The 70,718-nt window shown below is 51.5% G+C and overlaps 1 protein-coding gene across 1 annotated transcript; it reads left to right on the forward strand.

Annotated features, from left to right (window-relative positions):
* The first annotated feature begins 8,147 nt into the window (after nt 1–8,147).
* KIAA1755 (KIAA1755 ortholog) lies at nt 8,148–51,248 on the forward strand. The gene is made up of 16 exons (XM_058562173.1): nt 8,148–8,406; nt 13,709–13,787; nt 13,874–14,054; nt 19,080–19,277; nt 22,830–24,171; nt 24,666–24,854; nt 32,891–33,014; nt 35,595–35,688; nt 36,588–36,674; nt 38,012–38,128; nt 39,853–39,951; nt 41,164–41,312; nt 43,458–43,596; nt 45,157–45,279; nt 45,946–46,167; nt 49,971–51,248. The coding sequence occupies exons 1-16, from the start codon at nt 8,148–8,150 to the stop codon at nt 50,661–50,663; spliced, it is 4,095 nt and encodes a 1,364-aa protein (XP_058418156.1). The 3' UTR covers nt 50,664–51,248.
* The last annotated feature ends 19,470 nt before the right edge of the window (nt 51,249–70,718 follow it).

Genomic DNA, 70,718 nt, shown 5'->3' on the forward strand with positions numbered 1-70,718 from the left:
TAGGATAAATCCTAGAAGTAAAAATCCTGGGTATAGCATATGTCTTTCTGTTAGATATTACCGAATTCCCTTCTGTAAGGCTTGTTACTGATTGGCATTCCCACTCACCATGTATGAGAGTGCCTACTTGCTCGAAGCCTCACCAACACGTGCTGTCAAGCTTTTGAGCTTTTGCCAACTTGTTGGATGAGAAATGGCATTTCAGTGCAGTTTGATTTGCATGAAAACTTCCCATATGTGTCGGGCCCATTTGTATACACATTTCCCCAGGACTCGTGGTGGGCCATTTCAAATAACCCCAGTGGCCTGGATCGGGTTGACCTAACCCCCTGGGTGGCTGGTAGCTGAGGCTTCCCATCATGCCTAGGGGCCAGCGGGGTCTCCACAGAGGGTCACAGTTCCTCACTCCCCCTCTTGGGTTTCTGAAGGCCCTGACCCTATGCTGAGCCCCCCACCAGCTGGGGGAACAACCGCTTCCTCCACACAAAGAAGACTCTGAGTGAGGAGGATGACTTGGCCTCTGAGAAATGCCAAAGTCTTGACCTCCTCCACAGCTCAGAGGGCCAGCTGGGGCCGAGGAATGATGGAGCCAGGACCATGGGGTACTAGGTGGGACTGCTGCTTGAGGAAGCTGGATTTGGAGACACAGGGAACCCCACCTCCCCAGGATGACTGACCCAGCCTCTTGTTAACCTCTCAGCCTTCAGGCTCATCACCTCCATCCTCCCCTACCTGACTGCCTGAGTGACCTGCCTAAAACTTAGAGATGACCATGGCACTCCAGATTACAAACTTCTTCTGGCTCTCCAGGATCACAAACTTAGTTGGGACCTGATTCTCACTCACTTTCCCAGTGGAATCTCCCTCCATACCTAACACACCCTATATCCGTCCATTCATCCATCTATCCATCTATCCATCCATCCACCCATCCATCCCTCCACCCACCCACCCATCCATCCATCCATCCATCCATATTAGTTATCGATTGATGCATAATAAATTACCTCCACCTCAACAACTGAAACAACAATAAGCATTTCTTGTTTCACATGGTTTCTGTGGGTCAGGTTTTTGGAAGCAGCTTAGCTGGGTGGTTCTCTCTCAGGGTCTTTCATGAGTTTACAGTCAAGCTGTCAGCTGGGGCTGCAACCATCCGAAGGCTCGACTGGGCTGGAGGGTCCACTTCCAGGGTGGCTCACTCACGTGCCTGGAAGTTGGTGCTGGCTGTTGGCAGGAAGCCCCAGTTCCTCCCCACGTGGGCATTTCCATAAAACTGCTTGAGTGTCCTAACTACATGGCGGCTGGCTTCTCCCATGGCGAGCAATCCAGGAAACAGCACGGCGGAAGCCACATCTTTCATGACGTGCTCTCAGAAGTCACACACCATCACCTCCTCCACATTTGGTTCCTTACAGGTGAGTTCTTAAATGCAGCCCACACTGAAGGGGGCTCCACCTTGGAAAGGGAGGAGTGTTAAGAAATCTGTGGACATGTTTTAAAATCATCACACTATCCATTCACCTAGCTGACAAACATTTATGGAGCACCTGCTGTGTGCCTGGCCTGTAAGTAGCTCATAGTCCAGAACCTTGAGGGACATATCATCTAGATCATGGTGCCAACTCAAATGCCTGCAGGAAGTGAACTAGGTGGGGACTCCCATGAGCTGGATGTCACATGCCTGGATGAAGGGAGAGGTTGCTGTCCAGCTCCAAAAGCTTATGTGAAGCTTCTCTATTTTTAGATGTGGACAACTCATTCAGTTTTTGTTTTTGTTTTAAAACCACTCTTTGCCTGGTTTGGCCCATATGCCAACAGTTTGCAAACTCCGATGCAGCCACGCTGAATTTCTCAGTGTTCTCCCCAAACATTTGTTCATTCAAGAAGCATCTGTATGCACTGAGCCCCTCTCACACATTACAGAAATGACTTGCAATCACCCCCTGCACACACAGTTTCCTTGGCCTGGAATGCCTTCTCATCCTTCTTCCCACAGTGGATTTCTATGCCTCCTTTACAACCCAAGTGCCAGTGTCCCTTCCTCTGGGAAACCTCCTCTGACCCTGCCTCTGGGGCTGTTACTGGTTCCCTCCTCTAGGCTCCTACTGTATTTGCATCCACAGCTCCATCCATGCACTCCACTGCCTCCCTCACCAGAGGGTGAGCTCCTGAGGGATGAATGAAAAGACAGGCGCTGCTGAGCAGAGGGGAAATGGTCGCCTTGGGGACCGGGCAGGGCTCCCCGGAGGAGGTGGTCCTGGGAGGATAAACAGGACTTGCAGAAAGGGGATCCCTGCCTGGCAAGGGGAAGAGGATGAGCAAAATCACAGAGGCAGGAAAGCGTGGGAGGCGTCTGAGGCTGGCAGAGTCCCAGCTCCTTCCTCCTTAGACTTCCCCCCGGCTGGCGGGGCTCCTGGCTGCCTCCCCAGAAGGTGAGGGGTGCGATCTGCAGGTCCTGAGGAGCTCGAAGTAGCTGGAGAGGGGGAGACGGCTGGAACAAGAAACCAAGTTCTGGATGAGTCATTGATGGAGTCCATCCCACAATAACAAGGAAGGGCTGGACTGGGAGGAAAAGAGAAACCCCAGGGATGCAGGGCTCAGAGGGGCGGGGGCTAAGGGATGGGCTAGGGGGAGCAGGATGGCCCCTCACTCTGCCTCTTTTGTACCTCCCTCAGGGCTTTGCATGCTCTTCGCTCTGACTGGCATGCTCCGCCCTGACTTTCACTAGTTAATTCTTCCTCTCTCTCACATCTCAGCTTCAGCCTCCAGGGCAGCCTGGAGATTCAACTGGGTTCCTTTGTGCTTTTTTTCCCCTTTTAACAACTGTACCACATTCGTAGGAGGCATTTATTATTAAGATCTGATCCCCTACTACACTGTGAGCTCCAGGAGGGCAGGGGGTCTGTTGTGTTCACCCCGATACCCCCAGCACCCAGCACGCTGTCCCTGGCATAGAGTGGGCGATCAGTAGATGTAGCTCATGGCTCTATCCCTTGCGGGACGTGACAAATGCTCACGTCTCTTGCCTCACAGCAGGCCGGGGAGGGAGGCAAAGCAGAGGTTAATGGTTCCACTGCACAGCTGAGAAAACCGAGGTTGGGAGAATTTAGGCCAACCCCCGTGATCCCTCGGGGAGTCAGTGGGCAGGCTGGGACTTGAACTCAGGGCCCCTACATATAGATCATGGGCTCCTCTACCATGAGCAATTTTAAGAGCAGACTGAGTAGGACAGGCAGTTGTCCTGGATGGGCAGTGTGACACTGCATGAGTCACCTCTCTCTGGGGGGATCTCCCTGCTGTAGATGAGGACAGTTGAACAAAGTAAGTTTTAAGTCTCAGGGGCTCTGAGAGGTTTTGTTCTCATGGGTTGTTTTCATCTCTGTCCTTGCCGCCAGACTGCGGGCATCCTAGGGGGGTGGGGGAGAGTGTGTGAGGTACCTGTGTGTCCACAGGTCTCCTCCACTCCTCTCGCAAGACCTGGTGTCAGGAAGCTCATTTAAACACCTTATTTTCCCCTGCAACAAGAGAAGGTCGTTGAGGGATAAAACTGTGTCTTTTTTCTTCCTCGTGTTTATGAAGTGGGCAAGGATCACCAAAGCTTTTGGTGGCTTACCTGTGTTTCCATCTCCCCCCTTCTGGTTTCTTTGAAGAACTTCTCCCCACTCCATGCAGTCCTGGTAGAGCTACCATCGTGTGCTCCCACCCAGGGGTGGGCACAGAATCTATTCTGGCCAATCAGAATATCCTCCTTACCCTGACCACAGTGATTGGTTCAGGAATAGACATGTGACCCAAGCGAGGCCAACCAGGGTCTTCCCTAGGATTAGTATAGAGATGTGGGAAAAAAAATGTTGTTGTTGTCCTAGGATTGCTGAGCTGAGATCACGTAGGCCTGGAGCTTCTGGAAGCCATCTCCTCTGGCCGTGGGAAAGAAACCACCAGAAGAATGATGACAGAGCTCTGGCACCAGTTCTCACTTTTGTGACCCTACAGTTCCTGTTTTACTTAAGCTAGGTTGAATTGAACTTCTCTCACTTACAATCAAGAGTCTTTGATGGGTAAAGCCAATTTCACACAGGGAAGGCTGTGGGTTATGTTACTCTTTGTCCCCAGCCCACGCAGTAATATCTGTGCCACCCCTTACTCTCACCATCAGAGAAGAGGAGCACACTCCTTTCCAGCCCAGACTTACGTGGCTCAGTGCTGTTAGTTGCATCCTCTGAGAAACAGATGCCAAAGACAGAGTTAGGTGCAAGGGATTCATTGGCATAATCCCTGTGAGGATAAAGGGGAGAGGGAGCAGGAAATGCAAAGGAGAGCCTTCAGACCATGCTGCAGGTCTGATATCTGTGGAAGAAAGAAGGATTGGGTAAAGAGAGCTTCAGACTGTGGTGCAGCACTGAGGAAGTCTAGCCAGCCCATTAGGGAGCTCTGGCACAAAGACTGTTCAGAGAAGAGTCCCACATCGGGCAGAAATGGTAAACCTCGCGCACACTGTGCTCAGCTGGGGGCTGCCCAGGAAGCACGTGGCCTCAGCTCAAAAGCTGTGTCCTGGAGGCATCTGCAGCTCACTGAATTTCCTGCAGCAAGCTCTTTCTTGAAGAGAAATCTGAGCAGCACACTCCATAGCTGACACAGTGCCTCAGCACCTACTCATTATAATAAGGGTCTCCATGGGGTTTTAAGACAAGATCCAAACCCAAGCCTTCTGCCTCCAGAGCCTGTGTCTTCTGCAATGCCAATCTTCCTTATACATTAGGGACAACAGATGACAACCACTGTCTCCAACGCCAACTCATATTGACTGGCAGCAGCTGCCTGGGTTCTGTGTTATGGAGGATTCTGAGGCTGCTTCTAAGTTCAGCAAGAAGTTCCACAATTGATTAATGATGTCTGCCATGGGTAGGATAGGGGTGACTGTACATGTGTGTACCAAGTATCTGCTATCCTTATAGTAGGAACAAATCAGTATTTACTGAATGAATGAATTCTGAATCCCATGACCTTCTGTTTAAACTTGGTTACTCTCTTCCCCCAAGCGAGACTGTCCCCTGGTAAGACGTCCTGGCACGTGGCCCTGGGAATCTCAGAACCACAGGTAGAGCTGCCATTCGCTGGGCACCTATTATATGCCAGGCACTGTGTTAAGCCCTGTCAATGCATTATCTCACTGGATTCTCACAAAAGTCTCACGAAGAGAGGATTATCACCTCCATTTTACACTGAGGAAGCTGTGGCCCCAAGAGGGGAGGGATCTACACAAGGCTGCCCAGCAAATCAGTAGCAGAGTGCATTTCCACATCGCTTCCCTGTTTTCCACTCCACCGTGTGTAAGACCAGTGATGGGTTTTGTTATTTTTCCAAATCTAGCATAGGCATTGGAGCATGAGTCAGTTATTCATTTACCAAAGAGAGAGGAAATGAATACTTCAACAGTCCTTGGAAAAATCCTCGGAAAGCCCCTGAGAGATGAACCGTGTCCAACCCAGCAGTGAAGCCTGTGCATTTGGAGGCTGATTTCACAACCACTGGCTCCTAACATAAACAACACCGTTTCGTGTGTTGTATACTAATTCTGCTGTGTACCAGCCACAGCGCAAAGCACCTCGCATTGATTAACTTATTTATAACCACAGTCATATGAGGAAGTAAATATTACTCTATCTGTCTTACAAAGGATGACTCTGGGGCTCAGAAAGTGAACCTCCTTGAGGTCACACACAGTGTGGGGCCAAACCATACAAGGGTGTATGGACGTGTGTGTTCACACCTTTGCTTGCCTGTGGAGTTGTACCATGCCAGTAGAGAGTCTTTTAGGAAGAACGTGCCTGAGAATAAAGGAACAAAGGATTTCAAGAGCCCCAAGGGGTGGACTTAATGAGCGCCTATTGTTTATAAGCCATTTCAGATCCATTCCCACCCTTCTTTTGCAATCTGATTTCCTTTTGGGTGACCAATTATTCCTGGTATGTTCAGTGTTAGTAGGACCTCGGGCACATGACCCCATTAGAATCTCTCTTTTAAGTCTTTGAATCTAGCAAGGAGTGACACGAGGTCGTGGGACTCATTCAGTTAGCACAGGAAGATGGTTAATAACATAATTTCTGCAAATGGAGAGCCTTGGCCAATTCTGGACTCCACAGTTTACTAGCTGTCCAACATTGGGCAAGCTGCATGACCTCTCTGTGCCTCAGTTGCTTCATCTGCAAAATAGGGATAATAATAGAATCTATCTCACAACTGTTACACACTTAGAGAAGTACCTAACACGTGGAAAGTTCTACTTTGGTGTGTTTGTCTGTCTTGACATAATTCCATCAGTCTTCAAGGGTTTACAATTCATTCCTGCCAATGAGACCCCTGGAGCATCTCCCTTGTCCCTGCACTTTCCAGAGGACGGGTCCCCAGCCTTCTCATTGATTCTGTGAGCACCTGATAACCTGCTGATCCATTATTTCTCTGCTTAGCTAACTCCGGGTCAGTCTCTGTCCCCTGCAACCCCAGAACACCAGATGTCAATTCTGTCTCTCTGCAAAGCTGGGACTTTAGAATCTCCAAGCTACAATCCCCCCAACTCCCAGGGGAATTCTGCACCTGACATCAACAGGTCTGTTCTCTCCCAAATTCGTGTCAGAAGTAGTGATACCAAAACCATCTAGACTGGCTCCCGAAGGTGGGAGAGGGTTTATTTGACTGCTGAATACATAGCATGGAGGGATCCTCTGGGCTGTGTGACACGGTGGAATTATTAGTCCCAAAAATCAATGAGCAAACAGAGGTCCAGGGACGTGAAGAGACTTGTTAAAAGTTACGCAGCAAGATGAGATGTCTCCTAGCTCAGGTTCTCTCTGCTAAAAGACTGATTAAGCTGTGTGGGGTGGGAGATGGGCTGTGAATGAGGCTTGGGCTTTGAACTTAAACCCTTACTACCACACTCTGCCGTTTTCAGTTCTTTGCTTACTCCCAATTTCTTTAAGCTTAATACTACCTCAGGGCCTTTGCACATGCTGTTCCTGCTGCCTGGAACTCTGTTTCTCCCCCCACCCCCTATTCCCATCCTCTACTCGCCATGGAATTCCTTCTCGTCTCTCAGATCTAGTCTTCTCTGCCCCCTTCCTAGACTACCAGCTTTAAGTTGACCCCCCTACAGTTCCCAGTGTCAACAATTGTCTGTTTCCTTTGCAGTTACCACACTCTGTTATTATTTTTTTCTGTTTTTCTGTTTCTTGCTTATCCTCTCCACTAGACTGTACATTACCTGAGGGCAGAGACTTGGACTTGTTCTAGCTTGGTGCTTGGCACAATGTTTGATAAATATACGGACGAATTCCAGAGTCATCTAACCAGAGAACATCTAGTTTCTAGTCTCCCTCCAAAGCTGAGGAACAATGGCTTGGCCAATGTCACAGAGCTAGTCATTATCTGGGAGAAACAGACCAGAACATGCAGACAGCCACCAGCATCTCTACGCCCTGAATTGGGCCGTCATGATGGTGGGTGGGGTGGGCTTCCTGGGGGAAGGGCGTGCAACGGATGCTCACTCCTTCCACCAAATCTAGAGGCAGGTATTACCAGTATTATCATCATCAACATCATCATCCCCATTTTACAGACGAGGAAACTGAGGCTTAGGACAGTTCATGACTTGCTGGAGTCCCCCGACTGGAAAGCGGACGAGGAGGAGCCCCCACCCCAGGTCTGAGTCCGCAGTCGGGTCCGCTGAGCCGGCGGCGCGGCCTGGCTCCGCGGGTCTCTAGGCGGGGGCGGGGGCGGCGGGGCGCCCGGGAGCGGGCGGGGCGGGGCGGGGCCGCCCGGTGCTCGTCACGCGCGGCGGGGGCGGGGGCGGGGGCGAGGCGCCGGCACAAAGGGGCCCTGGGGCAGCCTCCGCCCGCCCCCTGCGGCCGCGCCTCTCGCCGGCTCCGGTGGCCGTCCCGCCCGTGCCCCCGGCACCCCTGTCTCTGCCTCCCCGTCCCCCGGCCTCCCCTCGGAGACGGCGCTGGGCCGGCGCCCCGGGCCCGCCCGCTCCGCTCGCTCCAGCGCCAGGCGGGGCCGGGGCTGCACCCGACAGACCGCCCCGCGGACAGACGGACAGACGGACAGACGCCCGGGACAGGAGCCGCCGCCGCCGCCTGTAGCCCGTCACCATGGTAACGCCTGCCCAGGCCTGGACCACCTCGCTCGGTCCCCTGTCGGCGGGGCACAGCCCTCGAGGGGGTGTCCAGCGCAGACCCCTACCCGTCACGCTGCGTCGACCTCGGTCCCTCGCCGGGGGTCTGCGCTCAGCCGCCCCCACGGGCGGGGGCGGGGGCGGGGGTGCAGGAGCCCGTCCCCGGCCGTGTCCCCGCTCCCCTCTGGGCCCCCGTCTGCCGTGTGTGAAGGGGATGGAGCGGGATGAGAGGACCTGTAAACTGGAATATTGCCCCGACCCGTAGCAGAGATCAGAGCTGGAATCCCAGCTCTCGGGCCGGGGACAAAACTTGGTGTTACATGTTAGACTTGGGGCTGAGGGTCACACATGCCCACTGTCCGCACAGGGGTTTGGATGGGGATGGGGATTCAAGTTTCCTGCCAGCAGGGGCGGGCAGGGCAGGGCGAGGAGGCTTAAGGGTGCCAGTGGAGAGGATGGAGTCACATCAAATCTTGGGGCGGGTTTCCTACTTGAGCCTCAGAGCAGGAAAGTCAGATGTGCGCGCAGTGCTGTGAGAGGCCTCCCGTGGAAACCGGGTGAGAGGTGGGCCTGCGGAGGGGCAGAGGGAGGGCAGTTCTCTCACATCGTGGCGTTCTGGACTGGCACCTGGGGGAGGTTGAGGTGCTCTGGGAGAAGTGTGCGTGTGTGTGTGTGTGTGTGTGTTTGCACCAGTATCTGGGAACAGAGAATGAATGAAAAGTCTGTTTTCAGAGAATCCCAGCCCAGCTCCAGACAGGCCCAGGAGCCCGGGGCGGCTTCACAGGAGTGGGGGGGGGGGTGGTCGCGGGGTTGGGGGGGGCGGTTTGGAGAAGAGCAGGGAAGACAGGTCACGGCTGTAACCCCTTGACTGTGACCGACCGTGTTGGATTTTTGTGGGTTTTCACTATGCGCACGTTTATACGCAGAGTTCTATATAGAGACGTGTTCATACACACACATGCACAGAGCACGCCAGAGCATGCTCCCCCTGACTCACACAGCTGAACACACGTGCCCTCTCACACACACAAGCCTTGTCCGCCTGTCCTCCCATACTGCAAACTGTGGGCGTACACCTGCATACACACCACACACGTGTCGCAAAGCCAGGCTCCTAGAGCCGTTCTCTAGCAGGGCAGGCATACACACACGTGCTCTTGGAGCCGTTTCACAGAAACCATCGTAAGCTAACAGTTATTCACCTCTCACGCCAGGCAGGCTCTGTGCTAGGTGATTGACGTGCGGGAGCTCGTGTGACTCACACCAGCTCTGAGAGTAGACCTGCTGGTGTCTCCACCCCACAGATGGAGACATGGGGCTCTGGGAGCTTAAGTAGCTGCCCAAGGTCACCCTACCGGGAAGTAAGAGTTAGGACGGCCTGAGTTCTGAACCTACACTCAGCTGTCATGCACACCCCAGAGCCGCAACGTGCACCAAGTGGTGTTTGCCAAATTTTGCCTGGTTTTGGACCTAACCCAGTTATTAGTTTTAGAATCCAGAAACTCCTTTGCTGAACCCCAGACTCTCACAGCAAGGGTCAGGCATTGGGCACCTCCTCTCAGAGGATAAGCAAGTCTCTCCTGAATAGGAATGATGGGCGGATTTTCCTCCCACCTCTGTCTTTAAATAGTAAAGGTTGTCACCTGCCCATCTCTCTGGCCTCACCTCTGTACTCCAGCTACTCTAACCTGGGTTCAGAGCCTCTTATGTTTCGTGGTCCCTCCTGCCACAGGGCCTTTGCACATGCTGTTCCTGTTGGGTGGAACACCTTCCCCTAAGGAATTCCTATTCATCCTGTAAATCTCCACCCAAACGTCACCTCCTCAGGAAAGCTTTTCGTGATTTCCCCAACTCTCACTCTAGCATGCCATATATCACTCCTTCATGGCACCCATCACAATTGTATTTTTCATGGGGTGATGTGATTAATGGCTATCTAGTGTTCTGGGGCAGCCCAGTGTCAGAGCACTTATGACAAAGGGGATTAGGGTTTATCCAGTCCCACATTCCCCAAATTTTAGTATCATCAGAACAATGTTTGCATATCATGGGTAAGTTATTTTAAGGAAATAAGAAAATCTACTACTTATTATTTGTTTAGTATTTTTCTTTAAATCAACTTTCGTTTTTTTGTGTGTGGAGAAGATCAGCCCTGTGCTAACATCTGCCAATCCTCCTCTTTTTTTGCTGAGGAAGACTGGCCCTGGGCTAACATCGGTGCCCGTCTTCCTCTACTTTATATGGGACGACGCCACAGCATGGCTTGACAAGCGGTGTGTCGATGCGCGCCCGGGATCCGAACCGGCGATCCCCAGGCCGCCGCAGTGGAGCGCGCGCACCTAACCACTTGTGCCACCGGGCCGGCCCCTAAGTCAACTTTCTTTATAAACTTAAGAATTTATTTAAATAGGAAATTTCATATCATGACCATGAAGAATCAATGTCCCTTGTCATAAACAGAAAGTAACTGTGAAAATATATACAACAAAGGCAAATTCGTGTTAGTAAATTCTGGCTGGATGAGATTAGCTGTGGACGATTCCAAACCCTAGAACTGCTTTCTTTTTGTTAAAAGGAGTAGTGACGAGGTGTCGGAGAGGTGTTTAAGATACACGGGCACTGAACTGAGACTTTCTCTTTGGTGTCATCAGAAGGACTGGAAGAGAGTTGGAGTAACTTCCTTACTGTGGTTTCACGTCGGGCTCATGTCTCCCCAAGTCGTCTTGCGGGTGCCCTGTCATCCCATCCCAGGCTTTGAGAAAAGCTGGTTGTGTCCAGTTCAGTTCATTCAACATCTCCAAAGTACCTACTTCCTGGCGGTCCCCCAAAGCACCTACTACGTGCCAGGCCCTGTGTAGGGACCTGAGGTAGGGGTGAGTCAGCCCTGGTTCCTGCCTTGGGGGCCTGCAGTGCGTGGGGAAGGCATGCCCACTCAGGGATTTCTGGGCTGTGTGATGAGCGGTGGGAGTCCGTCCCTTTGTCGTGTCGTGAAAAGAAAAGAGATGCAGCTAGAACCGGGCTCTGAAGGGTGGGAAGGAGCGCGCCCAGTCTGGGGAGGGGCGCAGTGTGCGTTCAGGCGATGCTTCCCCAAGTGGGGCCCCCACCATGGGTCCTAGGAGGGGAGACTTGCAATGGCGCATAGATGAACACTTTTTACTTTAGAGCTTTTCATCTTAGGGAGTGTTATGAAGTGATTTAAACAGCATAAACACATGATAATAAATAGAAATAAATTTAAGTTGAAAATGAATTGACAAAAAAGAAGAATGTGAAGTAAATAATCAATATTAAGTAAACAATAAATTAGGATATGTGACCAGCAAGAAAAACTCATGCATGCAGCACATGGGTGATAGGGAAGCCCTGGGCTAGAGCATAAAGTGTGTTAGAAGAAGGAGGAAAGGTACGCTGGGTGTAGACTGATGGGCCACTAAGGCAGTGGGGGAGCCACTCCAGGTTGTTGAGCAGTGGAGGGTCATCGTGGGATCTGGGTGTTAGAAAGGCTGTTGCAGTGGGCAGAGGGGAGCCTGGTCTGGTGGTAGGGAGCCCCGGGCAGGGGCAGAAGAGCTGGTAGTTATGTGTGTGGTTCATACCCCAGCTCTACCATTTACTGGTGGCAGAGCCTTGGGCTCAGTTTTTTAATCTGTAAAATGGGAATAAAAATACCCATCCCATAGAATTGTTGGGAAGATGAAATAAAATAGTGTATGGAAAGGGCTTAGGATAAGGCCTGATACAGAGGGCTTGCTCAGTAAGAAGCAGCTCTGGTTATAATTATCATCATTATGTGGTTTGGGTGGGAGATGGTGAACCCCAAGGCAGAGGCAAAGGGGACAGGGAGAGAAAAGGACAAACACAAATCTAAGGCCCAGAGAGGTGAAGTCACTTGCTCATGGTCACACAGATGATACATGACAGAGCTGGACTTGAACGTGGGTCTTCTAACGCCCACTTGCTTCGCAGTTCACTGCCTCTAAGCTGTTTTTCCCGTTTCTGAAAGGTTTTTTTATAAGGAGCCAATTCTCACTCATACCTCCACCCACACAAGAATCAAAAGGATTTAAAGAAAAAGAAGTTTTGGTTGGATGTGAGCAACAACTTCTTGGCAGCCAGAGCAACAGAATGCTGCTTTTAGAATCTTCAGCCTGGAGGAGTTCAAGAGGAGTGACCCAGGCAGTTGAGCCTGGGGATCACGACCTGACAGCCACAGGGCTGTGTCTGGCTCACAGAGGTGTTTGGTTTGGCCAGCCTTTAAAAGATTGGGAGGTTCTACTAAAATATCAGTAGATCAGGCAGCGCTGGGCGAAGGCAGCACTCGGCTGGAGCTGATGAGATGGGGCATGTGCCTCAGGCCCCACTACTCCTTATCGCTTCCCTGACACTGAGGCTGACTGTCGGGGGCCACTCACCAAGGGGCTGGAGGGGTTATTTTCTCACGCTCGGCCCACTTCAGGCTTCCATATCACCTGCCAGGCCTCTGTGGTAGGCATTTGCATCTGTGGCTGCTGGTTTAGATTCTCCTTGGGCCTGAGTAGGGAGATGGGTGAAACAGATCTTTTAAAACGTTCTCACCACCTGAGGATTAATGGATCCCATTTGGGAACCACATCCCAGCTGCAAACCTTCCTGAACCTGATTATACCGTGAATTCTAGAATGGCCCCACTGGAAGGGCCCTTGGAGATAGATAAGCCCAGTGCCCCCATTTTACAGATGGAGAAACTGAGGCCAAGATCATCCAGTGAGTCAAGGGCAGAATCTCACCTTCCCTGGGCATTTTTGCCATGGAGGAGAGCAGGGGTTGAAGGTGGCCCCAGGACGCTGCCTACCTCAGCTGTTTTCAGTCCTCTCTCTTCCCAAGCCAGGAGGTGCCGATGCTAAGTGACACTAAAATCTTTGCTTGTTGGAGTAAGTGGATAAATCTGGACCTTTAAGAAGAGTTTACCCACATCTCAGAAGGTCCAACTAACATCTGGTGAGACCATTTAAAAAGGGAGCCAGCCTTAAAATACACACAATCCCACTTTTATTCCTCCCCCCACCCCCATTATGAAAGCTATACAAGCTGGTTACAGAACGTTTGGAAAATCCAGCAAACTATGAGGAGAATTAAAACGGTGCCTTACAAGGCCTGCCCCTCTCAGCCCTCGGGGGGCACTGCAGTTAGCACTGCATTTCATGGCCTCGTGGCTTACACTCGTTTTTACACAGTGGGGATCACACTGCACAGGAATTTTTCTTTAAAAGACTTCCTATAGTTGAAAGACTATTGTCTGGGAGGGGGCCTCCTTCTGGGGTGGTGGGAATCTTGTGTATTGATCTGGGTAGTGGTTACAGGGGTACGTACACAGGGGAAAATGCATCAACCTGAGCACTTTAAATTGATTTTACTTTATAAAGATAATACTTAAGATCACAATAATAATAGAGGCTCATTGCAAAGACGTAGAAACAGAAGTATTTGTTCCTCCCCCTCCTCCTGGGTCCAGATGGGACCCCCGGGAACAGACACTTTTCTCTGTCCTTTGGCACCGTACAGGGTTCCCCGTGTCAGTCCAGAAGGTCCGTGAGCATCGTTTAGATGCAGCCCTGCGGGCCGGGTTCTGCCGGTCCCCTTGGTGGGCTCCTTCTCTGGCCTGGGCTGCAGGGGAGGGGCCGGGGGCTGCAGACTCACTCGGGCTTGTCTCGCCTTCTTCCTTTCCAGCTCCACGCTGTCTCCCGCCTCGGCTCCCGCCGAGGAACGGTTACAGGCCCCGCCGGGCTTCGCTCACTGGGAAGGAATGGAAACAGGTCGATTAGGTTTCACGGAAATCATTTGGAGGGGCCCACGTCTGGCCGAAGGTGTTTGGGTTGCTGTGGTCCCGGGCTGGGCTGCCCGGCTGACTGTGAGTGAAGAGTGGCCAGCCTCCCTCCCTGCAGCCGCCTGGGCCCCTTCCCCGTGTGCTTCCCCCAATACTTGGACAGCTTACGAGCCCCTGGGGTTCAGGCCTGTGGCAGGTAACGCTCTGGCCAAGAGCTCGGAGTCCCGTTCACTTGGAACATTCTTCCTTTTTCCTGGCTGCTCCTTAAATGGTCACAGTACGCGGCCAGCTGAGCCAATTTGTGAAAGCCGGAGGCGTCCAGTCTGCGAGCCTGAGTCTGCGAGAGGTAAACAGCTTCTTTAGGCCCCAGTTGAAATATCACAGGACAGGCAGCTGGGAGGTCACCCCCAAGGCTGGTGGCGGCTGGTGGCCCCAAGGCAGACGAGGCACCAGGAGACAGGGGCACAGGGCGGATGCGACCAGCCCAGACCTGGGTTGGATCCCGGCTCTGTCTTTCTCCTCCTCCCTGTGATCTTGGGCAAGGTCAGCCTCAGTTTCCTTACCTGCAAAATGGGGCGTTCCTGCTGTGCCCTTAGGATCGGTGTGTGGCTAAGCAGGAGAATGTGAGTAGAGGGCCTGGTGCCCAGCAGGTGCCTGGAAACTGCTGTTATCCTTGGGCTGAAGGTGGTGGATTCAGGAAGGCACCGGGACAGGGAAGATGTCTTCATGCAGAGGCTGGGCCTTGAGCTTTGTCTGCCAGGATGAGTAAAAATAAATAACAATAACCACAGCAGCAACGCCTTTTACTTTTCCCTACATCCGTTATCTCCTTCTATCTCCAGAACAGTCATCTGAGCGAGACAGGATGGGAACTAGAATCCCTGTTTACAGATGGGGAAACTGAGGCACGTCAAGGACGAGATGGTTTAGCTCATTGTTTCCCAGAGGTGGGGATGCAGACACAGTTGGGACACAGGCTGTCACAGCCTGGGACTAAATAACATGGAATCGTATGGTGAGGAGGTTGGGCCCTTTTGAATTCTCCTCTCATCTTCTGAGGACCCAGAGAGAAAGCCTCTGTCTGGTGATGAGGTGTCTTTAATGTCTTCCTCGTGCATGGAAGAGAGAAGACCTCCTGAACCGTCGGGAGGTGACCAGATGTCCCTAGAATGTAGTGGCAATATTTGTTTTCATTGTTTACTTTTTCATTTAGAAAATAGCTTATTGTTGGGGCCGGCCCAGTGGCCTAGTGGTTAAGTTCAGTGTGCTCTGCGTCAGCGGCCCAGGTGTGGTTCCCAGGCGTGGACCTACACCACTTGGCGGGGGCCATGCTGTGGCAGCAACCCACATACAAGATAGAGGAAGACTGGCACAGATGTTAGCTCAGGGCTAATCTTCCTCAGCAGAAAAGCGAAAAGCTTATTATTATAGAAATAGAACAGTAAAAATAAAGTATATTTTTATAATAAGTGTGTATTATATAGTTATATATTATATTATTTATATAAATATATACTTATATGAGATGTATACTATAGCTATTATAATAATAAATATATAGAATAAATATAAATATATTTATATAAATAAAATAATATAAAAACCACCCAATGCATCATTGATTTATTTTTGGAGTTACATTCTGCTTATGCCAGTTGGTACTGATTTTTCCACTTACAGTGGTGATGTAATAATAACTATAATATGACCACAAAAATAGCATGGATGGCTGTTGCTCAATGAGTGTCTGCTACGTGCTCGTCCTGTGCAGAGAACCTACGTGAATTATGTTGCTTGCTCTCGCTCAGCTCTGTGGGGCAGGTGCGGTTACAGCCTCCAGTTTTACAGACGAGGGCATTGAGGCAGAGAGGGTTGGGTAACTGGCCAGGTCGCATGACCAGTATGTGGCAGAGGCAGAATTGGAACTCAGGTGGTCCACTGCATTCTCATAACCAATATGGTGACATAGAGTCTCCATTTAAAAGGCAATTATGTAAATTTTTAAAAAGTGAGTGGATTTAAAGAAAAACTAATAGTACAGATATTACTAGGATATGTTAAAATTCATGCAGGTGACAGGGAATGACTAAATTTCCAAAAACAAAACAAAATGAACCTCGCCCAGCTCTGTATGTGCACGAGGAAACAGGCCCAGAGAGGGAAGGCACCTACTCCAGGCGGCACAGGGAAGCAGAACCCAGGCGAGCCAAGGCCCAGGAGAGGCTGGGTGGAGCGGGGAGGGTACGTGGCAGGGGAGGGGCGCTGGCCTAATGGACTTAGTGTGTCTGCGTGTTCACGGATGTCGGATGGGGTCCTCTAACTCTCTGTCCCCGTTCCCACTGCTGTCCTCAGAAGTGCATGGCTGGGGGCGGGGGGCGGGCAGTAACTATTGGGGTTTGGCCTTGCTTGGAGGGGAGGCGCTGGAAGAGGTTACTAGGCCAGATGAGCCTTTCCCTGTTCTGCCAATTGAGGACCCCTCCCCCCTCAGTGTGAAAACAGCCCCTCCTGGGCACGTGCACTTTCGACCTCAAGTACCTGTGGGACATTGTCCCCGCTGAGCTTACCGCCACGACAGTGCCAGGACGCTCTTTCCTTCAGAATGGAGGCTGTAGACATCCATTCATTCATTCTACAAATGGTGGTGGCGGGCCTACCCTGTGCCCAGCACGGTGTGGGTGCTGGGGACTCAGCGGTGACACTGGCGTTTGTCTACATGCCCTGGGCTAGCGTCCCCTGCTTTACAGCCTGCTGGCGTTGGAGTCTTGCTGGATCAAGAAGTGCCATCTCCCACCTCCTTGAAGTCTGTATTTTATTTCCGTGTCTCTAGAGTCTTGTTTATAAAAATGATTCTTCTGTCCTAAATAAGCTCCCTTTATGTTGGATTCTTATTTATTCTCATCTTCCTTTACATCTCTAGTGACGCATGGACTCAGAGCTTGCGCCCAGCCTGGGGCACCCAGAATGGCTTCCGTTGGGTTTTTTAAGTGTTAAAGATCATAACCCATGGATTCTATTACTGTACCTGGCTGCGAACATTTGGCTTTGTCCGACTTGCCTGTTTTACAGATGGAAAAACTGTGGTTCAGAGAGGGACATATTATTCATCCTGACACAGCAGTCACTGGGTACCTACTTCGTGCCAGGTGCTGAGGACCGTAGGGGACTAGGAGCCAGTGCCTGCTGTTTTTGTTTCTATTGCTGCTGAAACAAATGATCACACATTTAGTAGTTTAAAGCAACATAAATTTATTATCTTGCAGTTCTGTAGATCACAAATCCAAGAGGGCCTCACTGGGCTCAAATCAAGGTGTTGGCAGGCAGGAGACCCTCAGGGAGAATCCGTTTGCTTGCCTTTTCCAGCTTCTAGGAGGCGCCCATATTCCTTGGCTCTTCCTCCATTTTCAAAGCCCGCAGCATCGCATCCCTCTGTCCTTCCTCCATAGTCACAGTGCCCTCTGGCTCTTGCCTCTTCTGCGTCCTCTTCCACTTTTGAGGACTCTTGTGATTGGACTGGGTCCAGCTGGATAATCCAGGATAATCTCCCTATTTTGAAGCCGGCCGATTAGCAAGCTTCATTCCATCCACAACCTTAATTCCTCTTTGCCATGTAAGGTAACATATTCAGAGGTTCTAGAGCTGAGGACGTGGGCATCTTTGGGGGCCATTATTATGCTTAGCACTCCTGTTCTCAGGGAGCCCGGAGTCCATTGAGGGAGACAGCAGTTAGTGCGGAAACCGCTATGATGGGGACACCGTAGAAGCCCAGAGAAGGGGACACCTGGTCCAGTTGGGGTGGGGGAGGGAGGTCAGAGAAAATCTCCTGGGAGAGAAGAGTGCTGACCTGAATCTTGAAGAATGAGAAGGAGTTAGCCAGATGGAGAGGGAGTGGAAGGGGAAGGAACAGCATGTGCCAAGACCTAGAGGTAAAAAAGAGAATGCAGGTGTCATCTTGGCGGAAGCACGGAGAGAGGCAGTGAGGCTGGAGGTGAGGCTGGCGAGGTCCCAGGGATCTGAATGCCTGGAGGCCGGATGCTTTAAGGCAATGGGGCGCCTTTGAGGGCTTGAGCTGGAGACTGATGAGGTCAGGTTTGCATTTGAGAAAGGGCACTCTAGGGTCATGTGGAGAATGGCTGGAGGTGAGGCAGACTAGAGGTTGGAAACCAATGAGGAGGTGATTCACTAGAAGAGATGGTGGTGGCCTGCATCCTGGCGGGAACAGAGCAGAGCGAGTAGGTTGAGGAGCTATTGGAGGGGAGGAGACTATATAGGGCATGGCTGAGGGTGGTTTGTGGGCAGGGAAGGCAGGAAGAGGGGGCAAGATGATGAGGAGATTTCTGACCTAGGAATCTGATGGGATGGTGGGGCCATCACTGAGGTAGGGACATGGCAGGAGGAGCAGGTTGAAGAGGGTATTCAGTTGGGTTTCATGTGTTGATGGTCTTTGCCTGAGAGACATCTAGGGGAGGCATCCAAGAGGCTGCTGGATATATGAGTCTGAAGCTCACGTGGCAATTATATATCATATAATTATATATCATACATCAGTCAACTTGTATCAATTAGTTATTGCTGTGTCACAAACCACGCCAAAACTCAGTGGTGGAAAACAGTAATCACTTATCGCTCATGAACCTGCATGTTGACTGGGGCTTGTCTGATCTAGGCTGGGCTTCACTGAAGGCTCAGCTTCAAATTGCAGGTCTACAGCTCAGCCAGGTGGTGGGATCTGGGGAGGCCACCCTCCCCTTTCCCTCTGGCCCTGACCTGGATGCCTTCCCGCGTTCCCCCACTCCACCTTGGACCCATGGATGACATTTGAGCAAAGATCTACAGAGGTGAAGGACTGAGGATGTCTTAAGGAAGAGTATTCTAGGCTGAGAGAACAGTCAGTGCAAAGGCCCTGAGGTGGGATTGTGGCTAGTGTGGTTGAAGAACAGGAAAGAAGGCCACTGTGGCTGGAGGGGGTATGTGAGGGGGAGGGGGAGGGGAGGAGATGAGAGAGTTAGCAGGGGCCTTAGTCATATGAGGCCAGGGAGGTCATGGGGAGTGGCCACTACCCTTCTTATTACTGCTACTATCACTTTTCATCCTCTCCTCTTGTCCCCACAGGACCCCCCTTCCCTGGACACAGCCATCCAGCACACCCTGGCGGGCCTCTATCCCCCTTTTGAGGCCACGGCACCAACCGTCCTGGGTCAAGTGTTCCGTCTCCTGGATTCTGACTTCCGGGGAGATGGACTGAGCTTCCTCCTGGATTTCCTGATCCCTGCCAAGCGCCTGTGTGAGCAAGTGCGCGAAGCAGCCTGTGTAAGTCAGAAGGGACGCAGGGCCAGGGGACGAGCTCTCCCAGAAGGCCATGGGGCTGGAGGTGAGCAGAGAAGGAAGTGGGCTGGTGTGTGTCTTGTCTCAGAGCAGGAGCTGAGGGCATGGGGTGGTGTTCCAGGTATCACTACTTGCCTAAAGGGAGACTTCAGCCCCTCAAATGGAGCAGGAAGGTCATTTGGCCCTTTCCCCTCTGACATCTAGGAGTCAATCACTTTTGCACTGTCACTAGCAGGGAGGAAGGCCTGGATAAAAGGCATCATGGTGGGCTCCCTGGCCCCTGGGAGTCTGCCCCGGGGCTGGCATTGTGGGCATTGTCAGGCTGCCTTGGCTGAAGTGGGGCAGCTTCAGTGGAAATAGCAGAGAATGTTCCAGACCTGCCCTTGAGACCTCAGGACTCTCGCTTTCTTCCCGGGAGACCCCTTCAAACCAGATCTCAGGGAGGACCCTCCTGAGGCAAAGTAGAAAGAAGTGTTTTCGGCAGAGTCACTGGCTGCAAATGGCAGATCCTTCCTCAGACCAGGACAGGGTGATCTGGCCTCAGGCCCTAGTTGATCCACCGATCAGACCCCATGAGGACTCTTTCTGTCTCTTGTCTCTGCTTCTGCTGCTTGCCAGCATCATTCTTACAGGCTAGGTGTTCCCACACGGCTGAAGCCCAGGGCAGCCCTGGGATCAAATCCTGCCCTGGAGAGGAAAATGAACTCTTCCCCATCAGCTACAGATAGAAAAATCACAAGGAAGGATCCTGATTGGCCAGGCTTGGGTCCTGTGTCCATCCCTGGACCAACCACTGTGGCCAGAGGAGTGTGGTCCAGGATTGGCCAGGCTTGAGTCATATGACTACCTCTATGGCCAGAGGATAGAGTCTGTTTTAAGAAAAGACAGGAGAGAGGCATGAGGAGACCAACCCTCAGTTGCCCCCTGCTGGAACTTTCCCGCATCCTTCACAGGGTTGCCACCTGTGCCCTGCTCTGCTGTTATTTAACGCCCACCCCCTGCCACCCCAGCCTTGAGAATCACGAAGAGGCTCTTAGGCCCCACCGGCCTTTCTTGAGTTGCTCATACCTGTCAGGGACATGGTACCTCAGGAGCAAAAAGCAAGGGTGGGGACCATGTGCGTCACTTCCGTGGTAGAAAGAAACCGAATGTGGCAGCTCAGAGTTCAGGCTTAGGAGCCGGCATTAGAGATGGTTGGAACTGGAAGGAAACAGACTATTCATTTAACATGCTTAGCACAATGCCTGATGCGTGGAAGTAGCCCTGTACACCTTGGTTGTTATTACAGGAGAAGGAAGACTCTCATGGAAACCTTTGTGGCGGACTTCCACATATCTGCATTGACCTTATTTCATGCACATCCTTCCCCGTCCGTATTTCTCCTCTCTGACAAGCTATACAATTGCCCACTCCCTTTGTTTGGCAACTAAAACTGCATTTGCACTGTCCTCTTCCCCATTTCTCCCAGGGACAGGGGTCACAGCCTTTCTACTTCTTTATTTTTAATTATAGACAACTTTAATTCAATTGTACTTAGAGGTGAATTCATGTCACCTCAGAGCGGAGGGTGCTAGCGTGGGATTAACAGTGTGGCCTCGGGGCCATGTGAACCCCAGGTTCAAATCCAGGCTCCGTCACTGTGAACTCGGGGAGTCCACGTCACGTCTCTGAGCTTTGGCTTCCTTGTGTGGAAAGTAGGAATGTTGACACACAGCACCCACCTGGCAGAGCTGATGCACACAGCCTAGCACAGGCCTGGCAGGCAGTGAGTGCTCGGTAGAATGTGCCAGCCTCAAAGTCTGCTTATGCAACCTCCAGCACCCAGAGGCAGCGACCCTCAGATGAAGTCTACTGGATATTAAAGACAGTCACAGCTGACTCCTAATGTGAAGGTCTAGACACAATTCCTGCTTTTGCCGCTTATCAGCTGTGTGACTATAAGCCAATTCTTTGACCTCTCTGAGCCTATTTCCTCCTCTGTAAAGTGAGAATAATAATGCCTGAACTGCCTGCCCCACTGAGTTACTGTGAGTATCAAATAAGATGATCGTAACTGTCATCTCTGTCGTGCTTTGCTGTTTGCAGAATACTACTGGGCTGTTCTGTCTCCTTCAATGAGAAAGTGAGGGAAAGCATGCTGTAAACAGCAGAGGGTTCAGTGAAAGGGGTGGAATAACTCACAGACTCATGGGGTTATGGATACGAAGCTTCTCTGAGGCAGCCAGATCTACAGCGTAAATGATATGAACTAGTTTATCAGCTTGGGGTACAAGTATGGTCATTATTTCCCCAATTAATAATTCCAGGAAACACATGCTTAATTAGCAGGAAGTTAAGTGTCTCCCACATACACATCCAAATTATGTAAGATTATCTGCGGCTTACTCAGTCTACAGGAATCAGACTGTTCCAAAAGCCAGCTAGAGAAAGACCTGTTGTTAGCCCAGTGGAGCTGTTGTTCCTGTGGTTGCCACATGGTGTCACTGTTGAACACTGGTCCCACACAGCCCAGTGGAGAGGCTCAAATAAGAGGGATGGTCGACCCCATGATGACTTGCTGTGTCTGCCGGTATGGAGAATTGCTAGCACTTGCTGTTTAAAAAAAATTTTTTTTAAGTTTTGCCTCACCTGCCATGTTGTTACCACCAATGGGAAATAAATAAATAAATAATAAAGAAACAAACAAGTAAATAATAAACATACAGGCACAGAATAGTGGAATGACTTTTTCAAGGTCATCCAGCAAGTTAGTGGCAGGGTCAGATTTCCTGACTTCCCACTGAGTATTGTTTCTACTTCACTCTGTAATCTCTCTACTTAAAAATTAGAGAATGGTATAAAAGCAGTAAATGACCTTTTTATTTTTTAATTGAAAATCCCCACAATTTTTCAAAGAGTAATTGTTGTCAAAGGGAGAGGAAATGAGTATTTATTTTACATCTACCTATTATGTGCTAGGCATTGTGGTGTTTTTTCTTTTTTCTTCATGTGTATATATATATAGACTCACTTAATCCTCATAGCAACCCAGTAATACCAATATGTGTCATTATTCCTATTTGCAGATAGGGAAATTGAGGCTCAAAGAAATTAAGTAATTTGCACATATTAGTGATTCAGATCTGGGAACCCATGTCTCCCTGGCTTTAAAGTAGAGGACTCAGGCGTGAGCTGGGTTGCGAGAAGTTTTGGATGGACGGGGAGAAGAGAGCAGGAGCCAGCAGGATGAACCTCATGGGGAAGGTGCTCGCTCAGCTAACTTGTACTCAGAGCCTTTCTCCTGGGCCAGTAGGCTAGCAAGTATTTTCAAGGTCAGGGTGGGACTGGGGTGAGACAAGAGGCACTGAAGGCACAGCCTTTAAGGAGGCGCTCGCTCTCGGGGCCATGCGACTTGCAGGACGCTATGAGTGGGGCCTCCTTAAATGCTGCGTCCTCTCTTGCCTCACCCCAGCCCCCCTGTGCAAGGTTCCATCTGGGAGAGGGATGGAGGGGGCACTTTCAGGGAAGAGTCTCTGACGCCATCCCCTCTGTCCACAGGCCCCCTACTCACACCGCCTCTTCCTGCACGAGGGCTGGCCGCTGTGCCTGCGGGATGCGGTCGTGGTCCACCTGGCACCCCTCAGTCCCCTCTTACTGCGCCAGGGCGACTTCTACCTCCAAGCTGAGCCCCGGGAGGAGCAGTCCGCCTGCATCACCGTCAAGTGCCTCTCCTCGGACCTCCGCACAGTGGACACAAAGCCTGTTCCTGTGTCGTCCTACCCTCTTCTCTTCACCCAGGCGTGGCTGGAGGCCATCAACAGTGACTTCAAGGGCAGTCCCCTATGCAACTGTCTGGTGGCTTCAGAGGATGGGATTGTCCCTGTGCCCTGGACCAAGATAGCCAGTCCAAAGTTTGTCGATGACAGACCCCAAGCAGTGACTGTCCTCTCCCAGGCCTGGGGGTCCCTCCAATTAGAGGCATTGGATTTGAGCAGCTCTCAAGGGCCACACCAGGCCAGGTCCCCAGGCAGCCAGGCGCTGCTTGCCCGGAGCTTGGCCAAGGGTAAGGACGGGACATATGAGAACAAGTACCCGGGACTCATCAAGGTGGAGCAAGCCGGGCCTGGGGAGGTGGCCTTCAGGATGGACAATGCGGCCAGCCAGGACGTGGAGGGAGACTATGTGGCCCTCCTGGACTTTTCCCCAGAGAGCAGAGCAGGGTCTCCCAGTACGGAGGTGGAGGCATCCCCTGGGTGTCCTTTCGGGGCCCTGGAGGAGCCGTCTGGAACTAAGGAAATCCCTGTCTCTCAAAGACTGCTGCTGCTCTCAGGGGCCAGTGGGGGACCTTCTTTGGAAAGATGGGCTTGCGCAAAGCCAGCAAGCTCGGAGGAGGAGCCGCGCGTTTTGGGCTTGAGGAGAAAGGTCAACCATAAAGCCCTCACCCACCACTCAGAACGCCAGTCCCAAGAGCCCTACCTCAACGTCCTTTGGGACCCACTGCACTCTGGCTTTGGGACAGGTGTCTCAGAAGAGCCAGCTGTCTCCAAGATGCAGGGACCTCTAGGAAACCCAGAGAATGTGGTCCAGCTCAGGCCTGGACCAAAACAAGCATCCTCTCCCCGGCTGAGCCCCGCTTCTCCTCCTGCTGCTTCAGCCCCTGAAACCAAGATGGAACAGGGGGCCAAACAGGGAAACGGGAGACTTCTCAAGCCCGTGACCAGCCCCAGTCGAAACACCTCTTCCCGATCCCCCAGTCCTGGGCTCAAATTCTCGTTCTTGAAGGGGCAGAGGCAAGCCCCCGTGCTCCCGGAGAAAGCCTCGCTCCGGCATGATGGGGCTTGGAAGGTCTTGTGTTCGCTCTACTCGCCCAAACCCAACAGAGCCAAGGGCTCGGGGAAAGGTAAGGTGCCCCCTCGCACAGCTGGACAGGGGCACTGTCGTCTGGATGTGATCAGGTGACAAGGTGACACAGATTGTCGGGGACAGAGACCCACCTGGGCTGGCTCAGTCTCAGGGGTGTAGTGCACGGGTTGACATGTCAAGAGGCTTCAAGTCTCCTGGTTCTGGAACTGAGCAAGGCGCTGTGACTCTCTTAAGACAGACTGAGTCCACGCCCCAGCTCGCCGTGCACTGGCTGAGTGACCTTGGTCAAGGACTTGACCTCTCTAAGTCCAGGCCTCTCTCTCTATGCTGTGGGGCCCGCACCTGCCTCATAGAGTTGTTTTGAGGTTCAAAGAGACACCAGAAGTAAGGAGCTTAGCACAATGCCTGGCACACCATAGGAGATCAATAGGTGTAAGCTGTTATTATTAGTCAGAAGGTGAGAGAGAAGACATTTCCCCTGGGAAAAGCCATCTTCTGCTGCCACACCCTTTTCCTGTTGCTTTTCCCCAGCTGGAACAACTCAGACCGAAACATCTGGCTCAGCTGCTGACTCGGCCTCACTGACCAGGGAGAAGTCTGCCTTCTCAGAAGCTTCTGCAGGCCCTCCAGAAAGAGGCCCTCCACTGGATGCAGAGCCTGAGCCCGGGATTGGGGCTCTGAGTGTGGAGATCTTCCGTTCCGGGATAGCGTGCCTGCCAGGTCCTCGGGGGTTCTGGGGCAGGTGGAGGTGGAGGGGAAGGGGCTGGGGGCAGGGGGCCCCTGAGCATCCTCAGATGCTGGGGGATGTGGGAGAGGCAGGGAAGGTCCTAGAGGCCTGTGTTCTGGACCAAGCTTCCCTGGGACTCAGGTTCCTCATCTTCCCAATGAAGGAGCTCGATTATATGAAAAGCAGTTTCTAGGTATCCATTCATCCATCCGTCCATCTGTCCATCCATCCTACTTTTGGTGAGGCAGCCAAGGTGGGTGTCTTACTTAGGTCAGGGTCCCTAGAAAAGAGCCAGAGACAGGGATCCTTGGGAAAGGGATTTATTTTATTGAAGGTTGCTCTCAGGAGAAGGGGAGTGAGGGAAGCCGGGCAGGGGAGGAACTAGGCAAGGATGAGGCTGACCCACGGGGGCTCTGGAGCATGAATGACACCACAGAGCCGTTCCCCTTACATGCAGGGGGCTGGCCTTTTGTACACCTGGGTCTGTCAGTCAACTGCAGGCTGGTCCTGGAAGGGGATGGGGGTGAGCCCGGGATCCAGTGCAGCCCAGGGCGATTCTTCTGAGAAGGGCCGTCTGTGGGGCAATTACAGCCAAGACTTACAGCCTCTGGGGGACGGGTGCCCTGGCCTGATGACGGGGTCTGGGTGGGGCGTTAACAGCATCCAAAACTGAGGGCGTTATCACCCCTGTTTGATATTTATTCATCTTTGCAATGAGTATTTATTGAGCACCTGCTGTGTGCCAGGCCCTGGGCTCAGCCCTGAGGATTCAGGAGGGAACAAGTCTGATGTGTTCTCTGCTCTCAGGAAGTCTATTCTAGTGGTGAAGAAAATCCAACGGGTTATTACAACAGGTTATTACAATCCAGTGTAAAAAAGATGTAACCATGGGGCAGTACAGGTCGCTGTGGGAGGACAGATGAAGTCCCTGGCTCAGGCTTGGGGTAGGGGAGAGGTCAGGGAAGACTTTCTGGAGGAAGTAATATAAAGCTCAGTCCTATAGCAGGAGTAGGCATTATCCATGTGAAAGGGTGGGAACAGTGTTCCAGACAGGGAACAGCATGTGCAAAGGTCTGGGGGCAAGAGAAACCTCTGTGTTTTCTGGGACCTCACTGTCCTCAGATGCTGTTTTGCTTCAGAGACTTCTACATCTCTGCAGGACCGTGGACACTGCTCTGTCTTTTTGCAACTCCTGGAGGCATCGTCCATTGTCTTCCTGGTCATCTTTGCTGAAGCTCGTGCTATTCGTTCCCATCTTAGTTGTACACAAAAGGTCTCACGATCCTTTTAGGGCTGTCATGTTCCAAGAGCTCAGATTTTATCCATCAAAGGGCCCTGTCCTGGGAGGCAGGAGACCTTCATTCTAGTTTCAGTTCTAGCCCCAGCTCCCTGTGTGACCTGGGAGGAGTCACGTGCCCTCTCTGGGCCTCAGGCTCCTCCCTGTGTAAGAGGAGGAGGATAGGAAGCAGACTGGGCTTGGCTCACCATCGCTCTTTACACAATTACTCTCTTGTAATTGTTTTGGCTTGCCACATGACTGATGGGCCCCAAGAGACCTGGAGCAGTGTCTGGCACATGACAGGTGCTCAGAAAGTGTTTGTCGAGTGAATGAACGTTCTCCACGTGGATGCTCCTTCCGTTCCCTTCCTTGACCTCCTCTTCTTCAGTGATCTTGTCCTCGTTCCCCAGCTGTTCGCCCATCACTACCTGCTCCTCCCTCGTTACACTGCCTCGCTTCCCAGCTCACCCACCACCACAATGGTAGTAACCTTTTTGTCCCCCAGAACCGTCAACCTATTGATCCCACCACCTTTTCACTGTCCCTCCCCACGCTCCCTCATGTCCCCACTTCCTCCTTCCCGGCTTAGATTCCGTGGCTCATCGTCATAATCACTTCCTTTCAAACACTCTCAGCTCCCGGCCTTTCTCTTCCACCGCCATCCTCTCCTGGAGAAATCCCAACCTCGGTTCAATCCAGTCACCACCTCCTCCCCACTTGTACCCTCACCGCTGAGCAAAGCCGGAAGGTCTGCCCAACCACATTGACTGGTCGCGCGTTAGACACCAGACCACTGACCTCCAGTGGGTCCCAATGGTGCCTGTGGATTCTGTCGCTTCCGGGGTCCTAAAGGGTCCCCCACTGTCCTGAATGATGATTTCACACCTTCTCTCCCCTGACCTTCAACACCGCCTCCCTCAGCCTTACTCTCAGCTGACGACCTTCCTTCTTGTCTCACTGAGCAAATAGAAGCAATCAGAAGGAAAACCTACAAACTCCTGCCACCACATTTACCTGTCTACCTGCATCTGTACCCGCACACACAGCATTCTGTTACAGAGGACCCATCCATGACAGTGGAACCGACCCCTCCGCTGGTACACGGGTCCTCCTCACCTGCTCAAAGACATCCCCATGGAGAGATTCTCCTCTCTTCCCTACATGATCCCCTCCCCTCTGTGGAGCCATTCCACCAGCGTAAGAGCGTGCTGTAATATGGCCCAGCCTGAAATGACTGTTCTAGGCTCACACACCCCTGTTCTTATCTTTCTTTTACTTCAAAACCCCACATAGGAGTTGTCTGTGCTCGCATCTCGGCACCTCCTCTCCTCTCCCTCGCTCTTCAACTCACTCTAATCAGAACTCCTTCCCCACCTTGACACGGGGACCGGTCTTTTCAAGGTGACCCATGACTCCCATGTTTCCAGACCCAGTGGTCAGCTCCCAGTCCTCGTTGTCCTGCAGCCCTCAGCAGCCTTGACACCAATGACTGCTCCCTGCTTGCTGACGTGCCTTCTTCGCTTGCCTGGTTTTCCTGGCAACTCCCACCTGGTTTTCCTCCCCGCTCACCAGCCGCACCTTCTCAGCCTCCTTTCCTGCCTTCTCCTCATCTCTCAACCTGTAGACCTTGGAGGGCCCCCAGAGCTCAGTGCTTGGACCCTTTCTCCTCTCCGTCTACACTTGCTTCCTTAGTGACCTCATCCAGGCTCACGGTTGAATACTTGTTTTATTTTATCATTATTATTTTTTTTTTGGTGAAAAAGATTGGCCCTAAGCTAACATCTGTTGCCAATCTTCCTCTTTTTTGCCGAGGAAGATTAGCCCTGAGCTAGTATCTGTGCCCATCTTCCTCTATTTTGTATATGGGATGCCGCCACAGCACGGCTTGATGAGTGGTGTGTTGGTCTGCACCTGGGATCTGAACCAGCGAACCCTGGGCCGCCGAAGCAGAGCGCTCGAACTTAACCACTACGCCACCAGGCCGGCCCCTGAGTACTTGTTTTAAATGCTGTCTCTACACTGACAACCCCCACACTCACTTTTCCAGCCTGGACCCTGCCCATCAACTCCTTAATCATTCATCCAACTGTCTACTTGATGTCTCTATGTCTATGTCTAACTTAATGTCCAAAAGTGGGCTCCTGATTTCACACCCCCTCCACCCTTCCCAACCTTCTAGTCTTTCTTCATGACAGTAAAAGGTGGCAGCTCTGTCCTTGATTGCTCTCTTTCCCTTACAGCCCACATCCAGTTAGATGGCAAATCCTGTCAACTCTTCATCAGATTGCATGCAGAATCTGACGACTTCACACCACCTGGGTCCAAACCAGCATAGTCTCTGGCCTGTTGTAGTCTCCTCGCTGGTCTCTCTGCCTCCCCTGGAGTTCCCTTGTAGCCCAAACAGTCCCCGAAATCTGTGTTCCAAGCTCGGGCTCTGCTCCCGGCCAGCCCTTGTCTCCCCTGTCAGGATCTCCTCGTCACCTCCTTTCTTCTCCTCAGGTTGTTGAGCTCCAGACTTTCCATAGAGATCTGTTCTCAGGGAAGAGACTGACCAGCGCTAAGGAGTGAATGGCTGCTCCCGAGCTGGGGGCGGGGTTGTGTTTTAATCGGCACTGTGTGAGTTTCCTACTGTGGGCAGAGCAAATACCACAAACTCAGTGGCTTAAAACGACACAAATTTTGTATCTTACAGTTCCGTAGGTTAGAGGTCTGACACAGGTCAGACTAAAATCAGGTTGTCGGCAGGGCTGCATTCTTTTCTGGACACTCTAGGGGAGAATCTGTATCTTGTCTTTCCAGCTTCTAGAAGCTGCCTGCATTCCTTGGCTTGTGGCCCCTCCCTCCATCTTCAAAGCTGGCAACATCACGTCTCTCTGACCCTTCTTCTGTCTTGACACCTTTCTCTGATTGACTGAAGCCAGGAAAGGTTTTCTGCTTTTAAGGATCATGTGCTTAGATTGGCCCCACCCAGAAAATCCAGGCTAATCCCCCATTCCCAGGTCCTACCTTAATCACATCTGCAAAGTCCCTTTGCTGGGTCAGGCTTGGGATTAGGACGTGGACATCTTTGGAGCCATAACTCTGCCTTCACAGGCACAAGGCCTTAGGAGAGGGTTTCTCAGACTTTACCCTGAAAACCCCAGTGCAGACAAGAGTGAACCGGGTCCCAGGGGAGAGGTCGCCCTGAGCTCTCAGCTGCTTTGTACATATCTTTGAAATCTTTTTTGTCTTTAAATTTCTATAGATTTTGTATCCTACTTAAGCATACATTCATATTTGTTTCAATATAAAAAACGCTCTAAATTGTTTGTCAGTTAAATCACTTACCATTTCCCCCCAAACTGGGAGTGAATAGTGCTGCAGGAAGGAGTGACAGTTTTTTGACGGCTTTTGGTGACTCTCACCCACTCCCCCGGCACCTCCCAACCTGCCATCTCCATGTCCACCTGAGACTCATAGCCCAGTGTGAACAGCCCAGCTTCAGGCCACGGCTCTGAGGTGCTGATGACGGCATTTCTGGCACCAGCTGTCAGATGAGGGTGGCATCTGGGGCAAAGGGGCCTCCCAGCTGAAGGCAGTCAGGGGGACAGCGGTCCCTTGCTCCGGTGGCCTCAGCCAGCGTCTGCGCGCTCAGCCGGCTCTGGCCGTTTGCAGAGCCCCGTTCCAGGCAGAGCGGAGTGGGGGACCAGACACATGAACCCATCACGGTGTCCCAGTATGGAATGTCCTGAGTGCTGAACTCCTGTGCTACTCAGAGTGTGGTCTGGGGACCAACTACACGGGCCTCACCATGGAGCTAGGGAGAGAGCAGAATCTCAGGCCTGCGGAAGCAGAATCTGCCTTCTAGCAAGATCCCCAGGCACATGGAAGTTTGTCATCCGCTCATTCGTGCGTTAATCACGGACACTGATTATCTGCTGCGGGCCTGTGCTCAGCGCCAGGGTACAGTGAATCCGAGCCAGCAAGCACCGTGAGGGCCCTCAGCCTGGCAGGAATAAGAGGCCTCCGTTTGCTGTGGGAGCAGGGCTTCTGCAGAGGGCAGGAGGATGTCTTCCTGGAGGAGGTGGCATCTCAGCTGGGCTTTGAACGATGAGGAGGGTTTCACAGATGGAGATAGGAAGGAAGCGAATCCCTGGCAGAAGGAACCGTGTGAACGGGGGAGGCAGGAAATGGTCAGGCTCATTTAGGCAATGACAGATGGGACCCACTGTGGCTGGGCCATGGTGACAAGGGGAGACACCGGGCATTAGCTTGTTAGGGCCGCCATAACAAAGTGCCACAGACTGGGGGGCTGAAACGACAGACATTTATTTCTCACGGTTCTGGAGGCTGGGAGTCTGAGATCAAGGTGTCGGCAGTGTTGGTTCTTCTGAGGCCTCTCTCCTTGGCTTGTAGGTGGCCGTCTTCTCCTTATGTCTCCCTCTGTACTGTGTCCAAATTTCCTCTTCTTATAAGGACACCAGTCACATTGGATTAGGACCCACTCTTATCACCTCATTTTATCCAGATCACCTCTTTAAAGACCCTGTCTCTGATACAGTCACATTCTGAGGCCCTAGGGGTTAGGACTTCAACATCTGAATTTGGGCGGGGAGGGAACACAATTCAGCACATAACACAGAGTGTATACAATGAGGCTGGAAGAGTGTGCAGATCCTGGGGAGACTTAAGTGCCAGGTCGAGGAGCTTGCACTTTCTCCTCGAGGCCATGAGGAGCCTTGGAAAGTTTTAGAGCAGGGAGTAGCACCCCTAGAGCTGTCACAGAGCTCCAGCCATCAGGTTTACAGCAGACAAAACTCATCTCTCAGTGTGGCCCAGGGTCAAGGGCTGAATCAGGCATGATCCCCACCCTTGCCGGCAAGTTGGGGACCTGGGTCTGTGGGAGCCTGGGAAGCTGCTTCCCCTCTCCAGGCCTCAGTTTCCTCATCCGTAAAATGGGCCCAAGGGCATGATGTAGCATTTCCTGACCTGAGGGACCCATGGCTGTGCGAGGATTTCAGAGGGACATGGGCAAACATCTCCAACTTTGCAAGTTATGCAATTTTTCATGGTTTAATTATTTCACTTTTTTTGGACTTTCTATTATGAGCAATTTCACACATACAGAAAAATAGAGATTATAGTATAATGAACACCCTTCTACTCATTACTTAGATTTAATGAATCTTAACAATTTGGCATATTTCATCTTTTTTTTTCCTAAAATATTTTAAAGTAAATTACAGAGCTTCATATTTTACCCCTAAGTACTTCAGCCTGCGTCTCTTAACTGTAAGGACATTTTCCCCAGTAATCATAATGTCATCAGCACACCTAATAATATTAAAAATAATTCCTAATGCTATTCAATACGCAGCTCGTATTCAAATTTCCCATATTGTCCTCAACAAAATGTTTTTCCTTTTGAGATTTAAAATAAATATTAGGAAAAATCAAACCCATGATATCAAGAGGATACAAAGTTTATATATATACAAATACAAATAGTACTGTGTATATTTGTGTATAAAAATATATATCAATGTAGATTTTTTTAATTTTTAAATTATGTCAGGGCTGGCCCCGTGGATTAGTGGTTAAGTGCGCGCGCTCCGCTGCTGGCGGCCCGGGTTCAATCCCGGGCGCGCACCGATGCACCGCTTCTCCAGCCATGCTGAGGCCGCGTCCCACATACAGCAACTAGAAGGATGTGCAGCTATGACATACAACTATCTACTGGGGCTTTGGGGGAAAAAATAAATAAATAAAATTATAAAAAAAAAAAATTATGTCAAATTTTCAAACATATGTGAAAGAAAGAATGTTCCAGATGGTTGCCCCCTGTGTGAGGCAGCAATTGTGAAGGCGGTTAAGGTTGTCTGAGGCTTCATGAGCTATAAAGGGTCTTACAAACTTACACACTGTGGAGGGCTGTGCCCACATGAGTAGGTGGGGGTCACTGCAGAGTGGCCCTGAGTGAGGTGACCCTGGAGGGCAGGGCTCTGAGCCCCGGGCGCAGGACAGGACGGGTTTGCAGAGGCCTGGGCCTCTTCCCCCTGCTGTACTCCCCCATCCCCCCAGTGTAGACGGGCTGTGCTGACCCCCTGGGCCTCGGACTCAGCCCTGTGGGGAGAGTGGGGCACACAGGCCTGTTTCCTGGATCAGGAAATAGTCTGGGGAACCCATAGCTGACCATCTGCACAGTAGGTAGTGAGCTGGCGGCCAGGCTGCACGCTCACCATGTGGGGGGCTGGAGACAGGGACAGAGATGATGACTGTTGTAACAACTGCTGTTCTTTAAGCTCTTGCCGTGCGGTCAGTGCCTCTCAGGAACTGGTTCATTTAGTCCTCGAAATAACCTAATAAGCTCCATATTTTATTCTCCCCATTTAACAGATAGGAAACTGAGGTTCAGAGACACATGGACTTGCCCAAGGACACATAGTGAGTCAGTGCAGAGCTGGGACTTGAACCCCCCTCTCTGTGTCCCCAAGGCTCATTCCATGAGCTTCACTTCCCAGGGAGCACAGAGGAGGGTGAGGCCACCTCTGCGTGGAGGAGGGTTTCAGGGACGGTTTTTCTGAGGAAGTGGCTTTTGAGCCGTGTCTTAAAGGATGAATAGGAGTTCGGAGTTCACAGGGGAGCAAAGAAAGGGCATTCTGGGCAGAGAGACCATTATGGGCAAAGGCCTGGAGGCCCCAGGGCGTGCTCCCCCTGTAGAGAGGGCTCCACCAACGTTCTCACTCCTCACGTGCGTCCTCTCTCCTCCAGGCGGTCGGGACAGGGCGGGGCGGCCCTTGCTTCTGATGTCAACCACTGAGGGGGCCTGGGAGGCACCATGGTGCACGGCCTCAGAGGTCGCCAAACTGCTCTCCTATCTGTGCACTGTCCCCAGGTAAGGGGCTGGGCCAGCTGGCCACTCCATCCCCCTCGACCTCTCGACGCAGAGCCCAGGACCAGGTACGGAACGGAGAGACACCATAGCCTTCCATCCAGGTGTCTGTTCCCAGAGCCAGTCCCGAGCCAGACGCCGGGGGGCAAGCAGGACACTCAGTCCCCACCGTCGAGGGGTTCCCAGGCTGTGGGGGAGATGGCCGGTGTGCAAGAAACAGCCCACGGACAAGCAACCCTCAGGAGAGCTAGTGTGGAGAAGGAAACAGAGGGATGCTGTAGATCAGTGGTTCTCAAACTCCAGCATGCATCTGAATCACCCGGAGGGCTGTCAAAACAGATCACTGAGCCCACCCCTAGAGTTTCGGATTCAGTAGGTCTGGGGTGGGGCCTGAGAATTTGCATTTCTAACAAGTTTCCTGGTGGTACTGATGCTGCTGGGCCAGAGACACATTTTGAGAGCCACTGTTGTACTGAGAAGGGTGGGGGGACTCATTTCAATTGGAAAATCAGGGAAGGCTTCCCTGAGGAGGTGATAACTGAGCTGGCTTCTGAATTATAAGTATTTGTTGAACAAATGAAGAAGAGGGTGAACTAGTGAATGAATGAGTGAGTGAGAGAGTGAAAGCAAGAATGAGTGAGGAAGTGAGTGAATGATGAGGCTCATTTCTAACACCCTCCTCCCCCCCATTCAGAATTCATGTTGGACTGATGGGGAAGAGGCACCATCCTCTCCTCTGAGCCCCAGCCCCCAGCCAGGGCATGGAGGTGGTTTGGACTGTAGCTTTAGATCCCAATCCAATCTAGAGGTTCTGCCCCCAGGGGAGGGGTGGGAGGGACTGATGGAACCCTTTGGAACCTTCTCCATTTGCTCCACCCCACGGGAGCCATCACTGCCACCTGCTGGCCACTGAGAGTTTTCTTCCTGTTGTCCAAGGGGGAGTGGCTTTTCCGGCCTGAGGGGGAGATGGAAGCCCCTTTTCTGTGCTGGGAAGTGGCCAGCGTGGGAGACAGAACCCTGCAGTCCCACCAACCTGCTGTCTGACCTTGGGCTGGTAACCTGCCCTCTCTGAGGGTCACCTGAGCAAAGGAGGTGACCAAGTGGGCTCTGAGGACCACGTGTGGTCACGAGAGGTGGGGCACGGTGTAGTGTAAACTATGGAGTGTGGTGCACAGGGGGTCTTGTCTGCTGGGCTTTTGCTTTTCCACTCCTGCATGAACCAACGTTGCCGGGCACTTGCTCCAGGCCTGGCTTTATGCTGGGCCACGCTAGGGACCCAGACGCTCCTCACGTGGGGCCCTGACCCCTAGGGGCCTCCAGGCTGGTGGCGGAGCAGGTGTGGAAGCAAACCTCTCTCCCAGCCTGGGCACGGCCAGAGGCTGGTGAGGAGCGGGACGTGAAGCCAGAGACCCGGCATCACCTCCGAGAGCCTCCTCTCACTGTCTGCCAGGTCACCGCTCCGTGCCTCAGTTTCCCCGTCTAGGATTGTAATAATAGCAGGCATTCGTATCCCTCCTACTCTTTGCAGCCACTGAGCGCTTCACGTGGTGAATTCATCAGTCCTCACCACAGCCCCATCTACAGATGGGAAAGTGACTTCCAGCAGGATGAAGCCACGTCCCCAGGTGACAGATACCGTGGCAGAGCCACAGCTCCACCCCCACGCCGGCCGCCACGGGTTTTGTCTATGAACTGGTGGTTGTAAGGATTGAAGGCAGTTGGGGGTCATTTTCCCCACCTGCCTGATCATCAGGATCGCTTGGAACTGCACAGATGCCCCGGCCCCACCCCGGCCCTTCTGGCCAGATGTCTGGGGGGATGGGGTGGGGAAGGGGTGAGGAATCGTATTTTAACAATTCCTGACGATCTGGCCAGTTTGGAAAATCCTAGGGTAATCACTGAAAAGTGCACCGTGAACCAGTGAGGGTGTTTTGGCTGCAAGTAACCAATTCCAATTCAACATGTCTTGTGTGACAAGGAAATTTATCATTCTGTGTCTCGGCCTTGAATCTCTCTGTAAGAACTTTTTAAAGGAGAGACTGTCTTTCCCAGAAGTCCCCCAGCAAATTTCCCCTCACATCTTATTGGCCAGAAATGTGTCACATGACCCCTATCTAAATCAATCATTAGCCAGGGGAATTGGGTCCTTGCTGTTGGCCTCAACCAATCATAAACCAGTTCCGGGTCTGGCACCGGGGAGGGGGGCACATAGTTATATGGGGGGAGTTGGATTCTTGAGTAAAATGAGCCTTCTGCCAGCACAAAAGGGGTGGGTGAATGCTGGGTGACTAGCCCACTGCAACTGGGATAGTGGCATATAGTTTATGGTTATCAGGGTGTAAGAGAGGGCCATGTGAGGTACTGTGGGAGCACCGAAGAGGGAGCAATGGACTCTGCCTGGAGGAGAATCAAGGAGGGCTTCCTGGAAGAGGGAGGGCACTGGAACTTTGTCTTACAGGATGAAGAGTTCACCAGTAAATCAAGGCTTCTAGCAGCCAGTTTCCCTCACCTTCCACTAGGTTCTTCCCCAGGGAGAGCCCCAGTTCACCCAGCAAGACTGCCAATTCTGTTTACCACCCACAGGCCTGAAGAGAAAGCCAAGGGCCTGGTGGTCGTGATTGACGCCAGGAAACAGCCCCCGCATCCTGGTCTGGTCAGTGCCCTGCAGGCCACCCAGGTGAGTGGGAGGTGGACAGCCTCAGCCTGGCAAGTCTTGGGAACACCAGGGGCCTTGTGACATCCACGGAGCCCAGGACTCTCGGAGCTGGGAGCCGGACCCCAGGCAGGGTCTCTTAGTTGCAGATAACAGAAACCCAGCCGAAGAGGCCTAAAGACAAAGGTCGTTCGTTGGTTCACACGACTCGACAGTCCAGGGGTTAAATCCACCTTCAAGTATGGCTTGATTCAGGGGCTCAAATATTGTCACCAAGATCTGGTTCCTCTCTCTCCGTCCCTGGCCCTTTTCTCCGAGGAGAGTGCCATTCTCAGCCAGGCTCTCTCTCAGTGGCAGTCTGGCTCCCAGCAGCTCTAACTTCAGATGGTCTTTCATTTAAGTCCAGTAGGAAATAGCAAGAGATTCTTTTTCCAGAAGTCCCAGCAAAACTTTCTTTGTGTCTCCTTAGCCCCGATTGTCTCAGGTGTCCATCCATCAACCAATCTCTGTGGCCAGAGGAATGGGACACACGGATTGGCTTAGACTTAGCTCACACGAGCCTCCTGGACTGAGACTGGGGGAGGGAGAGATTCCTAATGAGCCGGCTGGGCAGCAGAGTAAATGCAAGTCTGGCATCTGCTCACCTCGTGGTCTGACCTCCCCTGTCCCTTCTTCCTCCTCCTTCCTTTATAAATGGGGAAACCGAGTCCCAGAGCGGGGAGGGTATCTAGGAAGTTTGCAACACAGCTTGGACTTGCTGCTCTCTTGACTTCCAGTGACTCACCCTCTAAACATACCACATAAGGGTCCCAGCCACGGGGACCCCCACACCCCCACCCCTGGTCCCCGTGGCCCCTTTGCCTGCATCTTAGTGGGGAGGCTCAGTGAAGGCAGAGCAGCCCTGAAATAGTTCTCTCCGACAGGGTCTGGTCCCAGCCTCCATCCGGGCCCTGCTCTTCCTCGGGGAGAAGGAGGCGGCTCTCCAGCTGGAGACGTTACCTGACATCCAGGTGAGGGGGAGGCAGCGTCCCCCAAGGCGGAGAGGACTTGCTGGGCTGGAGCTGAGCTGGGGTGAAGAATTGCAGAGTTCACGAGCTAGGGGAGGTCCTGAAATAATCTAGTGTAGGTCCATCGATACAAGGCCCGGATGCTACATCCCTCCAGCCCTGCCCCAGGGCAGGCGTTGCCAAATCAGCCACAGAACTATTTCTCTCTGGCAGTCCTGGCAACTGCTGGTGGGCACTGCCACGTGGTTGAGAGCTGCACGTGGTATGAAACCTATTTGAAAAGCTTCATCTAGCCAGCCCCCTCCCTCCTCTCTTTTCACATGGGGAAACTGAGGCCCAAGGCCACACAGCAAGCTGGAGGCAGAGGTGCCTTTTCCACACCCTGATCTTCCTGTATTTCTCTCCCTAGTTTCTCTCAGCATCTCCAACTCAGATGCTGAGTTGATTCGGGCCCTTGCAGGAAAGAACCCTGCGGCTCCCTTTAATTAGAGCCATATACCACAGTCATGAGCGTGGGCTCCCCCACGCAGTTCAGGAGATGATTTGAAAGGTCTCCTTCTTCCTCCTGAATAGTAAAGAGGCACATTGTGAGCTAGAGATGTGCTGTTCAGGCTTTTATGTGCTATGAGTCACTTGGGGATCTCGTCCAAGAGCGGGTTCTGATTAAGTAGTTTTGATTCTGCGTTCCTAACATGCTCCTGGGTGATGCTGACGCTGCTGGCCCGGGGACCAGCTGTGAGTACCAGGCATAACAGATGGGTCCAAAAACCCACAAAATCCACCCAATCCCAAGCCTAGGGATCTGGAGCTGTTCCTGGCTTAAGCCTCAAACTTCCCTGCGTGGGTGAAGCGGACGCCTAGTCCCTCCTCCATGTCTCGGGAGACACTGTTAGGATTTGGTGACCTTTCTCAACAGCCTCAAGGAGGAGACAGCACCTTGGTGGGTCACCAGAGAACAGTACAAGGATTACAAAGAACGTACATGACAGGGGCCGGCTTCAATCAGTTTGTTTGATTTCCTGGAAGGCTGTGCTGGGAAGGAGTCCAGCTCGGAGGGAACAAGTACTGTGATTGATTAGTGATGTCTGCCTGTGGCACGGTCTTGGAGAGTGGCAGGCCGAGCGCTATTTGCCATTCCTTACCCAGGTTCTGGTTCTGAATTTTGATTTGTCAGAGTTTCCAGAGAAGACCTATTGCCCAGAAGAAAGCATCTCTTAAAGCCAGGTCCAGCCTTACCTATGGGAGGCAGAGGGGGCAGGGGCGGGATCTGGGCAGGACCTTCTCAAACACCTCTCCCCAGACTGAGTCCCCGGTGCTCCTGACTCTTCTTTTGTCTGCAGGTGGAGGTCCTGACCTCCCTGAAGGCCCTCAGCCACCACGTGGACCCCAGTCAGCTGCCCGCAGCCCTGGAAGGCCCCCTCCCCTACTGCCACAGCGAGTGGGTGCAGTTCTTCCAGGTGCCCCCATCATAGCCTTTACCCTCCAACTCTTATCCTTCTCTTCCTCCTTTCACTGTCCTGCCCCATGGATCCACTGACCCTGTCAGGTTCAAAAATAGTCGTTCAACAAACGTGTATAATGAGGGTGCAGAGTCGAGTGATGAAGAGCTCAGGCCCTGGGGCTAAACTGCCTGGGTTCCAATCCTAGCTCTGCTGTGTGACCTTGGGGAAGTTAGGTGCCTCCTCTGAGCCCTTTTCCTCATCTGCTTCCTGATAGTACCGCCCTGTGGGGCTGTGGGAGGATTAAGTGAGTTAATGTGGGTGAAGAGCTTGGGAGAGTGTCTGGCATGTGCTAAGAGCCATGACTGTGTTCACTGAAAATACATGTACAGACATCTGCTCCGTGGAGCCGCACAACTCGGGGAGCCGGGGCCTGGCGGGGAGGCAGATGCACTCCCTCCCCTGAGAGGCAGGAAGTAGGGAAAGCGCGGGCGCGGGGCTCCTTTCCCGGGTGACCTCAGCCCCTCCTCGCCACAAGCCTGCGAGGGGCATTTCACGCCCGGGCTACCCCGTGAGGACACGCAGGATGGGGGACTTGCACAACAGTGCGGAAGATTATAGCTCAACTGCACTGAAACCCGTGCCCGTAAACACCACCTGGGGCTGTCCCCAGACGGGGCTGCCAGACCTCAGCGACGCTCAGGTTTGGGGCCGGATGATTCTTGCCTGGGGAGCTGTCTTGTAGCGTGATTAGCACCATCCTTGGCCTCTGCCTGCTCTGACAGTAGCACGCCACAAATTATGTCAACCAAGAATGTCTCCAGACATTGCCAGTGGCCCCCCTGGGGTGTGGGGGAGTCACGCTCTGCTGAGAACCACCCGTCTACACCCGCAGGCTGACATGGGGTTTGCTTATCTGCTTTTGGCCCAGTGTTCTCCTTTTTAAAATCGTGTCTGTTTTTGAATAGGCGGTATGTTCAAAATTCAAAGGGTATAAAGGGTATACACTGAGAAATCTTTCCTCCTGGGCCCCCAGGCCCCCAGTTCTCCTCTCTAGAGGCCTCTGATTAAGCCAGTGGCTTTGAAACTACATTTTCACTTTAAAACTTTCCCTTTAAGTGAAATCTTACCTATAGACCTGGAAAATAAAACTGATAATGACGGTGACTAACACTGTGCACTGGGTGCTATTCTAAGTCCTTGCACACATGAACCGTCACACAGCCTGGAAGGCAGGAACTCCTGTGATCCCATTATACAGGGAGGAAGAGGAGGCGCAGAGAGGTTGAGTAACTTGCCCAAGGTCTCACAGCTACTAAGTGGTGGGGCTGGGCTGACATGAGACCTAGCAGAGGGTGTCCCCTTACCTCCACCCTCTCCCCCCCCTTTCCCCCAAGGTGTCCCCACTGGCCTGGGGGTAGCTCAGGCCTATCTTCTTTCTTCTCCGTCTCTCAGTCCTAGCACCAGTGGTTCTCAAACTGTGGTCCCCGGACCAGCAGCATCAGCATCACCAGGGAACTTGTTAGAAATGCAGATTCTCAGGCCCCACCCCAGGGGAACAAGCCAGAAACTCAGGAGTGGGGATCAGCAGTCTGATTTTCAACTGGCTCTCCAGGTCATTCTGATGCAGCTAAAGTTTGAGAAGCATCACCTCCTGCCCCCTACTTTGTCCTCCTGGGTGGGGGAGGCGCCCCCCTCACCGGCCCAGACTGACACCCCTGCTCTGGCCTTCCATCCTGCAGAAGTTGGACCCTTTCCTGACTGGCCTCCGCCAGGCCTCCTCCCTGCTGCAGGCCTCCATCAAGGAGTTTGAGAAGGGCGACCCCCCTGGAGGGGTGCAGGTGAGCCAGGAGCACGCGGCGGGGAAGCCACACTACACCCCAGATTCCAGGGACCAAGGGCTCCGTGAAGGGGACAGCCAGGGTGGGTGCCACCATCCCTGCTTTTCATTCATTCATTTGACTAATATCTGTTGGGCACCCACTATATGTCACACCCTGGAGAGCCAGCCTGGTGCAAACCGACTTGTCCCTGGTCTCATAGGGTTTACGGTGCAGTGGTGGAGGGAGTCATTAGAAAAGTAAACAAAGAAATGGATGTGTAGTTCCAGATTGTGCCAAATGCCGCGAAAGTAACAGTGAGAATAATGGGGAAGGAGGGAGGCCTCCTTAAAGAGCTGGTATTTAAGTTGAGGCCTGAAGGATGAGAAGGAGGTTGCCATGGGGATAGGAGGGAGACTGAGCTCCAGGCAGAGGGCAGACACGTGCCAAGGCCCTGAGGTGGGATTATGCTTGGTATGTTCAGGAAGCATGGAGGCCAATGTAGAACAGAGTTGGGGGTGGGGAGGAGAAGGAGAGAAGAACTTGAGGAACTTCCACCTCCATTGGGGGCTGTATCAGGAGGAGTTGGGTTGGGATTTGGTTCTTTTTTTTGTTTTGTTTTGTGAGGAAGATCAGCCCTGAGCTAACATCCGATGCTGATCCTCCTCTTTTTGCTGAGGAAGATTGGCCCTGGGCTAACATCCGTGCCCATCTTCCTCTACTTTATATGGGATGCCGCCGCAGCATGGCCTGACAAGCGGTGCGTCGGTGCATGCCCAAGATCCGAACCCGCGAACCTCGGGCCGCCACAGCCGAACGCACGCACTTAACTGCTTGCGCCACCAGGCCAGCCCTGGGATTTGGTTCTAAGCTGGCGGGGAAGGCACTGGAGAGTTTTAAGCAGGGAGATGATCAGATTGGCGCTTTGAGATCCTTCCAGCTGCTGCGTGGAGAACAGACTGCAGGGGGAGCCAGAGTGCAGCAGGGAGACCAGTGAAGAGGCTGGGAGGGGTGTCCCAACAGGAGATGATGGCGCTGGGACCAGCGAGGTTGCCATGGTGATGAGAGGAGAAGTGGCTTGAGGAGATGTTTTAGAGAGAGAAAGGATAGACTTTCTATAGGACCTTGAATGGCAAGCTGGGGGAGTCGAGTGTGATCTGGGTGTGGGGAACCCTGGACGGTTACAGAGGGAGAGTGGGGCTTGGGCCTCAGGCCACCTCCCTACACTGGCAGGAGGCCTCCAGGTGTCTGAGCAAGTCCAAGGAGCTGATGGAGGCTGTGCTGAGGGATCCAGGCCTGCTGGGCCTCCAGCGGGAAGGCGGAGCCACCCTGGCCAGGCTGCAGCAGGAGGCCAGCAGGCTGGACTTCAACCCTGACGTCAGGTACAGACACCTCGGCTTTTCCTTCCCCACCCCCCACCCCATTCCCCGCTGGGGAGCTTGGAGCTGGGGCCACCCCACCCCACTACGTGTGAGGGGACACATAGGGCCCATATCCTGGACTGAGGCCTTGGCAAGTTCCTGGTCTCTTCTCTGCCGCCCCTTTTTCAGCCCCAGCCATCTTCAGCCTGGGGTGGGCATCGGAGGACAGCCTCTGCCTGTTTTGGGTCACCCCCATGGACCGAGCACTTTCTCTGACCCAGACACAGGGCTGAGCCTGGCCGAGAGAACCTCATAGAGTGTCGGGGTCTTGGAGCCACAGAACTAGTAATATACATTCCTGGAAAGTACCCATTTTCTTAAATTTAGGGGTGGGGGAGAAATCAGTGAGTAAATCAGTCAGTAATTGAAAATATTTTCTTTCCATTAGAACAAACACAATTACAAAATTTGCATAAGCTTCTAAGAACAATTTGTTTATTTAACCAACACTTAAGTAGCACTGAGTATGTACACAGCATTGTTCTAAGGACTTTACAAATATTAACTCACTCAATTGCCACCCATGAGGGAGATCCTAGTGTTATCCTCGTTTTACAGTGGAGGAGCCTGAGGCTCAGAGAGGTTAAGTGACTTGCCCAGGGTCACACAGCTGGGATGTGGTGGAGCCAGGACTTGAACCCAGGCAGCCTGGCCCAGAATCTTGAACACACCCCCTGAGCTGCACCCACAGACGGATCCACGCTGATGTGAGCGCTGGGCAGCAGTGGGCCCTGGAGTGGGGTGTGGAGTCATCTCCTTGCTCCCCTCTCACGGCCTGGTGGGGCTGGCACTGTCTCTCCCAGCATGTCCCCGCCTCGCTGGCTGGGCCCCCAGCCTGCCTTGTCCACTGTAGGTCCCTCCAGACCATTGGCCACCGGCAGCTCCACCAGGGGGCGCTGTGGTCCCTCGTGAGTCACTACGTGTGCTCTTTCTGCATGTTGGTCTCTGCCTAGCTGTGCCTGCCTGCCTCCCTCCACCAGGGAGGCTAGTATTTTCTATCCTGTGAACACGCCCTGGGCCCTCACTCCTTCTCTGGAAGGGCAGGCACCCATCGGGAGTGGCGGTCAGATTTCCAGAGCAAGGCTGTCCCCAGGAAAGCAGATTTTCTCCCATCTCCTCTTTCTCCTTTTCCTTCTGAAGTAAGACCCCCAGGGCAGAGGAGGGGGGGATGGGATTTGAGGGGTGATGGAAAGCCCGAGAGTCCTCCCTTCACCCAAGTGTCGCCACGCCTGGAGTCCCATCCACACCCCTTCATTTATGTCTTGTTGGCTTTGACCATTTTTTAAAATTATGCACAGAAAAAGCCGTGGACTGGGTTCCGGTCCAGACTGCCTTGCTTGAGTCAGTTCCTCTCTCTGGACCTCCGTTTTCCCGACTGTGAAATGGGGCAGAGTGGGAGGCGTGTTACAGCCGCTCACCACCACTGCAGTAGAAATAACAGGCGCTAACAGACACTGTGCCAGGCGCCGTGTTCAGGGTTGTGAATGCGTGGGGGCCGGTTCTCAGCCCTGGCCGCCCCCAGAAACCTGAGGGGCTCTGGGAAGCGCTCATGTCCAGGCCACACTAAGAGCCCGACTCAGTCGGCTTGGGGTGGGCCTGGGCATCGAGATTTTTAAAGCTCCCAGGCAGGTTCTCACATGCAGCCAGGGCTGAGAGCCAAGGCATTAGATCATTTAATCCTCAAGATCATTAGATCATTTAATCATTTATACCCACTCTGTGAAGTGGGTTCTGTTATCCCACTTTTTACAGATGAAAAAAATGGAGACACAGAAACGTTGAGAAATTTGCACGAGGCCTCATCATTAGAAGATAGCAGGGCTGAGATTTGAACGCAGATCTGTCCAGCTCAGTTCATACGCTCCTAGGGAAAGAAGGGTCATTTGGTTTCCTGCTGTGTCCTCTGGTCCTCCAAAAGCCATGGAAGGCCAAGGCTGAGGCCCAGAGAGGTGTAGGGACCTATCCAAAGTCACACAGCAAGTCATCAGCTGGAATACCCAGGCCGGGGCCACAGAGTTGGTGGGAGTTGGGGGGCAGGCCTCTGCTGGGCAGGAGTACTGGGAGGGACACATCTTAGGCCTCCTCTCTCCCTCCTCCACCTCCCAGGAACCATCTGGCTGAAGCCGCCGCTCTGTACAGCCTCATGGACGAGCAGCTGCATGTCCTGGTCACTGCGTCCAACCACCTCCTGGGGAGGCTGGAGCTCCGCGTCCGCCTGGGCCACCTGGAAGCTGCCATCCGCCAGGTGAGAGGAGAGGCCTGCCTGGGGGAGGCGGGGCTTCTGCCTGGCCACCCTCCACAGGAAAGGCCCTGCTCCAGGCCGTGCCCCAGCCAGGCACTTTGCTCTGGTGTCAGGACACGAGGTTGGCAGTTCTCCAAGGGCCAGGCAGGCATCCTTGGGACATGGCACATGACGTGACTCTCAATAAGTGCTTCATGGGTAAAGACCTAACCCCAGGGCCGGCCCCGTGGCGTAGTGGTTAAGTGCGCACGCTCCGCTGCTGGCGGCCTGGGTTCGGATCCCGGGTGCGCACCGAGGCACCGCTTGTCAAGCTATGCTGTGGCCGCATCCCATATGAAGTGGAGGAAGATGGGCACAGATGTTAGCCCAGGGCCAGTCTTCCTCAGCAAAAAAAGAGAGGAGGATTAGCATGGATGTTAGCTCAGGGCTGATCTTCCTCACAAAAAAAAAAAGACCTCACCCAAAGCTGCGCTTATTGAATACCAACTGTGTACCGAGGCTGGGCCAGCGCCTTTGCTGAACAGATCTGGGTTGAAATCTCAGAAGATGCGTACATCGTCGCTTTCCAGCCCTCCCTTACCAGCAATGTGGGAAAGGTGCCAGGATTTCCCCTACTCCCAGATGAGAAAACCAGGGCCGGAGACCTTCATGACGTCACCTGCCAGGGCCGCACACCTGGGGGCCTGATCTTGGAGCCACACCTGGCACCACTTGTCTGATGCCTACAACAGCGCATCCCTTCCTGTTGGGCCTGTGGAGCACGGTGCGCTCTGGAGCCAAGTGGCCTGGTTCTGGTCTTGGCTCCGGCACTTGCTGGCAGTGTGACCGTAGACAAGTAATTCGACTATTCGGTGCCTCGGTTTCCTCACCTGTTAAATGGGGGATAATATTAGTGCCCGCCACACTGGGCTTTGTGAGGATGAAGTGAGTGAATACACGCTCTGTAAGAGAGAGCCCAGAACAAGAAGGGGCTTCTGCTCGTGGGTCAAGAGCCGTTTTGCACCGTCTGTCCCTCACTGAACCCTCACGTCTACCCCATTTTGCCACTGAATGAACTGAGGCCCAGAAAGGGGAAGTGGCTTGCCCAGTTCACGGTGAGTTCATGGCAGGCCCATGCACCTTCCTCTACAGCGGGCAGCTTTTCTCCAGCCCTGTTTGCACGCCCCCAGGGACGAGGAGCTCATCACTCCTGAGGCTGCCCCTTTTATGATTGGTGGCACTGCGTGGGTAGAGTGAGCTGAAATTTGCCTCCCTGTGACTCATTCAGGCAAGCGTGCACTGAAGGCCTACTGTGTGCGGGGCACTTGCTGGCCAGGCCAGGTGCCCCCGGGGGTCCACTCGGGGAGCCCTCTCCCGTTTGGATATTTGAAGAACGTGACAGAGCCCTCCCCAGGTTGTGTCTTCTCCCCCAGACCTGGGAGGGTTTCCATCCAGGCCAATGGCTCAGGCCCAGCCACGGAGTGACTGAGACAAGAAGACCCCAGCCTCCCCGGAAGGCAGGGAGCTGGCCAGGGACGTCTCCCAGCAGCCCCCTCATGTCCAAACTCCTCTCCCCCACCCCAGGTCAGCCACTGGATGGAGCAGGAAGGAGGCCGGTGCCTGCATGCGCTGACCCCCCAGGACGGAAGCTTGGAGATGGTGGAGAAAGCCCACGCCGAGTTTGAGGACTTCTTCCTGCAGGCTGCAGTGTGTTCCTGAGACTGAGGAGCAGGACTGGAGCAGATGGAGGGGGTGTAGAGGGGGCAGTGGAGAGGGCGGCTGCCTAGGACGGCACTGCAGAGGTGGGAAAGTGCGAGGAAGCTTCCAGAGACAGCGAGGAGACCAGCTTGGATCACAGAGGGTTCAGCTTACATGTGACCTTCTCCAGGAAGCCTTCCTGGACCACCATGTCCAAAGATGACCAATCTCAGAGTCTCTGGAGGGCTTCTTAAAATGCAGATTCCAGGGTCCCACCCTGGACCTGTTAAGTCAGCCTCACGGACCAGGGGCAGGGAATCTGCATCCTTGACATGTTGGGCCCTGGGACACGGTGGTTCAGCTTCCATTTCAGCCCTCAGGGGACTCCCAGGCCAGTGGGGGATGGGGGCGGGGGACAAACAAGGAAACAAAGGGAGAGCTGTGGGGACAGGAAGACTTTGGGGTCAGGGGAGTTTTCAGAAAGAAGTGAAACTAAGCAGAGTCCCAGCTAGAGAAAGTGAACAGCCTGGGCAAAGGCCTGGGACCCCATTGTAAATGGGGAAACTGAGGCTCAGAAGTCTCATAACTCAGCAGCGGGGCAGCGGGCGGTTCCTGACCTCTGGGGGAGGCCTCGGCTGAGGCAGGAACTGAGTGGACACCCCCCTCCCCACTCAGGCCCAGTACCGCCGCGGCCTGGAGCTGTCCAAGCAGGCGGCCCAGCTGGGAGCTGCTGCTGGAGGGGCGGGAGAGGCAGCGGGACCAGAGTTCCCGGAGCTGACAGCCTTCGCCGCCACCCAGCGGGCCTTCCAGGCCAAGCTGACCCACTTCTACATGGCGGCCGAGCGGCAGCGCACAGACCTGGAGACGCTGCTGCACCTGCGCCGCTTCTGCAGGAAGGTGAGCCTCGTGGCGCACCTGCACAGACACCCCACCCCCACGGGCTCCGCAGGCCGGGGTGGGGGCAGGGAGCGGCCTGGACACGGCACTCTGCTCGTTGCATGGTTCATTCCCACAGTCCCGTCACGGGGAGAAGGCATTACCCACATTTTCCAGAAGGGAAACAAGGTTTGAGAGGTTAAGTCAGCCTCCTAACCAGGTCCGGCTGACCCTTGACCCCAGCTTGACCAGGCAGCCTCCCAGTGACCCAGATTTCAGCCCTCAATGGACCCTCAGGAATCACCTGCGTCTTAAACTTTGGAGTTAGGGGAAGGAGCCTGGGGATTTCTTAGGATCCGATGAAAGCCGTGGACTTGCTCTCCACACACAGATCTCTGTGGCAACTTCAGACCAGGCTAAGAACCTTGATCTCGTCCCGCCCAGCTGTTGCGGGGTTGGAGAAAAAGGATCAGAGAAGGGCTGTCACTTTGACAAGGTCACACAGCAAGCCCATGGCACCATGCGAGTGCTCTTTCCCGTCCTCACCTTGCCCTGCACAGGGTGGGGGAGCTGGGGAAGGAGGGCACAGTGGGCTGAGGGTGGGCCCAGCGGCTGCTCTGAGCACCCTCAGAACAGAGGCCTCACTCTTCGTGGGAACCCAGAGTTTGGCCAGGAGGCAGGAGGAGGGGGTAGCGCTACTGTGTGTGTATGTGGGGGGTGAGCGCAGAGTTGGAGGGAGAGGCAGGAGGAACTGCATTACTTTGCATCCTCTGTCTCCCGGCAACCCAGTGTGGCGAGGTTGATCAGCCCTATTCTACAGATGCGGAAACTGAGGCCCAGAGATGGGAAGGACATTGCCCAAGGCCACACAGAGAGCTGGGAGTTGAACACAGAGGTGTCCATGCCCCATAACATGCCCTATATTTTTCTCCAGAGGTTAGGGGGGATGGCAGCCAATTCCCATGTCCGAGCAGCATGGGGATGGTGAAGGTTACGTGACTTTTCTGAGGGCAGCCCATGTATCGACTGTGTCCTCCATGGCAGGCCCTCCTATAAGCGCTTCACAAACCTTGCCTGACTTAATTCTCACCATATCTTTATGAGGGAGGGGTGCCAACATGGTTTCCATTTTACAGATGAGGAAACTGAGGCCCCAAGAGGAAAGTGGTTCGCAGGAGGTTCCCCAGAGAGTCTGTGGTCCTGCAAGATTTCACTGAAGAGCCCCCACCCTTCCTAAACCCATGTGGCTCAAACTCCTCATTTTTCCGATGGGGAAACTGAGGCCTAAAGGGACCAGGGAGCGGCCTGTGAGAGCTGTAACCCAGCCGGGGCAAGAACCCACGTCTCTGGCCCTGGCCCAGTGCCCTCAGCTGCCCCTCACACTCACCACCAAGGAAAGAGCTGGGAAGAGCCTGACCTAGCACACAGGGCACAGAGAACACAGGAGGCTTCAGAGGGCAGCGGGAGGGACCCCGGTCAGCTCACGCCTGGGGCGGTGGAAGGACAAGCCACTTTCTATCTCTCTGGGGTGGCGGGCAAAGGGGACAGATGTGGGCAGTGACAGTGGAGGATCCCCCACTCCCAGCGGTACAGCGGAGAGCGAGGTGGTGGCCAGATGTGAGATTTAGAGTCAAGGGTGACTTATGCCTGCAGGGGCTGTGTGACCTCAACCACAGTCCTCACTGCTCTGGGCCTCGGCTCCTCATCAATAACAACGATAATGATAATAATAACAACCAATGCTTACAGAGCTCTTGTTATGCACCGGGCCCTGTTCCAGTCATTTCACATATCATTTTGTCATGTCAACCCTATGAGGCAGGGTTTATTATGCCCATTTTACACACGAGGAAACACAGAGAGGTCAAATAACTCACCCAGGGTCACACAGCCAGGAAGTGGCAGAGCTGAGATTCAAACCCAGATCATCTGGCTCTGTGCAGCCTTGCCAGGTAGGGAGAGAATTAATTTACATGTAACTAACCCCTGGCTTTGCTCAAATTTGGAATTATTATTATTGACATCCATATCATTATTATCATTAGTAGTAGTGGGAGTGCTGGTAATGCCTCATGGGCTAAGGGTGACCGGAAGCTTCTCTGCCTTGCTTACTAATTGCAGCCCCATTGGGGGCTTTGCACTTGCTGTTCCCTCAGCCGGGAACGCTCTTCCCTGCTAGCGGCTGGCTTCGTGTCTTTCTTCAGTGCTCGGCTCGCACGTCCCCTCCTCCCCGAGCTGACAGCAGTGCCTGCCCCCACTCTCTCTTATCGCCCTGTGTTTATCACTTCCTGGTGCCCTTTGTGATCTGAAACTGTGCTGCTGCTTCGTCACTTGCTTGTCCCTTGTCTGTCACCTGTGGGGTGAGCTCCCCGAGGCAGCAGCAGGGGCTGACGGGTCCTGGTCCTGTCCACAGTGCCCGGCACGGGGCCGGCACCCAGGGGGGCTCAGTAAAGCTGCGGATGACTGGCCCAGTGAAGGGAGGAAGAGAAGGCGTTAGGAGAGGAAGGCAGGCTGGGGTGCGTGTGAGAAGGTGGAGTCTGACCCACACCTAGAAATGGCGCAGGAGGTGGCAGGCCGACCCTGAGGCCCACGGTGGCCATCTCCCGCTGTTTGCCCCAGGCAGGCCCCTTCTCCTCTCCAGCCCGGAATTTTAATCCGCACAGCAGGGGGTTGGGCAAGATGATTTCTGAGGTGCTGTCCATCTCTGTCTAGCTCGGCTTGGAAGATCGAGTCCCAGACACACACACACACAGGACAGCCCAGCGCTGGGCTCAGCCCCTGGCGGAGGGCACGTGGGCAGCAGCTTTGGCACTAAATAATAATAACACGATTGTGCCGCTCACGGAGATTTATGGAGCCCTTTCCCAGCCATGAGCTCCGTGTGCTTCCTCAAATATGAAGCCATTTATCTCAAGACAATTCCCTTAATCCGCGGAAAGATGGTTTCCTCGGAGAAAATGGTTCTCCAATACCACAGCCTAACAGCTCGCTGTCGGCTCCTAAATTAATGGAGAGAAAGATTATGTTTTTTACAAGCTGCTGGGAACGTGTTGACTCCTTTGCAGCCTGCAGACGTTTTGTGGGTGACCTAGGGACAGGCGGAATCCCAAAATGGGGCACAGGGGCTGGAGTGAGGGGCCTCAGGGCCTGGGTGGCTGACTGTCGCTGGTGACTGCAGGAGCACTACCCTGCCTGGGCCAGTTTCTCCTGTGCGAGGAGTTGTTTGAAAGATCCTCTCTCGAAAGTCAGACAGATGTGAGTTCAAGTCCCAGCTCCTCATGGCTCTGAGCCTCAGTTTCCTCCTCTGTAGCCTGGGCTGCAGGTACAGTTTCACGTGATCGTGCATGAGATACACAGAGCCTGGCAAATAAACGTTAGCCGGACCCCTCCCTCGGCACCACCCATAAGGGGTTCGTACAATCCAGAATCCACACTTTCACTGCTCAAAAGGCTTTCCGTGATCATCTAGTGCAACCTCCCGTTTCACAGAAGAAACTGAGCACCAGAGAGGAGTAAGTCCTTGCTGGCCCCTAGGTCTGTTAGATGGTGCCAGAAGATCCCAGCACCCCAAGGGTGCTGGGGACAGTTTCCTGCTGGCAGGTGTGTGCCCCGGGAAGAGAGGGAACCCAATGTCACTGTCAGCGGAGGAAATCACGGCCACGCTGAGGGGCCCCTGACATTGCTTGGGCACTTGTTATTAACTCCATCCAGCAATACTTATTCTCCGAGTCCCCTCTCTGCTCGGAGGCACATCCCTGTCCTCACGGAGCCCCACAGCCCACCCCTGGCCTGAGCCCCCACCTCCCTCTCTTCTCGTCTCCCAGATGACCTGGTTCCACATGGACTGTCAGGACCTGATGACCCAGCTCAGGCTGGGCAAGGCCCAGAGGGCCAGCCCTGGGGACCAGCGCCGCCTCCGCCGCTACCTGCAGCGACTGGCGTCCGAGTTCCCTGCTGAGAAGCTCACGGCCATGGGGCTGCAGGTGGCCTCCCTGAGCCAGGAAGACCTGGGCCGGGACCTGTGGGAGGAGGCCTGGGCGAGACTAGAGGAGATCCAGACCCTCCTGAAGAAGGCGTTGGCCCACTGTCCGTGCCCAGCAGGTCCCACTGCCCACTTGGAACTGAGAGGGACAGCTGCCCAGGGCCGGGGTCTGAATGCAGAAGTCACTTCCAAGGGAAGGTGGGACCTGCCCCTCCAGGACTCACTGGGCCTGGAGGGTTCACCAAAATCCCGTTGGCGTCCTTGGGCCCCCAGAGGGGGGCGGAACAGAAATTTCCAGGTGGGCCCTCTGCCCAGGGAAGCCGGCCAGGCTGTAGAGGCTGATGAAGGCGAAGGCCCCCACGAGCCCCTGGATCCTGCCCCTGAGCGATCTCTTGCCGCCCTCTTGTCCTGGCATCAGCTCCCCAGGCAGAATCAGACCCCCCGCCCCACTGGGGGCAGCTTCTCCTCAGAGGGGACAGACTCGCAGACGTCTCTGGAGGACTCACCACAGACAAGTCCCCCTGCCTCCCTCTAGCTGGGAGCCCCACCACTGCACCAGGCTCAGGGGATGCTGGGGTGGGGCCCAGCTGCAGAGGGAGCTGGGAGCCCTGGCCCATCCCATCGCGATGTGGCTCCTGAGCACTCAGTGTGTGTTCAGCCTGTGCTGGGGGAACAAGACCCTGGACCTGCTCCTGGCTCCAGGAGACTCGAGGAAGACCCGACTCACACACACGGAGAGTAGTCAGAGTGAGGTCAGGGCAGGATGCAGTGGAGCACGGGCCGGCTCCACAGGCCCCGGTCTCACTGTGGAAAGAGCTGTTGGTGCAGACCCTCCTGGGGGTCTCAGTCGTAGGCAGGCCAGATGGCCAGCTGGAGTGCAGGGATACGCAGCTTCCCCCTGGTGCACGAGAGGCATGGTTGCCCTCATCCGGAACCACGGGTGGGGAGGTTCGGCAGTGGCTCCTTGCCTTAGGTCCCATGGAAACAGACCCCGAGACAAGGGTTCAAGGGCATGTTTATTTGGCCGTGATCCCAGGAACCACTGGTGGAGGTGTAGGGAGTGAGTCTGGGGAGGGAATAAAGGGTGTTGGTGTCAAGTAAATTACCGCATGCTATTTATTCGCTGGCGCCATTGGCCTTGGGTGAAGAGAATCATCTGCTGGAAGCCAGTTGGTGCCTCCGGAAGGGTAGGGGGGACAGCATGTCTGCTGCCCTCTCTACCCTCTCACTGGGCTCCTCCAACCAGCACGGGCCATCAGTCTCAAATTCAAGGAACCTCACAGTCTTGTCCTTGCACTCCAGAGAGAAGCCTCTCGCCCTCCGGTGTTCTCTGTCTTCCTCCCCTCCCTACCACATCTTCTCGGACTCTGCTGTCCGCTCCTCCCACAGGTCCCCACCTCTCTTTAGGCACAGCCTCTGGTGCCCAGCATCAAAGGCTTCTGCTGGTGGTTGGGGTCAAGACGAGGGTAGGGAGCCACGTCCCCATTCAGCAGGTGGTGCGGGGGGACGAGAGGAAGAGGCCTTTACACATCTGATCTCAGAGTGTCTAGAAGACTGCCAGCCTCTCACACCGCCCTGCTAGTGCCTCCCCTGAATGACATCATGCTGGAAAGTGCGTGCCCCCGTCTCTGCTGTAGGATGCATTACCGAGACGGCCACCTGGCAGCCCAGCCCTGGAATTTTCCTGGCTCTGGGAAGAGGGTGAGGCACACATCCTCCCACAAATGAAGCTGTGGAAGAGAGGGAGGCAGGACTGGAACAGGCTTATAATGACAAACAGGGTTTCTCAGGAGTCAGCAGACAGCCACACAAACCTCAACACCCACAACGGCTTCGAGAACCTTCCAAGACTCAAGATTTCATCAAGTGTGGTCTGGGGCCTGTCTGCCTCAGAACCACGAGCAAAGCTGATCAAAGGCAGCTTTCTAGGGGATCCCACCCCGGATAATTAAAATCAGACTGTTGGGGCCAGGAGTGGCTGGAATCTGCATTTGTACCGAACTGCTCAGGTACTTCCCATTGACTCCACGAGGTGGAGGTGCTGTTGGGGAACATTTGGGGCTGGGGTCTGAGCTGGCCCCCACCCAAGCCAGCTCTGGTTCTTGCGTTCCACTCCCCCACCTTCGGTCCAGACAGGCCTGAGGATGCAGGCAGTGTTTGATCAGCCCATCTCCATCCATGCCTGTTGCCTCGGAGGGGAGCCGAAGGCTCTTAAAATGCTGTTGCCACAGCAACAGCATCCAGCCAGTGGGGACCACAGACAGGGAGCCAGGGTACCTGGAGTGCAAGGGTGGAAACAGACTTCTGAGAGACTACAGCTACTGCTAGGGATGAGGGGGGCTGACAAGGGGGAGTGGATGATCCAAGAATCCTTGGGAGGAAGGGGTCCCCAAAGCCACCTTGTGCATCCCTCTGTCTCCAGAAAGAATGGAACCCCAATAACTTGTCTACTCACAGTGGCTGCTGGGTAAGAAAGGGATGCAGAAATGAAATATAATAATATATAAATATAATGAATAACAATAATATTAATTGCTAACATTTATTCTGCATTTTTGTTGTCCTGGCTTGGTGTTAAGCCCTTTACAAGCTTCCCAGGGCTCATTAAATTTTTCACAGCAATTCTGTGAAGCCAATACTGATTTCCTCTCTTTTTACTAGAGAGACTCAGGAGGTTTGGTGGTGTCTTTCCCAGTGCCACGCAGTGAGTGGCAGAGCTGGGACTTCATACAACACTGATAGTTCAGACCCACCCTCGGACAAGCCTGGGCTAGTTGCTGGTTCTGCAGTGGCCACGGGCTTGGTCCCCTCAGCGGTCCTGCTGTGCCTGGCCACTGCCGTGTACCCATGGGCCTTGGCTGGGCTGGGCTCGGGCCTTCGGGCAGCACGTACGTCCCATTTTCTATAGCATGCGAAGCAGTGTTGCACAGTGGTCAGTCACGCGGCTCTGGAGTCGGATGGACCAGGTTCCTGCCCAGGCCCCACACCTCACAGGCTGTGAGTCCTTGCCCAAGTTCTGCTACCTCTCTGTGCCTCGGGTTCCTCACCCGTGACATGAGAATAATCAGACTTCAGAGGCTTGCTGTAAGTATTAAGTGATTTAATATATGCAAAGCCCTTGGAAAGCTGCCTGGAACCTAGTAAATACGTTGGCGCCAGCCCGGCCAGCCACTGCTTTCATTCCTGACAAGTCACGGAAGACATTTCTCCAGAGGCCACCAATAAATTCCCAAAGAGTTTTTTCTCTTTGAATCGTGTGAATTCCCTAATTCGTTTTCTGGATCCCACGTTGTCTCTCGAAGGCCAAAGAGACCTGATTTATTGACTTTTGCCCTAACTTGCCCATGGTGGGGGCGTGCTGTGGCCTCCCTGGAGGTTCCCCACTAGTGACAACAAAGCTTTGCATCAGCAAAGCCTCAGCCCCTAAGAGGCTGCTCTGAGGAGGCAGAAGTACAGTGTCTCTCTGTGGGATTTTATGGGAAGTATGCAGCCTGTTCTGGTGGGAAGAAGATGGGGCTGACAGGGAACCCCAAGTCTGGCACTGACACATCTATGAATGTCCCACTGAGATGGGAGCCCTTATTTCAAGCTCAAGGGGTTGGTGGGCTAGAGGTGGTAGGAGGAGCATGGCCTGGGGGTCAGGGACCTCATGTGCCACTTCTGCCCTGTTGCTGACTGCCTGCGTGACCCCAGGCAGGTTGCTTCCCCTCTCTGGCCCTCAGTTTACCCTCTCTGTGCAATGGGGACCATGGATGGATAAGGATCTTTCTCATCTTTGGAATCAGAGAGCCCTGCCTTTGCATCCAGGCTTAACAGCCTGGTGACTTTGAGCAGATGGCTGCCTCTCACGTTTCCCCATCTGTCCAGTGGGTTTGTCAAGCCTGCTGAGCCAGGATGATAAGATCTCGGGATCCCTGAGCTCCACACCAGACCTTTTTCCTCTCCAAAGGGGTGTCTGTCTGGTGAAGGAGCAAAGCCCGAGAAATCCCCTGGCTAGAGGCATGAGGCAGAGGTAGGACTGAGCCCAAATAGGAGTTGAGCATGTCACAGTTTACAAAGTGCTCTTCTGTCCCTCCATTTCCTCATCCGATATTCACTACAACCCTGACGGTGCCAAAGTCACACCCTAGGATGTCCCCATTTTATAGGTGGGGAGACTGAAGACTGGAGAGGGGAGGTGACTCACCTAAGGTCACACCGCAAGAAAAGGGATGGAGAAGGGGAAACCTCAGAATCTGCACCCGGTTCTGATCAGTGCCAACTCCAGGATAGCAGATGAGCCTCTATCTTGTCAGCCCTCTGAAGCGGGCGCCTCGCCCCCTCATGCCCTCAAGTTACCGGCACCAGACCCAGATAGGACAGCTGGCCGGGTCAGGGCACAGGTCGCCCTCATAAAACAGAGAGATTTGTCCTCTGGGGGCCGTGAACTGGCGTCCAGCCCAGGACAAAGCCGTCTGGCTCCAAACTCCACCCTCTCCCAGTTGAAAAATAGCTCTTTGAGGTCAGAGTCAGTGGGTCCCCTGGAGAATAAGTGCTCTGGCTGGGCGCCAGGACTCCTGGGGTCTCATTCTCCTCCATCTGGGGCATGATGTGGGGCCCTGGGTGAACCACTGCACTTCCTCAGGCCTCACTTTCCTCGTTTGTGAAATGGGGGGATTGGACCAGACCAGGCGTGGCACACTGGTGTCATCTTGTGTGTGGCACTCCTGTCTGCCCTCCCAACCCTGCCCCTCTCTGTGCACTGGCCATCCATCAGGCGCCCAGGCTGGAGACCCGCAAGGTGTCCTTGAACTTCCCTGTAGGCCCTAAATCCACCCCCTAATCTCTCTCTAATCTTCCACTTGTCTCTCCCTCCACCTTCCCCACCTCATCGCAGCCCCCATCCTCTCCCCTGGACAGCTGAAACAGTATCCTCGATCGTCTTCCTGCAGCCACGTGGGCCCCCTTTCGTCTGTCCTCCGCAGAGAAACTAGAGGGACCTTTGCAAAATGTAAATAATGTCAGTTCCCACTTAACACTGAACAATGGCATCCCATGGCTCTCCAGGTACCCCACCCCCACCCCCTGGCTGGGATCTACAGAGCCCTGTGTGATCAGGCCTCCACCCACCACTCTAGCCTCACCTTATTCCCCAATCTCCATGTTCCCTGAGTCCTGGCAACGCTGACTTCCTCTTAGTTCCTCAGCCATTCCAGGCTCTTTCTGAGGTCAAGTTCTCCTAGAAGCAGACTTGGAGATGAGGATTCAGGTGCAAGTGATTTGTGGAGGAGGCAATCACGAGAGATGCCAGCAAGGGAAGAGGGAAGCAGGACAGAGAAGGGAAGGAGGCCCAGGTACAATTTAGACCAAGTCCCAGCCTCTCCCTGGTCATGTGGGGAACTCTGCAGGGTATCTTCCGCCTCCGAGGCCCTTCAGGCTCTCTGCGAAAGCGTGCTGCACAGAGCAGGGTCCACTAGCCTGAGGTGGTCCTTGGAACAGAGCTGCAGGTGTGGGCCCATGGAAGACAACGTTCTGTATTAAGAATATAGAGAAAGCGCTCAACTAAATAATAATTTTTAAAAATTCCAATTTAAAAATAGGCAAAGGATCTGAATAGGCATTTCTCCAAAGAAGACGCAAAAAAATGCCAATAAGCATCAACATCATTAGCCATCGAGGAAATGCAAATTAAAACCACAATGAGATACCACTTCATATTCACTAGGATGGCTAGAATCAAAAAGTCAAATAATAACAAGTGTTGGCAAGGATGTGGAGAAATTAAAACCCTCATACACTGCTGGTGGGAATGTAAAGTGGTGTAGCTTTTTAGGAAAATACTTTGGTAGTTCCTCAAATGGCTAAACATCAAGTTACCATATGACTCAGAAATTCCACTTCTAGGTATATACCCAAGAGAAATGAAAACATATGTCTACACAAAAATTTGTACATGAAGCCTTATAGCAGAATCATACATAATAGCTGAAAGGTAGAAGCAACCCAAATATCGATCAACTAATGAATGAATAAACAAAATCTAGTACATCCATACGATGAGATATTATTCAGCCATAAGAAGGAATGAAGTCACTTCTAACTTATTCTATGAAACAAACATTATCCTGGTACCAAAGCCAGATAAAGTCATCACAATAAAAGAAAATTACAGGCCAATATACCTTATAAACGTAGGTGCAAAAAACCTCAATAAAATACTAGCAAACCAAACACAACAGCATATTAAAAGAATTATACAGTGTGACCAAGTGGGATTTACCACAAGGATGCAAGGGTAGTTAAACATAAGAAAAGCAATCAATGTAATATACCACCTTAATAAAATGAAGGGGAAAAATCATGATCATCTCAATTAATGCAGAAAAGACATCTGACAAAATCTAACACTCTTTCGTGATTTAACAAAACACTCAGAAAACTAGAAATAGAAGGGAACTCACTCAACGTGATGAACGACATTGATGAAAAACCCAGAACAAACATCAAACTCAATGGTGAAAGACTGAAAGATTTCCTGCTAAGATCAGGACCAACACAAGGATGCCTGTTTTCATCACTGCTATTCAACATCGTACTGGGAGTTCTAGACAAGAAAATTAGACAAGAAAAAGAAATAAACGACATCCAACTAAACAAAAAAAAGGAGCAATTAGCCAAGAAAAAAAGAGAAAGAAAAGGCATCCAAACTGGAAAGGAAGGAATAAAATTATCTCTATTCACAGATGACATGATCCTATATACCAAAAATACCAGATAATCCACAAGAAAGCTGCTAGAGCTAATAAACAAATTCAGCAAAGTTGCAGGTTACAAGATCAACATACAACAATCAGTTGTGTTATCACACACCAGCAATGAACAATTTGAAAAGGAAATTAAGAAAGTAATTCCATTTACACAAGTGTCTAAGGAATAAGATACTTAGGAATAAATTTAACCAAGGTGGTGAAAGACGTAAACGGAAAACTACAAAAAATTGCTGAGAGAAATTAAGAAAGACCTAAATTAATGGAAAGACATCCACATTCATGGATAGGAAGACTTAACATTGTTAAAATGTCAATACTACCCAAAGCGATCTACAGATTCAAATATCAAAATTCTAACAGCCTTTTTTGCAGAAATAGAAAATCCCATCCTCAAATTCACATAGAATTGCAAGAGGTCCCAAATAGCCAAAACAGCTTGAAAAAGAACAAACCTGGAGGACTCAGTTTCCACTTTCAAAACTTACTACAAACCTACAGTAATCAAAACAGTGTGGTACTGCCATAAGGCTGGTTACACATCTGGACAGATGAAATTGAATTGAGAGTCCAGAAATAAACCCACACATCTTCAGTTTTCCACAAGGGTGCCAAGTCTGTTCAACAGAGAAAGAATAGGCTCTAAAGCAAATGGTGTTGGAACAAGTGGATTTCCACATGTAGAAGAATGAAGTTGGACCTCTACGTCACACCATATACAAAAATTAACTCAAATGGATAAAAAACCTAGATGTAAGAGCTAAAATTTAAAAACTCAGAAGAAAACATTAGGGGTAAATCTTCATTTGGCAATGGAGTCTTGGATATGACACCAAAAGCATGAGCAACAAAAGTAAAAAATTGGTAAATTGGACTTCATCAAAATTAAAAATTTTTTGTACATCAAAGGACATTATCAAGAAACTGAAAAGACAACCTACAGACTGGGAGAAAAATATTCATAAATCATATATATGAAAAAGATTTAATATCCAAAATATATAAAGAACTCCTACAACTCAGCAACAGAAAGACAAGCAACCCAATTTAAAAATGGATAAAAGAACTTGAATAGACATTGCTCCAAAGAAGATATACAAATGGCCAACAAGCACATGAAAAGATGCTCAACATAATTAGTCATTAGGGCAATGCAAATTAAAACCACAATGAGATACCACCACACACCTACCAGGATGGCTATAATCGAAGCAGCAGAAAATAACAAAAGTTGGTGAGGATGTAGAGAAATTGGAACCCTCCTGCATTGCTAGTGGGAATGTAAAACGGTACAGCCCTTGTAGAAAACATTTTGGTGGTTCCTTAAAAAGGAAAGCATAAAATGACCCAGAAATTCCACTCATAGGTATATACCCAAAAGAATTGAAACAGAGACTGCAACAGATACTTGTATGCCAATACTCATTGTGGCATTATTCACAGTAGCTAAAAGGGGGAAATCACTCAAGTGTCCATCAAGGGTGGTATACACATACAATGGAGTATCATCCAGCTATAAAAAAGAATGAAGCTCTAATACATGTTACAATATGAATGACCTTTGAAAATATTATTCTAAATGAAATAAACCAGACAAAAAGGACAAATATTATATGATTCCATTATGTGAAATATCTAGAATAGACAAACTGATAGTGACATAAAGTAGGTTAGAGGTTAGTAGAAGAAGGGGGAATGGAGAATCATTGTTTAATCGGTACAGAGTTTCTGTTTGGGGTGATGAAAAGTTTTGGAAATAGGGGCCAGCCCGGTGGCGTAGTGGTTAAGTGCACGCGCTCCGCTGTCGGCAGCCCGGGCCCAGATCCGGGCGCACACCGACGCACCGCTTGTCAGGCTGTGCTGTGGCGGTGTCCCATATAAAGTGAATATAAAGTGGAGGAAGATGGGCACAGATGTTAGCCTAGGGCCAGTCTTCCTCAACAAAAAGAGGAGGATTGGCATGGATGTTAGCTCAGGGCTGATCTTACTCACGCACAAAAAAAAATTTTGGAAATAGTGGTGATGGGTGCACATTATGAATGTAATTAATGTCACTGAATTATACATTTCAAAATAGTTAAAATGGCAAATTTTATGTTATATATGTTTTGCCACAATAAAATTTTTTTTAATTTTTTGTTTATTGCAGTAACATTGGTTTATAACATTGTATAAATTTCAGGTGTACATCATTATACTTCTATTTCTGCATAGATTACATCATGTTCACCACCCAAATACTAATTACAACCCATCACCACACACATGTGCCGAATTATCCCTTTTGCCCTCCTCCCTCCCCGCTTCCCCTCTGGTAACCACCAATCCAATCTCTGTCTCTATGTGTTTGTTTGTTGTTGTTATTATCTACTACTTAATGAAGGAAATCATATGGTATTTGACCTTCTCCCTCTGATTTATTTCACTTTGCATAATACCCTCAATGTCCATCCATGTTGTCACAAATGGCTGGATTTCATCGTTTCTTATGGCTGAGTAGTATTCCATTGTGTATATATACCACATCTTCTTTATCCATTTGTCCCTTGATGGGCACTTAGGTTGCTTCCGAGTCTTGGCTATTGTGAATAACGCTGCAATGAACACAGGGGTGCATGTATCTTTACACATTGGTGTTTTCAAGTTCTTTGGATAAATACCCAGCAGTGGAATAGCTGGATCATATGGTAGTTCTATCCTTGATTTTTTGAGGAATCTCCATACTGTTTTCCATAGTGGCTGCACCAGTTTGCACTCCCACCAGCAGCGTATGAGAGTTCCCTTCTCTCCACATCCTCTCCCACACATGTTGTTTCCTGTCTTGTTAATTATAGCCATTCTGACGGGCGTGAGGTGATATCTCATTGTAGTTTTGATTTGCATTTCCCTGATAGTTAATGATTTTGAACATCTTTTCATGGGTCTGTTGGCCATCTGTATATCTTCTTTGGAGAAATGTCTGTTCAGGTCTTTTGCCCATTTTTTAATTGGGTTGGTAGTTATTTTGTTGTTGAGATGCATGAGTTCTTTATATATTTTGGAGATTAAGCCCTTATCAGATGTATGGTTTGCAAATATCTTCTCCCAATTGTTAGGTTGTCTTTTCGTTTTGTTGATGATTTCCCTTGCTGTGCAGAAGCTTTTCAGTTTGATGTAGTCCCATTTTTTTATTTTTTCTATTGTTTCTCTTGCCCGGTCAGACATGGTGCTTGAAAATATGTTGCTAAGACCGATGTCAAAGAGCGTACTGCCTATGTTTTCTTCTAGAAGTTTCATAGTTTCAGGTCTTACATTCAAGTCTTTAATCCATTTGGAGTTAATTTTTGTGTATGGTGTAAGGTAAGAGTCTACTTTCATTTTTTTGCATGTGGCTATCCAGTTTTCCCAACACCATTTGTTGAAGAGACTTTCTTTTCTCCATTGTATGTTCTTGGCTCCTTTGTCAAAGATTAGCTATCCATAGATGTGTGGGTTTATTTCTGGGCTTTCGATTCTATTCCATTGATCTGTGTGTCTGTTTTTGTGCCAGTACCATGGTGTTTTGGTTACTATAGCTTTGTAGTATATTTTGAAATCAGGGAGTGTGATACCTCCAGCTTTGTTCTTTTTTCTCAGGATTCCTTTACTTATTCGGGGTCTTTTGTTGTTCCATATAAATTTCAGGATTCTTTGTTCTATTTCTGTGAAAAAATGTTGTTGGAACTTTGATAGGGATTGCATTGAATCTATAGATGGCTTTAGGAAGTATGGACATCTTAACTGTGTTAATTCTTCCAATCCAAGAGCACGGAATATCTTTCCATTTCTTTCTGTCTGCTTCAATTTCTTTCAGCAATGTTTTATAGTTTTCCATGTACAGATCTTTCACCTCTTTGGTTAAGTTTATTCCTAGGTATTTTATGCTTTTTGTTGCAATTGTAAATGGGATGGTATTCTTAATTTCTCTTTCTGCTACTTCGTTGTTAGTGTATAGAAATGCAACTGATTTTTGTATGTTGATTTTGTATCCTGCAACTTTACCATATTCGTTTATCACTTCTAAAAGTTTTCTGGTGGATTCTTTAGGGTTTTCTATATATAAAATCATGTCATCTGCAAATAGTGACAGTTTCACTTCTTCCTTTCCAATTTGGATCCCTTTTATTTCTTTCTCTTGCCTGATTGCTCTGGCTAGGACTTCCAATACTATGTTAAATAGGAGTGGTGACAGTGGGAATCCTTGTGTGGTTCCTGTTCTTAGAGGGATAGCTTTCAGTTTTTCACCATTGAGGATGATATTAGCTGTGGGTTTCTCACATATGGTCTTTATTATGTTGAGGTACTTTCCTTCTATCCCCATTTTATTCAGAGTTTTTATCATAAATGGATGCTGTATCTTGTCAAATGCTTTCTCTGCATCTATTGAGATGATCATGTGATTTTTATTCTTCATTTTATTAATGTGGTGTATCACGTTGATTGATTTGCAAATGTTAAACCATCCCTGCATGCCTGGAATAAATCCCACTTGATCATGGTGGATAATATTTTTAACGTATGTTGTATGCGATTTCCTAGTATTTTGTTGAGGATTTTTGCATTGACGTTCATCAGTGATATTGGCCTGTAATTTTCTGTTTTTGTGTTGTCCTTGTCTGGTTTTGGTATCAGGGTAATGTCCGCTTCGTAGAATGAGTTGGGGAGCTTCCCCCCCTCCTCAATTTTTTGGAAGAGTTTGAGAAGGATAGGTATTAAGTCTTCTTTGAATGTTTGGTAGAATTCACCAGGGAAGCCGTCTGGTCCTGGACTTTTATTTTTGGGGAGGTTTTTGATTACTGTTTCGATCTCCTTGCTGGTGATTGGTCTATTCAAATTCTCTACTTCTTCTTGATCCAGTTTTGGAAGGTTGTATGATTCTAAGAATTTATCCATTTCTTCCAGATTGTCGAATTTGTTGGCATATAGCTTTTCATAGTATTCTCTTATAATCTTTTGTATTTCTGAGGTGTCTGTTGTAATTTCTCCTCTTTCATTTCTGATTTTACTTATTTGTGCCTTCTCTCTTTTTTTCTTGGTGAGTCTAGCTAAAGGTTTGTCAATTTTGTTGATCTTTTCAAAGAACCATCTCTTGGTTTTATAAATTTTTTCTTTTTTTTTTTTTTTGGTCTCTATTTCATTTATTTCTGCTCTGATTTTTATTATTTCCCTTCTACTGATTTGGGGCTTTGTTTGTTCTTCTTTTTCCAGTTCCTTTAGGTGCATTGTTAGATTGTTTATTTGAGATTTTACTTGCTTGTTGAGATAGGCCTGTATTGCTATAAACTTCCCTCTTAGAACCACTTTTGCTGTATCCCATAAATTCTGGCATGTCGTATTTTCATTTTCATTTGTCTCCAGGTATTTTTTGATTTCTTCTTTGATTTCTTCGTTGACCCAGTCGTTGTTCAGTAGCATTTTGTTTAATCTCCACATATTTGTGGCTTTTCTGATTTTCTTCCTATAGCTGATTTCTAGTTTCATACCGCTGTGGTCAGAAAAGATGCTTGGTATTATTTCAATCTTCTTAAATTTATGGAGACTTGTTTTGTGGCCTAATATGTGATCAGTCCTGGAGAATGTTCCATGTGCATTTGAAAAGAACGTGTATTCTTCGGTTTTTGGATGGAATGTTCTGTATATATCTACTAGGTCCATCTGTTCTAGTGTATCATTTAAGGCCAATGTTTCCTTATTGATCTTCTGTTTGGATGATCTATCCGTTGGTGTAAGTGGAGTGTTAAAGTCCCCTACTATTATTGTGTTACTGTCTATTTCTGTTTTTATGTCTGTTAATAGTTGCTTTATATATTTAGGTGCACCTACATTGGGTGCGTAGATATTTACAAGTGTTATATCCTTTTGTTGGATTGTTCCCTTCATCATTATGTAATGCCCATCTTTGTCTCTTTTTACAGTTTTTGTTTTAAAGTCTATTTTGTCTGATATGATTACTGCTACCCCAGCTTTCTTTTCATTGCCATTTGCGTGGAGTATCTTTTTCCATCCCTTCACTTTCAGTTTGTGAGTGTCTTTAGGTCTGAAGTGTGTCTCTTGTATGCAGCATATATATGGGTCTTGTTTTTTTATCCAATCAACCACCCTATGCCTTTTAATTGGAGCATTTAGTCCATTGACGTTTAAAGTAGCTATTGATAAGTATGTACTTACTGCCATTATTTAACTTTTTTTTTCTCAGTGTTTTAGTAGTCCTTCTCTGTTCCTTTCTTCTTCTATACAGAATTGATGGTCTCTTTAGTTTGACCTCTGTCTGAAAGCTCCACTCTTTAACTCCCCTCCTCCCTCCTTTTATGTTTTTGATATCCTATCTAACCTCTTTTTTGTGCATTTGTATGCATTACCCTCTTATCATGGAAATAGATAATTTTTCCTATTTGTGGTCTTCTCTTTTCCCCTTAAATCAGTCCCTCTAACATTTCTTGTAGCACTGGTTTCTTGGTGACAAACTCCTTTAATTTTTGCTTGTCTGGGAAATTTTTGATCTCTCCTTCCATTTGAATGATAACCTTGCTGGGTAGAGTATTCTTGGCTGTAAGTTTTTTCCTTTTAGCACTTTAAATATATCATGCCATTCTCTTCTAGCCTGTAAGGTTTCTGCTGAGAAGTCAGCTGATAGCCTTATGGGGTTTCCTTTGTATGTAACTTGACTTTCTCTTGCGGCTTTTAGGATTCTCTCTTTATCTTTAATTCTGGACATTTTGATTATGATGTGTCTTGGTGTGGGCCCCTTTGGGTTTATCTTGTTTGGGGTTCTCTGTGCTTCCTGTACCTGGATGTCTGTTTCCTTCCTTAGGTTAGGGAAGTTTTCATCTATTATTTCTTGAAATAGATTCTCTGCCCCTTTGTCTTGCTCTTCTCCTTCCGGGACACCTATAACACGGATGTTAGTGCGCTTGATGTTGTCCCACAGGTCCCTTGGACTGTCCTCACTCTTTTTAATTCTTTTCTCTTTTACCTGTTCAGCTTGGGTAATTTCTTCTAGTCTTTTGTCCAGCTCACAGATCCGTTCTTCTGTATCCTCCACTCTGTTTTTGAGTCACTCTAGCGAATTTTTCATTTCCAGTATCGTATTCTTCATTTCTGATTGGTTCTTTTTTATATCTTCCATTTCTTTGTTGACATTCTCACTGAGTTCATCTATTCTTCTCCCCAGATCGGTAAGCATCCTTAACACTCTTTGTTTGAACTCTCTGTCAGGTAGATTACTCATTTCTGTTTCACTTAGTTCCTTTTCCGGGGTTTTGTCCTGCTCCCTTACTTGGAATGTATTCCTTTGCCTCCTCATTTTGCCTCTTTCCCTGTGCTTGTGTCTACGTATTAGGTAGGTCAGCTACGTTTCCTGCTCTTGGATAGGTGACCTTATGTAAGTGATGGCTTAGGAGGCCTGCAGTGTGCTTCCCTCAGTTCTCAATGTTCCAGGGGTGACCCCTATGTGGGCTAAGTGTGTCCTTCTGTTGTGGGCTGTTTGCTCTCCCTGTAGGCACCCAGGGAGGCCGAGTTATGCTCCTGGCCAGCTGTTGTAATGCTCAGCTGCTTGCAGTTGTTGTGGGCCCTTCAGTCTCTTTATCAGGTGTGGGGAGCCCCAGCACAATTGGCTGCAAGTTCTAATACCACATTTGTGTTGCAGTATTTCTTTTAAGTGAGTAGGCCCCCAGCGTGGCAGGTTGTTAGGCTCAGGGCCTTACAATTGCTATAAGCCTCCAGCCTTTAGGTCTCTTGTCAGCTCTCTGAGGATTGCAGCTGGGTGGGGCTGGCCTCAGGCACGGGAGCACCCAGTTGTTTCAGGCTTTGGAAGGTGGGGCAAACCCCCTATGTGGGTCTTTGAGAAGCACAAGTCTTCTGCAGCTGACAAGCCCTGCCACCCACAGGTCCACACACACAGTCAACAGAGTCCTGCCCCCTGTGCAGGCCCCGAGCTCCCGAAGCAGACCCAGTCTCTCCACGGCGGGAGCCCCACACAATCCACCACTGCCCCACACTCTCCACCCGCTCCTTGTGCATGCCCTGCCCCACTGAAGTTGGCTCAGTTGCCAGGCTGCAGCGAATCCAGTCACCAATCTGTGCAGGCCCACAAATTGCCTCAGGGCTTGTTGTTGGGTGGGGCCAGTCTCTAGGGTGGGCTGCCTGCCCTGGCTGAGCTGGATTAAATCGGTGCTCTAGTGGGTGGGGCAGACCCTGGGCTAGCAGGCCTCAGGGAGAACTCCAATGGTGTCTGTGTCAGCACGCCCACACCAGGCCACAACAATGGCCGCCGCCAATGTCCCAGTCCCTGGAGAGGTCTCACCTCTCACCAAGATGCACTCAGTGCCTATCAGGTGAGTCTCTTTTCGCCAAAGCACTGTGCACTTTTCTTTCTGGTGATTTTAGGATGCTTTCTGAAACGGGTGAGTTTGCGTGTGGGCCCTTTAAGAGCCCACCAGGGCTCTTAAAGTGTGAACCAGGTTTTCTGGGGGTCCTCTCCAATGTTTTAGTAGCAGGCAAAGTCAGATATTATGCCACTCCTCTCAATTGTGCTGGGTCCACAAAATGCCCACAGTGGGGGCGCTCCCGGCTCAGGGCCCCGCGCCTCCAGGGTGGCTGCGAACCTTTTGGCTGCTCCCGGGCGGCCGTGAGGCGCTGTGGCTTGTGAAGGCAGCGTTTTTCCTCTCCAGAAGGGAGTCTCTGCCTCTTCCACCTCAATTAGGATTGTCGTTGTTGCGGGAGTTCCTCTTATCCAGTTTTCAGTTCTGTCTCAGGGGTAATTTTTCCACGAGTTGTTGTAGATTGGCTGTGTCCGTGGGAGGAGGTGAGTTCAGAGTCTGCCTACGCCGCCATCTTGACTTCCTCCCCCTGTCGCCACAATAAAATTTTTTTAAGGAAAGAAGTACTGATATGCTACAATGTGGATGAACCTTGTAAACTTTATGCTAAGTGAAAGAAGCCAGTTATAAGAGACCACATATTGTATGATTCCATTTATATGAAATGTCCAGAACAGGCAAATCTGTAGAGACAGAAAGATTAGTGGTTGCCTAGGGCTGGGGGGCTGGGCGGGGGGAGGGAGGGTATAGATCCCTAAAGACTAAAGAGTTTCTTTTTGAAGTCATGAAAATGTTCCAAAGTTGACTGTGGTGATGGTTGTATGCATCTGTGAATATACGAAAAACTATTGATTTGTACTTTAAATGGGTGAATTGTACAGTATGTGAACTATATCTCAATAAATCTTTAAAAAAAAAGAAGCCAGAGGAAGGATGCGTAGAAACACAAAATGATCATGGGGAATCTGGATGCAGCATTTACAATGTCTGCTTACAAGCTCTTTTTAATCTCAAGGCCTGGAATGTTCTTCCCTTCCTTTTAAAATAGTTAAGCCCTCCTTATCCTTCAGATCTCAGCAATAGGGTCAGTTTTTCCTGGCCAGCCTGAAGGAGTCAAAATCCCCTTTTATAGAAACCACGTACTTCTCCTTTATAGCACATACCTCCGTTGCCATTTTGCAATATTTTATTAATGCTCATATCCCCTACTAAATTGTGAGTTTCACGAGAACAGGAACTGACTCTGCCTGTTCAGTGTGTCCTTGGCACAGGGAAGAAACTCAAAATTTGCTAGATGAATGGATGAATGAATGAATGAATGCCAACTTTGATCAATTAGTAGGAACTGCCTAGAGCTCCTGGTTGGCTCAGTAAGAAGGAATTCTATGACTGATTAATGATGTCTGCCATGGATGCTGGCAGGGTTAGAGATAATAGATGTGTCCCAAATTTGCCATCCCTGAGCTAGCTAGGGCCATGCTTCAGGGTCCTCCATCAGAGGGCACTCTAGAAACAGTCTCATCTCTCCCCCAGCTCCTGGGAGGGGCGTGCAGTTGTCATCCCAGCTGGCCTTGATAATCAATCACGCAGCCATGCCATGCCCGTTAGGATTTGTCGCTGAGCCACATCCAGGTGCACCAGGCAGGAGCAAGCAGGCTCATTTGCATCTCATCTGCATGGAAATTTGAATACGCCTCCACAGCCCTGTCTCCTTGCAATTTTCAAGTTAAAATGTCATTATCGCTCCTGTGAAGCCTGTTATTTCTTGATTTCATTCTCCCTGCTCCTCTACCCCGCTCCCTCCCACGCCTCAGACACTCAGGCCTCGGCTGGGAGAAGGAAATGGGTTTGAGCTCCTGATTCTCTTGTAACTTCCCTCTCTGGGCCACGTCTGTGCCACTGGGCATGGGGGCAGGGGTGTGGCCGCGGGAGCTGCCCTTCAAGCAGCCACAGGAGGGCTGACACAAACCTAGCCACTCAGTGTCCTCCACACAGAGCCTCCAATTCCCTACCTCTAAGCCTTTGCCCATCTGTGCCCTCCTCCTGGAAAAGCTGCCTCCCTTTCCTGCAGAGAGAATGCCCAAGTCCCCACCCGTTAGTTCTCTGCTTATCTTGTGCTACGGGCCTCTTGGTCATAAGCCAGTTGGATGAGGAGACAGACATGTGACCCCAGTTTCCCAGGATTTGGATTTGGGAATCAGAGGTGCTCGGCAGTTTCTGAACTGAGCATGTGTACTCAAGAGCCGAGGGCCGCTGTGTCAGCCATGTCCATAGAAAGCAGAAAAGTAGCCCTCTGTGGGGGAGGACCGGAGCTGACAGGCCCAGAGCCAAACTCGAGAGACCAGGAGGCAGCGATGGCCCCGGCTCCGGGCAGCCCCATCCCCCACCCGAGGTCAGGCTGCCCTGCTCCCACTGGTTCCACCACTCACCACCTCACCCCACCCCTCCCCTTGTCCTGCTTAAGCAAGCTGTAGGGACTTGTGTTCTTGCAACTGGGATGAAACAATAGTGAGATGAAATGTGAGCTCAAGGAGCCCAAAAGAACTTTTGCGGGAAAAGAATTTTATATTTCACATTTCAAAGAGATCATGGAAGTTGTCATGAAGAGAAAAAGCAGAATTTCAGTGAACTTTCTTTTTTGGTACTTACACTGAGACAAGAGGGCCATATAAGCTCTTTAGAAACAGGAGCTATGATCTTAATCTTCCAAAGAGCTTGGACTATGGCCCTGCCCAGAGGCCACCTCCTCCGGGAAGCCCACCCTGATGCTCCCCCACCCTGAGTCAGAAAGGCCCTCCTACATCTCTGAACCCCATAGCCCTCGGTCTGTCCTTCATGCCCAGTGCTCACTCCCTTAACCTGGCCTTCATTCCCATGGGTCTGTGTACAACCCGAGGGCAGGGCCCTATCTGAGGCCTCGAGATCTGCCACTCTCAGTACCTGGCATCGTTAATTAATAACAATAAAACTAAAACAAACTAACAATGGCCTCTTATTTACCAAGTATTTAATCTCTGCCGGCATTGTTGTGGATGATTTACCTGCATTATCTCGTTTCATCCTCACACCAGTCCTGTGGGAGGAGGTCGGTTTTATGAATGATAAACTGAGGGTCAGAGAGGTTAGGTAACAGGCCTGAGCTCACATAGCCCATAAGTGGTGGAAGCAGGATGCAAACCCAGGGAGCCTCATTTCCAAGTAAGTGCTCTGAATTTCTACACATAGATTTGAATCCCCCAAGGGGTGCCTCTGACTTGAGGAGTTCTCAAAAATATGCCTGCCCCAGGACCTTTTGCCCTCACTGTGGCTGGTGCCCCAGTGTCTGACATTCGCACTTTCAATATTTTGAGTTAAGCAACGACCCATCAGGAGGGTGAGCACACGTCCCTGTTTGCCTTGGACAGTCTCCGTTAGTGCCCACTGTCCCCACATAACTATCAATACCTCCCCAGAGTGCTCCGGTTTGGACAATAAATTACACAGTCACCCCACCCATCTGGTGTATTTCATTGGAAAACAATCCTTCCTGGGAATGGGGGTGGGGTGGGCAGGGCTGGTGCCCTCCTTGCTGCTGAGGAACAAGGTTGGGGCGGGGAGGACGGGGCTAGGGCAGCCACCAGGATGTGGGGATGAGTCACAGGGACTGTGATCAGCTGAAGTCTGCAGGGAGAGACCTGCTGGCTCCTCCCTGTCCCTCCATCTCACCCTGGGGAAGGAGCCCTGGACAGGATGTCAGCCAGGGTCCAGCTGCAGCTTCTGCTCACCACCCTCAACTCCCCCAGAAAGGGGGTGACCTGGTTTCCTCCCTGGGCCTCAGTTTGCCCATCTGTTCAAATGGGTACAACAATCCTGGCTCTAACTGCCAGGATGCTGGGATAGGATGGCTGAGGGTAGGATGCTGTAGGGCCCACCCGCTTCCACCCGCCCCAGGAACCGCTGTGGACATTGCCGCATCTGGCCGGGGCTCCTGGAAGTTCTAGCTGCCGGTGACATGAGACAGGAACCTCCAGTGTGCCTGAGCAAGGGTTGGGGATGGCCCAGCACGCCCAGCGCTCTCAGGGTGGGCCGCTTCCCTCCCCCTAAATGTGCACCTGCGTGTGAGCGCCAGGCTCGGGATCTCATCCCGGCTCGACCATTGATCCCCTGTGTAAGTCACATTTCCTCCTCTGAAGCGGAGGCACCGGGAAGAGTCCCTACCCTCAGGGCTCCTGGGGGTTTGGGTGAGGAGATGCATGTAACACTCAGCACATGAAATGCAGCGAGTGGGAGGTGGCAACATTGCTAAGAGTTAAACCAGGGATTCTGAGTCCTAAGAGGCCTCTGCCGACCTCGTCAGTGGAAGGAGGCAGGGCCCCGGCTCCAGTCCCAGCCCAGCCTCTGGTTTACTGGGAGACCCCAGGCAAGCCCCGCCCCTTCTCTGAGCCCCTGGCTCTGCTCCCACCTCTGGGGAGAGCATCAGATGGCGGAGGAGGTGGAAGTCTGGAATCAGCTGGGTCAGGGAGCTGTTGTTAATCTAACGGGGGGCTGGCCCGGCTCTCACACCTCCTCCAGAATCTCAGCAACCCTGATCTCCGTGATTCTTTCCACTCTGAAATCTGCTCACGACCACGGGACCCTGGTGTGCCCCCGGCCTCTTCCGGGGGGACCTATGTCGACCATCTGCTCTCTGAGGGTCTCCGCTCTGCGGGTCCGGCCCAGGACCCCAGCTCCACCCTCCAGCCCTCAACGCTTAATTGGGTCCTGTGGCTTGACGAGGCTCTTCCCAGCTGGTTTGGTCTCCACATCTCCCTATCTGCTTGGCCAACCCTCCCGCAAAGCCGGGGTCACCAGGGCCGATGCGTGGGTAGGGGGTGTTTGTTTTGGTTTCCTCCATTGTTTATAAGAAAAAAGCTTAACGACTCTGACGGCTAATATGTTCCCGCAGTAGGAAGGCCCCGGATTAGCTCTGGAAGGAGATCCAGGCCTGAGCAGGGGCTGGGTTTGACCAAAAAAGGCATGAGTGGGTCTGAGGGAGGGATGGAGCAGTATGGGCCCCCCCGGGAACAGCGCTGATGCTGCCTTGAACCAGGAGATCCTGGGCCCAGACCCCCCGGGGGCCCTCACACCGTGCGTGTGTGTGTGTGTGTGCGTGTGTGTGTGTGTGTGTGTGTGTGTGTGGCTGATTGTATTTCCCAGAGATGCCACGAGAGCATCCTCCCTCTCGCATGCTTTTCTTACGACGTGACCCTCACTCTCCTTCCACGGAGCAGGGGGGGTCTATGTTCCCTCCCCTTTGTGACTGCTTTGACCCACAGAGCATGGCCGAGGTGACACCATGTGGCTTCTAAAGCCAGCTCATAAAAAGGCACCGCCACTTTCCTCTCTTGGAACCCAGCCACCATGCTGTAAGTCACCCCGAAATAGTCCACAGGGAGGGGCCCTGTGGAGGCGTTCTGGCGACAGCCCCACTGAGCTCCTAGCTGACCGTCAGCGTCAATCTCCAGACCTGCAAATGAGAATGCTCCTGGA

This window comes from Diceros bicornis, chromosome 19, assembly GCF_020826845.1.
Source record: "Diceros bicornis minor isolate mBicDic1 chromosome 19, mDicBic1.mat.cur, whole genome shotgun sequence".
Classification (NCBI taxonomy): domain Eukaryota; kingdom Metazoa; phylum Chordata; class Mammalia; order Perissodactyla; family Rhinocerotidae; genus Diceros; species Diceros bicornis.

Bases quoted from the DNA above. Each gene is read 5' to 3' on its own strand.
- KIAA1755 (XM_058562173.1), top strand. From the start codon at position 8,148: ATGGTAACGCCTGCCCAGGCCTGGACCACCTCGCTCGGTCCCCTGTCG. The intron at 13,788-13,873 runs GTGGGCTCCTTC...CTTCCTTTCCAG, and splicing joins GGGTTCTGCCGGTCCCCTTG to CTCCACGCTGTCTCCCGCCT. The intron at 19,278-22,829 runs GTAAGTCAGAAG...CTCTGTCCACAG, and splicing joins AAGTGCGCGAAGCAGCCTGT to GCCCCCTACTCACACCGCCT.